Raw genomic sequence first — 71,516 nt, 5'->3', positions numbered from 1 at the left:
TTTTCCTCTGCTGACCAGAAGTCCGGTTCCCCCACCATAGAGTCTCCTCCTAGCACGGCGTCCTTTTACTTCTGCGAATTGGAAGTCCGGTTCCCCCACCAAAGAGTCTCCTCCTAGCGTGGCATCTTTTTTTCTCTACCTGTCCTAACCGAAAGCCCTATCAGTTGTTCAGCCGACCAGCAACAGGGAGCCGCAGCAGAGGGGTGAAAGGGCCACATACGGCTCCAGCGCCACAGGTTGCTGACTGCTGCCCTATACCAGTTCGGACAAGTGGCTGTCCAGTCTCTTCTTAAGAACCTCCAGTGATGAAGCACCCACAACTTCTGGAGGCAACTTCTGTTCCACTGGTTGATTGTCCTCGCTGTTAGGAAGTTTTTCCTTAATTCCAGGTTGCTTCTATCCTCGATGGGTTTCCATCCATTGTTTCTTGTCCTGCCTTGAGGTGCTTTGGAGAACAGGTTGATGCCCCTCTTCTTTGTGGCAGCTCCTCAAATAATGGAATACTGCTATCATGTTGTCGTCCCCCCAGTCCTTCTGTTCTCCATTCCCAGTTCCTGCAACTGTACTTCATATGTTTTTAGCCTTTAATCATCTTAGTGGCTCTTCCCTGCACTTTTTCCAAAAAGCAGGACAGAGCCAAGATCTCTCCATCCAAAATTAACGGTCCTTTTTTTTTAAATTCCAAAAACATAAACATCCGAATGAGCCCTCTTAAAAGCCGACATACCACCCATCCTGTTAGCATACCTGAAATTACTTTCGCAGCCAACTTCCCACAAGCAAAATCAATGGGGAAAGCTGGATTAATTTAACGACCACACGAATCACTTAACAACTGTGGTGATTTGCTTAAGCGTGATGGCAAAAAGGTCGTAAAATCGGGCATGACTCACTTAATAACCATCTTGCTTAGCAACGGAAAACGCTGGTCCCAGTGGTGTTAAGTCGAGGGTGCCAACCTATGTGGAAGAAACATAAAACAAACAAGCAAAATAGAAAAGAAAGAAAGAGAGAAAGAGAGAGAGAGAGAAAGAATGAGAGAAAGAAAAAGAAAGAAAATGAGAGAAAGAAAGAAAGAAAAGAAAGAGAAAGAGAGAAAGAAAGAGAAGGAAAGAAAGAAAAAGAGAGAAGGAAAGAAAAAGAAAGAGAAGAAAGAAAAAGAATGAGAAAGAAAGAAAGAAAGAAAAAGAAAGAAAATGAGAGAAAGAAAGAAAGGAAGGAAGGAAGGAAGGAAAGAAAGAGAATGAAAGAAAGAAAAGAAAGAAAGAGAGAAAGAGAAATAATGAGAGAAAAAGAAAAAGAATGAGAAAGAAAGAGAAAAAGAAAGAAAGAATGAGAGAAAGAAAGAATGCGAAAGAAAGAAAAAGAAATGAGAGAAAGAAAAAGAAAGAAAAAGAAAGAAAAAGAGAAAGAATGAGAGAAAGAAAGAGAATGAGAGAAAGAAAGAAAGAAAGAAAGAAAGAAAGAAAGAAAGAAAGAAAGAAAGAAAGAAAGAAAGAGGAAATGGGTGTAGATCCAACTCTTAACTTCTCCAGGGTTAGGCGCTCAATTATCAGACAAATCCCATAAATAGCTTTTGATATCCTTCAGATGTGTTCAGGGAGTTTCTGTGCTGGCACATCTGGAGGGTACCAAAGATGACGAAGCAATCTACAAAGATGGAACTCAACAGGTAGATATGATGGACGGTTGGAGGAACTGGCTATGTCTAGTCTAATGAAGAGAAGTGCTAAGGACAGCAGTCATCCAATCTTTGAGGGGCTGCCACCAAGAAGAGGGGGGACGACCTATTCTTAAAAGCATCTGAGTGCAGGACAAGAAGTAATAGATGGAAATTTATGGAGAGAGACAACATAGAACTAAAAAGAAATTAGTGAAAACATTTAATCGGTGGAACAGCTTGCCTAAAGAAGTTGTGGGTGCTTCATCGCGGGAGGTTTTCAAGCGGAGATTGGAGAGCCCACTTATCCAGAATGGCATAACATCTCCTGCTTGAGCAGGGGGTCAGACTACAAGACCTCCAAGGTCCCTTCCAACTCTGTATTATTCTGTATTCTCTTCTGAACAAGCCAGTTTCAGTTTCTCTTCCTCGAAGCCTCCAGGGTGAAAGCATCTCCCTTACTTTTGGCTGAGCACCTGTTCTTGGCTTTCTTTCAGGATGATATCTACTCCACCAGTGGTAGCGCCATGATCCCAGTGAAGTGGACGGCACCGGAAGCTGCTGTCTACCAGACGTACTCCCCCAAATCAGATGTTTGGTCTTACGGGATTCTGCTCTACGAGGTTTTTAGCTATGGACAGTGCCCCTATGAAGGTACGATTTCATTTCAATGGGTGCCGTGCATATGATCATGACAATGGGGGCGGGAGGGGGAGAGGGTCTCTCTCTCTCTCTCTCTCTCTCTCTCTCACACACACACACACACACACACTGTACTGCCCCCACTCACTCACACACACATAGAGAAGTGTGGTTTAGAGCAGGGGTCTCCAACCTTGTCAACTTTAAGACTTGTGGACTTCAACTCCCAGAATTCCTCAGCCAGCTTTGCTGGCTGAGGATTCTGGGAGTTAATCCTAAGTCTTAAAGTTGACAAGGTTGAGACCTGAGATTCTGGGAGTTGAAGTCCCCACGTCTTAAAGTTGACAAGGTTGGAGACCTGAGGGATTCTGGGAGTTGAAGTCCATAAGTCTTAAAGTTGACAAGGTTGGAGACCTGAGGGATTCTGGGAGTTGAAGTCCACACGTCTTAAAGTTGACAAGGTTGGAGACCTGAGGGATTCTGGGAGTTGAAGTCCATAAGTCTTAAAGTTGACAAGGTTGGAGACCTGAGGGATTCTGGGAGTTGAGGTCCACACGTCTTAAAGTTGACAAGGTTGGAGACCTGAGGGATTCTGGGAGTTGAAGTCCACACGTCTTAAAGTTGACAAGGTTGGAGACCTGAGGGATTCTGGGAGTTGAAGTCCATAAGTCTTAAAGTTGACAAGGTTGGAGACCTGAGGGATTCTGGGAGTTGAAGTCCACACGTCTTAAAGTTGACAAGGTTGGAGACCTGAGGGATTCTGGGAGTTGAAGTCCACACGTCTTAAAGTTGACAAGGTTGGAGACCTGAGGGATTCTGGGAGTTGAAGTCCACACGTCTTAAAGTTGACAAGGTTGGAGACCTGAGGGATTCTGGGAGTTGAAGTCCACACGTCTTAAAGTTGACAAGGTTGGAGACCCCTAGTTTAGAGAGTTTATTAATGTTCCCCAGCAATTTCCTTCTCCCAGCCTCAGCACTGTCCCAAATATATCCAGCCACAAGCAGGCCACAAGACAATGGCCAATAAGTCCACAAAAACAAGGGGAAGTTGCTCCAACAAATAAGTCCACCAAACAAACTTAACTCCACCAGGCCAGACGGAAATACACTCACGAGAGCTCACTTGGCAAGAGAAGTTCAGTGTCTCCAAGTCAAGTAGGAAGCACAAGGAACACACAGCCAGAAATCGAACACATTGTCCCCAGCAAACGCCTCCCTCTGCCTGCCGCGATAAATAGCTTTCCAGTGCAGCCCACCATCAAGATGGGCAGGGCCTTCTCCTGAGTAAATTGGCAGATCTCCATTGCTCTTGTCTTTTCTCTGCCCTGCGTGCTCTTGGATCCATCGGGGAAGGCAGCTCCTCCCCTTCACCAAGTGTCTGCCCCTGAAAGCTGTCCTCAGCCAAAGCCTCCAGTAAATCTCTTGACCGTTCAGAGTCATCAATTAACCCAGTTCCTGACGTGCCAGGAATGAGCTCATCCTCCCTTGAGCTGACCTCCCAGGAAGAATCTGAGAAGTCGTCCAAGGGAGACACACAAACACATTTTGTAATATGCCCAATCATAGTGGAAATCCATTGGTTCCCTACCCAATCCCATGTCCTGGATTAGACCTGACCATCCATCCTTCCTTCATTAGAAATGTCCAAGCAGATATTTCCGATTTGTGGAAATATCTCTCTCAGCTTGGTTGTTTTCTTACAGACGTTTCTACCAAATTAGGTAAAACATCATCCGCCCAAGCCCCACTCTCTTCTGTACTGATGATGTTACCTAGTTTGATAGTGAAACGTCTGTAAGAAAACAACCAAGCTCAGAGAGCACCACGAACCTCATCTCTGCGTAAGGAGAGTCCTCCATTACCTGTCCCATCTTCCTGATCATTTCTCTCATCTGTCTTCTTCTAGGGATGACCAATCAGGATACCATCCAGCAGATTACTCGGGGCTACCGTCTCCCTCGCCCCAACAGTTGCTCCCCAGACATTTATAGCATCATGCTAGAATGCTGGAAGACCCATCCTGAAGACCGGCCAAGTTTTCTCAACTTGAGGGATGCACTCTTTTCGATTTACAAATGGGCACGTCACCCCTTCTCCTGAAGTGGGGAGGGGGGGCACCTCCTGCGCCTTCTGCAACAACCATCAGCCCTTCGTGCTCAACGGGCTAGTAAGTAGAAGTCCTGCAGACCTTCTAGCTCAGATTTGAAGGTGGACAATGTGAGCTCTTCATAACTCAGCAGGTGGAGCGGAGGTGGAGTTATGGGCTCTACGTGTCCACAAATAGCTCACGATAAGACATACCGTACAGCCAAGAGCTCACCGTGGAGAGAAACAGAAATGCAGCATTGCCTTCCCCGTGCAAGTTATGGACTCTTCTTGCTGTAGGCACCTGATGGCTTCTTTTAGTCAATAAATGTGTACAAATGTAGTTGTCTGATTTCTTACATTCTGTGTGTTCCTGGTGCATCAATTGGGAGCAATTTGTTCTGTCAAAAATGGGTTGAAGACTAACGGAAACCCACTTGTTGTGTCTGCGCCCCCCGAGCCAGGCCCCTTGCCAGAAAGTGACTCGGAAAGTGAGGGGGAAGGGCCATCAGGACTTACCTCGGGAACACTGGCTTCCCTGGCTCAGCTCCAGGAGCCAGAGGCAGGCCAGGTGGAGGAGATAATGAAGCCTCCGTCCCCTCACTCTTCCCCCCCCAGGCCACGCCTCCAGACCCGGCTGATGGCAATCAGACCTGGCTGGACCCTAGGTTTCGTAGGAAGGAGAGGCGAGAACAACAGAAGCAGGGGTGGGGCAGGCCTAGGAAGTGCTGAGTCATGGAGCCACACCCCACAGGATATAAAAGCAGCAAGGGCTGCTGTACCTCTTCGTAGCAAGCAAATCAACTGCTTAACTAGAGCTGAAGTACTGTTTGTTCCTGGTTGACTCATCAAGAGAGATAACAGAGACACTTGGCAGACCCTCACTAGTTTGCTGCCAGAGCTGATAGTGCCGGGTAATTAAGTCATCGCTCGGACTGAAGCGAGGGGGACAGAACACCCACCCTGTGGGGAAAAAAAATCCAAGGAGAGAGAGAGACCTAGCTTTATATGTTTGTCTCTTATTTATTTATTTTTATTTAATTATTTTATTTATTTATTTTATTTTATTTATTTATTTGGTCAATCACATATAAGATAACAGGTAAAAGTATAAACATAATTTGGATACATGAAAAAAAGTAAAAAGGAATATTAGGATAGGGACGGTAGGCACGCAGGTGCACTTATGCATGTCTCTTACAGACCTCTTAGGAATGGGGTGAGGTCAACAGTAGACAGTTTAAGGTTAACGTTTTGGGGGTTTGGGGAAGAAACTACAGTGTCAGGTAGTTCATTCCAGGCATTGACCGCTCTGTTACTGAAGTCGTATTTTCTGCAGTCGAGTTTGGAGCGGGTTTACCTTGAGTTTGTATCTATTATTTGCTCGTGAATTGTTGTGGTTGAAGCTGAAGTAGTCATTGACAGGTAAGACATTGTGGTAGATAATTTTATGTACTACGCTTAGGTCAGATTGAAGTCTACGTAGTTCTAAATTGTCTAAGCCCAAAATTTGGAGTCTGGTGGCATAAGGTATTTTATTGCGAGCGGAGGAATAGAGGACTCTTCTCGTAAAATATCTCTGGACTCTCTCAATTGTACATAAGTCCGATATGCAGTGCGGGTTCCAGACAGATGAGCTGTATTCAAGGATTGGTCTAGCAAATGTTTTGTATGCTCTGGTTAGTGGTGTAATATTACCAGAGAAGAAGCTATGCAAGATTAGGTTAACAACTCTTAGTGCCTTTTTGGCAATGTTGTTACAGTGGGCTCTGACACTTAGATCTTTAGAAATGAGTACTCCAAGGTCCTTGACAGAATGAGGGTCATCTATAAGTCATGTCCATCTAATTTGTATTTTGTTTTGATTTTTTTTTGCCAATGTGCCGGACAGAGCATTTGTGGGTTGAGATTTGAAGTTGCCATTTGTTAGACCAATCTGACACATAGTCAAGGTCTTTTTGAAGGGTAGTTGCATTGTCTGTAGTGTTGAACAGTTTACCATCATCAGCGAAGAGAACACAGTTGCTCGCTGTGGACAAGGCAGCCATTCAGTTTAATTGTTTTAAAATCATTTCAAAAAATATTTCGGATTTCTGTCCTGAATTTGCATCAACGGAAAAGTCACAGCTTTCCAACCATCAAGTTTTTGCTGTTTCAGGAGGAAAAAGAAAAATTGAAAAGGTTTCTTCTGCGATCACATCTTTCTCAACCCAATTTCCAAACCCAGCGCTTGGCAAACGTATCGGGACTACATTTCCCAAAATCCTCTAGCGAAAAGTGAAACGGCTCGGATTCCTGGGAGTTGCAGTTCCGATACATCTGGAAGATACCAAGTGCGAAAAGCTGGGGGGGGGGAAGATATCAAGTTATACATTGTTAAGAGAGTGCCTGAATCTTAAAAATAAATCAATACGACGGCAACACAAGATCCTTTGTTTGCTGCACTGCACAATCATACTCTCCGGATTGCTTGAAATTCGCCAAATGTTACCGGCGTAAAAGCGTGAGCAAAACTGACTCTTTCCCCCCCCCCGCCCCGCCAATCGCGCTCAGGTTATGAGCGACTGCCTCCAGTCGGGGCGGAGCCTACAGCGGACCCGAGAAGCCTAATTTCCCTTCGGCCGCACCCATGATGCATTGCGCAGCAAGGAGACGCAATTTTGCCGTCACTTCTGCAATTTGTAAAATTATCTTTTCCATTTAAGCTTCGCCTTGTTCGTTTTCGCAATGATACATACGCTCACAACGTAACTTATTTGTCTAACAGGAGGGTCACCATATTGTTGTAGATAGGCAGCGTTGCAGGGACCGGTTTCTCGAACACAAATCGGCCGTACTTTTTTTTTTTATTTTTTTTATTTTTATTTGTCACAACAGTGTATATAAGCATGAGCATGGAATAATTATATTATATATAAGCATAAGCATGAAATAACTATACAAATTGGATACTCTAGTTTCTCTTCAGATGTATAAATCTTTCGCCTTTTTACTAGAGGTTTCCGCGAAGAGGAACATTTAGGAGTTTTGATTAATTTTTGGAGGCCTTGCTTCCGCAGGGCTACCTTTACCTGGTTCAAAAAATGGGTTGTGTTGCTTTGAAAACAATTAACAACTCCCAGTCTTTGTGTTACTAACCTGCGACCTAAGGGTGCGTGATATGTCGTATGAATGCAGAACGGGCGCCCCCTGTAGGAGGGCTATTGTCGCTTCATTAAATGGCGCACGGCAACAGCATTTATTTGATTTACGTGTTTGGTGTGGCGTGTTACGGTTGATGCCCTGGCTTTTGTTTCCTGATTGTGGGAAACTTCCCCTCCTAGAACAGGGGTCTGCAAACTTGTCTCTTTTAAGACTTGTGGACTTTGCTGGCTGAGGAACTCTGGGAGTTGAAGTCCACAAGCCAAGTTTGCAGACCCCTGTCCTAGAAGAATGAAATATTTTGGGAAATATTAAAAAGGCAGAATATTATATTTCCCTAATGGAAGAAACAAGGCAGAAAGCAGCCCCCTTTTCTGAATAACCCACAGCAGATGCCAGCGCTTAAAAGAGAGAAAGAGCTTATTGAAAGAGGGAGACGACTATCTAGATAGCCCTATTCATAAGCAAAGCAAATACTGCAGACAGAAATCCATTCAAGACGGGAGATTTCGAAACTCCTTGCAGCAAAGTCTGAGAGCTAAACAAAAGCAGAATGGTAGGATTAGAACAAGCAGCCCCTCACCCAAGATCCAACACAGGATGAAAGCCATTAGCCCCAATAGGAATTGCCCGACACGCCCAGACCCTTCAGAACACAAGCCCCTTCACTGCACCAACCCACAATAGCACAACCTTTAAAGTCATAGAAACCTATAAAGAGCCATCCATTCATCGTTCCAACCAGGTTGGTCAGCTGACTCGGAATTGTCTTCGTGGCCCTGTTCAATAAACCATCTTTCCAATCAGCCTCCTTCCAGTGTTTTTTTCTCCCAGCTTGGAACTGAACTAGATGGATTTTCCTTCTAACGTGTGTAATAGGAATGTAGTGGGAATGGTATAGGGTCTCCTGCTTGAGAAGAGGGGGGTTGGACTAGAAGACCTCCAAGGTCCCTTCCAGCTCTATTCTGATTCAGAAGAATGCAGAACCTGATGCAAATTACGGCAGCGCAACCTGAGGGACCGCGAGTTCTAGTCCTGCTGAATAGCCTTGGGCCGATCACACACACTCAGCCCTGAAAAGGAGACAATGGCAAACAAAGAAATGGCAGGAATTTGTCTAGATAGTCTCTGAGAATTTTTTTTTATTTGCATTTATATCCCGCCCTTCTCCGAAGACTCAGGGCGGCTTACAATGTGTCAAGCAATAGTCTTCATCCATTTGTATATTATATACAAAGTCAACTTATTGCCCCCAACAATCTGGGTCCTCATTTTACCTACCTTATAAAGGATGGAAGGCTGAGTCAACCTTGGGCCTGGTGGGACTTGAACCTGCAGTAATTGCAAGCAGCTGCTGTTAATAACAGACTGCATTAGCCTGTTGAGCCACCAGAGGCCCCTATTGGACAGGATTGCTTAGGGAAGGGGAAAAAATGTGACTAAGCAGAGGTGGACCGGTTAGTACTTGGATGAGGGACCACTAGGTAATCCCAATGTTAAAGTTTTAAAAAAAACATCCAAGAAGGTGGTAATGGAAAAATAATTTTGCTTTTAGAGGGGAGGGTCCAAGAAAGCTCCATGGATACGGCCAACATGCATACCATAAGGGCAGCACCAAACAAATTTAGTGGACCTAAACATGTTAATAATGGGCAGGTCTTATTAGAAAAAGGATGGAAGACCATCAGAGAATCTCAAGGCTGTAAATTAGCCTGAAGTTGTTGTGGTTTTTTTTATACTCCTGAAGGCAGCAATATTCATAATTATCCTAACAACCTATCGCAATGATGTTGGCATTGTTTCTATGAAAGAGGAAGGAAAAGAAACCATTTCTCTGGAAAGCACCAGGAATTAGAATAGAATAGAATAGAATTTTTATTGGCCAAGTGTGATTGGACACACAAGGAATTTGTCTTGGTGCATATGCTTTGTGTACATAAAAGAAAAAATACGTTCATCAAGGTACACAATTGTGTTGTAAATGTTGTACCATGATGAACGTATCTTTATGTACACTGAGCTATATGCACCAAGACAAATTCCTGTGAATCAATCCAATAAAAAATTCTATTCTATTCTATTCTACAACACAATTGATGGTCAATATATCAATATAAATCATAAGGATTGCCAGCAACAAGTTATAGTCATACAGTCATAAGTGGAAAGAGATTGGTGATGGGAACTATGAAAAACAGAAAATCCACCCAAATTTCATATTTTTTGCTGTGCAATGAATCCTGGGTGCCACCGCAGGGAAATTAGCAAGTTTCGGTTTACAGTCTACGCCCCGTTCTTGAGGTAACTAGCCTCTGGAAGGAGAAGCTGAAGAGGTTTCAATTCTATGCCCTCTATTGGTCATCACCTGCATTGCAGTTCCGAATCCAACGGCTCTTATAGGCGAACATTTCTTTATTCTGCACAATTGAGCACTTGTGCATTTTTTAACCCGGGTTTATCAACTGTTAGAATAGAATAGAATAGAATAGAATAGAATAGAATAGAATAGAATTTTATTGGCCAAGTGTGATTGGACACACAAGGAATTTGTCTTGGTGCATATGCTCTCAGCGTACATAAAAGAAAAGATACGTTCATCAAGGTACAACATTTACAACACAATTGATGGTCAATATATCAATATAAATCATAAGGATTGCCAGCAACAAGTTATAGTCATACAGTTTGTTTATAGGCCAGTCATTTACCTTTTTCTATGGTGATGATTCCTGCAATTGTTTGCGGGCAAACCAAGGAAGCAGTGGATTAATTTAGTGCTACTGCTTCTGCTCTTGCAAAACTCTGCTTGGGCACTAGATGGCTGCAAAAAAAATATCCACGGAGAACGATTTGCTGACTTCTAGCAGTGGTCGGGATTTTTCCAGCTCTAATTAAGCAGTCCTACTTTCTGTCTTGAACAGATCATTAGGTGTAAAAAGGAAGCTGAACTTAAACCGACTTTCTTTGGGGCATCAACCTAATATCACTGCCAGGGGTGAACAGAACTGTTACTGTTAAACAGATAATTTTGATGAATAAGTACATAAATGTATACTTCATCAATAAATTTACTTAATAAACAAGTGTAAAGGTAAAGGTTCCCCTCGCACATGCGTGCTCGTCGTTCCTGACTCTAGGGGGCGGTGCTCATCTCTGTTTCAAAGCCGAAGAGCCAGCGCTGTCCGAAGACGTCTCTGTGGTCATGTGGCCGGCATGACTCAACGCCAAAGGCGCACAGAACACTGTTACCTTCCCACCAAAGGTGGTCCCTATTTTTTCTACTTGCATTTTTACGTGCTTTTGAAACTGCTAGGTTGGCAGAAGCTGGGACAAGTAACAGGAGCTCACCCCGTTACACGGCAGCACTAGGGATTCGAATCGCTGAGCTGCCGACCTTTCGATCGACAAGCTCAGCGTCCTAGCCCCTGAGCCACCGCGTGTATCATGTATCAATAAAATACATACCTTTGTTTAATAAAAAATAATAATGTAATTTATCAAGGAAATACATTTGTTTAATAAATATGTAATTGATCAAAAATAAATTTGGTTAATTGGGAAATTCATAATTTATTTTATTGATCAATTGTGACTTTCTTGATCACCATCATTTATTTATTTATAACTGATGAGTAAAATAAATGCCTTTTTATAATTAGGCTAAATGAATGGCAAACAAATCTAATATATAAATAAACAGAGGCTGAGCTCATATCAAGGCCGGGCCCAGGATGCCTCCCTGTGCAAGCATCTTCTTAATCATTTTGCATTCTTCTTCTTATTGTAGGTTTCACAACCTCAGCCGCTGGAAGACCTGTGGACTTCAACTCCCAGAATTCCTCAGCCAGCACTTCCCAGAATTCTGGGACTTGAAGTCCACAGGTCTTAAATTTCCTGAGGTTGGGAAACACTGATCCAGATAACAGTGAATAAAAAGAGGGGTCTCTTTTGCTGAAATCTACCCAAAAAAACCCAACACTTTCGGAGGTTGCACAGGCAGATTGGCAGAGCCGAGCGAAAATGCTGAGGATTGCAAGGCAGGCTGAAGGTTGCAGTAAAACAATTCTTCCAATTCAATCTTAGTTCCTGCGATATTCCCAGGGGTGGGCTACTGGGGGTTCGCAGGGATTCGGGAGAACCTCTAGCTAAGATTCTGTGCAGTTCGGAGAACCCCCAAATCCCACTCCTGGCTGGCCCCACCCATCCTGACCCTCCCCTCCCAGGAGTCCCCACGCGGCCCATTTCGTATGCAGGTAAGTGCAGCAGAGGTGGGTTTCAGCAGGTTCTGACCAGTTCTGGAGAACCGGTAGCGGAAATTCTGAGTAGTTCGGAGAACTGGCCCCATCCCCATCTATTCTCTGTCTCCCAGCTGATCGGCAGGAAATGGGGATTTTGCAATATCCTTCCCATGGAGTGGGGTGGGAATGGAGATTTTGCAGTATCCTTCCCCTGCCACGCCCATCAAGCCACACCCACCTAGCCACAGCCATAGAACCGGTAGTAAAAAAAATTGAAACCTACTACTGAAGTGCAAGACGTGCGCAGAGGCTCAGGGAGGGTGAAAAACAGGCCTACCGAAGTTCAGGCCTCCAGAGCCTGGGGAGGCTGTTTTCGCCCTCCTGGAGGCTCAAGGAAAGCTTCCGGAGCCTGGGGAGGGCAAAAACACCCCCCCACACACACACCGTGGTACAGGAGACCGACTAGACCAGGGGTCTCCAACCTTGGTCTCTTTAAGACTTGTGACTTCAACTCCCAGAGTCCCTCAGCCAGCAAAGCTGGCTGAGGAACTCTGGGAGTTGAAGTCCACAAGTCTTAAAGGGACCAAGGTTGAAGACCCCTGGTCTAAACTATTCTCAGGAGTCTTTTCCAACACCAAAATTCAAAGCCACCTTTTTTTTTTATTTTATTTGAATTTATATCCCACCCTTCTCCAAAGACTCAGGGCGGCTTACATTGTGTTAAGCAATAGTCTTCATCCATTTGTATATTATATACAAAGTCAACTTTTATTGCCCCCAACAATCTGGGTCCTCATTTTACCTACCTTATAAAGGATGGAAGGCTGAGTCAACCTTGGGCCTGGTGGGACTTGAACTTGCAGTAATTGCAAGCAGCTGTGTTAATAACAGACTGCTTTAGTCTGCTGAGCCACCAGATGCCCTTCTTCTCCTGCCTCTTCAAAGTCCAGCTTTCAGGTCCATGGAATGGCATCACAGTTCTGATCCGTTTGGTCACTTACTTTTCCGTTGATGCAAATTCAGGACAGGTTAATATTCTATGGAGTGGGATCTCCAACCTTGGCAACTTTAAGACTTGTGGACTTCAACTCCCAGAATCCCTCAGCCAGCAAAGCTGGCCGAGGGACTCTGGGAGTTGAAGTCCACAAGTCTTAAAAGGACCAAGGTTGGAGACCCCTGGACTAGACCACGCCCACCCAGCAACCGGTTAGAGAACCCCTTGCTAAAATTTTTGAAGCCCATCCCTGGATAATTCCTCACGGCTAATTCCACAAAACCGAAATGGGACTGTCCTTTCCCCCCCACTCCGCCACAGTGATGGGTTGCCCCCGGTTCGTACCGGTTCTATAGAACCGGTAGTAAAACCGGTGGGAGGTTCTGCCCACTGACCCGAACATCATCAAAAGTGATCTGCGCATGCACGCGGGCACGATGCAAACAGGTAGTAAAGGTAAGTAGAACCCACCCCTGCTCCCCCAACCCCAAAACGGGGAACCTACAGGTGTTTTTTTCATCAGGGAGTGGCTGGGGAGAATGAGATCACTTTCTCAGTCAGGATGGGAGGGGTTAATTCCAGACTGAACCTTCGCTTAGTTAGATCAACTGATCTTTTTTTTTTTTTATGAGAGCCAAGGAGGCGTTCTCCAGGCTTTGATCTTATTTACAAATTCCACTGAAGCAAAGGGGGAGACAATTTGCTTTCTTGAGTCTCTTTGAAAGGAGAAAAGAGATCTGGGCCGAATGCAAATAATTTTACAAATATGAAGCACAGAATTATGGAGTTAGAGGACACTACAAGATCATCCAGACCAGTGCTTTTCCAAGTGTGATCTGGGCTCTGTGGGGGGTGGGCCTGCAAAATCAAATAAATACATATTTTAAAATTTCTCACTTTTAATTTCTAATATACAAAGTATCAATTTTGGATTTATTTTTTTTAGTTTTGTTGTTTTTATTTTTCTGGTTTGCCTTTAATTTTGGAATTTCTTGTTTTTTTTAATTACCGACTTATTGACAAATTATTGACCTATTAGCAATTACTTCATTACTTATCAATTTATTTGGCTGTCCATCTCATGTACAGTCCGTATCTCTGGGTGGCAAACCTAAGTTTTAAAAGAACAGCATAACAAATCATCTGAAAAATAAATCACAAGAACCCAAAGCATTAAACGCAATAAAACCATAACACAATTTATGGATGAGCGCAACCAGTTTCCCTCAGAATATACTTCATATATTATTTTATTATTAAGGAGACATTTCTTGACAGAACAATTAATCAGGGGAACGATTTGACTTCAGAAGTTGTGGATGCCCCAATACCAAGAAAAGTTTTTGCACAACCATTTATCCTGGGGTAAAATGCTTTATGTTTCAGACCGGATCGCCCAATCCGGTAGCAATGGCGGTGGGTGGTTCGGAGAACTGGTAGCAAAAATCCCTGGCCTCCCCCCATGCCCAGCTGCACGGTCATCAGAGGTTTTTTTTTTACTTTTAACAGCATTTTTTCTACATCCTCTTTGGCCAAAGAGATGATAAAAAATGCTTTTAAAAGGCTCTGACAATCCCAGCTGAGTTGCCTGATCGTCAGAGGCATTTTTTTTCTTTTAAAGACAAAAAAAATGCTTTTAAAAGAAAAGAAAAGCCTCTGATGAACAGGCAACTCAGCTGGGATCGTCAGAGCCTTTTAAAAGCATTTTTTAACAATCTCTGGCCAAAGAGGTTGTAGAAAAAATGCTTTTAAAAGTAAAAAAAAAAGTTGGCCACGCCCACCCAGTCACATTATCCCACCACCAAGGCATGCCCACAGAACCGGTAGTAACAAATTTTACATTTCATCACTGCATTTATCTGAAATGATATAGGGTTTCCACCAAAGTCTTTCAAGATAGTTCACAATTACTGACCTTTATCAGGCTTGGAGAGTGGCCAGGCCAATATCTTTCAGATATCTTTCTTGTCAAGAATGCAGGAACAGATCTTCACCCAAATGAACTAATTGTCTCCTGCAAACTCTCCTCCTCTTCACTCCTTTTTATTCCCTATGGGAGGGGCCATTCACCGTCCACCTGTAGCTTTACTCCTGAGTCGACCCTTGTTCCTTAGCCATTCTCTTCTCCTGGCAGCTCTGCGCATGCGCACACTGGGAACAGGATCCAGCTGTTCTTCTGCCTCACTGATGTCCGACTCCGATGGCAGCTGACAACTGTCAGACGGCCCTGGCCCCATCTCTGCCTCTGACGCAGAGCCCTCGTCAGAGCCTTCCCCAGACTCCAGGACTGGCCCATGTTCCTCCCCAACCTCCTCACTGTCCGAATCTGCCGCCACAACAAGAAGGGGGTTGGACTAGGAGACCTCCAAGGTCCCTTCTGAATCTATTATTCTGTATATAACTCACTTATGAATCCCTTACCCACCACCCTGGAAAAACCTTTTGTATTTTTAAAAAGAAAACTTTAAAAAAAGTCCACTGTACAAGTCAGAAAGGGCCAGGCTGAACTACTTCATGAAAGTTCATTTAGCAATCGAAGGCAGAAAGGGACTTTCCCCATTCCTTCTTTCCCTCCCTCTCTGCTTTTCCAGTTTGCGCACTTTTGTGCTGGTAGGGTTTACCTGCTCCAGGGAACGCCTCCGTGGGTTTACGAGAAATCCCTTCACTGCATTCCAGAAGGATTGCAAAACTGCTGGTGTGAACAGGACTTGCAGCTGGGAAAGACAGAAAGGAGACAAACCAACATTGATTTGTTCCCTCTTTTCAATCCTACGCTTGCCATGGCTTGCAAGACAAATCCGGTGTCGGGAGCCGGATGTTCCCTACACATCAGTTTGTGGGATTTTCAAGCCCGAACCGAAACGGAGTTGACATTCCAAGCAGGGGACCTGTTCCAAGTGATTCAGAAGACCGGGGAATGGTGCTGGGCCAAGCAGGTGGATGCTCTGGGGGGAAGATGCGAGGAAGGCTACGTTCCCTACAGCTATCTTGCCAAGAAAGAGACGGTAGAGACGGAGCCGTAAGTACTAGCAGGCTGCGACTCAAAGCATTAGCTTCTTTGCTGCAAAAATCTTCAATGGGTTTTGGTGGCTAAGTTTAAGGAACTCTGGCGGGTGCAGTGGTTAGAAGGCGGTATTGCAGGCTAACTCTGCCCACTGCCAGAAGTTCGATCCTGACCGGCTCAGGATTGACTCAGCCTTCCATCCTTCCGAGGTGGGTAAAATGAGGATCCAGATTGTTGAGGGCAAAAGGCTGACTCTGTAAAAGTGCTTAGAGAGGGCTGTAAAGCACTTTGATGCGGTATATAAGTCTAAGTGCTATTACTATTAAACTTTGACCCTTTGTTAAAACTCACTTTTACTTACAAGTAATCCTTGCTTCACAACTGTTCATTTAGTGACCGTCCAAAGTTATAAAGATAAGCTGACTCTGTAAACCACTTAGAGAGGGCTGTGAAGCACTGTGAAGCTGTATATAAGTCCAATTGCTATATTCTATTCTATTCTATTCTATTCTATTCTATTCTATTCTATTCTATTCTATTCTATTCTATTCTATTCTATTCTATTCTATTCTATTCTATTCTATTCTATTCTATTCTATTCTATTCTATTCAATTCAATTCAATTCGATTTCATTCCATTGCCATGGCAGCACAGTGGTTAGAATGCAATATTGCAGATTGACTCTGCCCACTACCAGCAGTTCGATCCTGACCAGCTCAAGGTTGACTCAGCCTTCCATCCTTCCGAGGTCATTAAAATGAAGACCCAAATTGTTGGGGTCAATACATTGGCATAAACTGCGCAGAGAATGATATAAAGGACCGCGAGGCAGCATATAAGTATAAGTGCTTATTGCTATTGGGGACTTCATGCAGTTCTGTGCGAGTAAACATTGGTTGAAAGGAGAATTTGAAATCCAGACACATTTTCAGATGGTTTGAATCATAACTGGCAGGGAAATGGGGCACCCAGAGAGACTACAGCAGTGTTTGTCAATCTTAGCTATTTTAAAATGTGTTGAAGTCCACACATCATTGAAAGGGAATAGGGGCATCCAGAGAGTGTTTATCTGTCTTACAAATTGAAGATGTCTGGACTTCAACTCTCAGAATTCCTCAGCCAGTATGGCTGGCTGGGGAATTCTGGGAATTGAAGTCCAGACATCTTAAAGCGGCCAAGGTTGAAAAGCACTAAATTAGATCATTGAAATTACACACACACACACACACACACACACACACACACACACACCTCATCATGAGAATCTTCTTCCAGCTCCCAAAGATAACCAACAATATTTCATGGGCAATTTTGGGACAATTTTTCACGGAAAGGACAAAAGTCCCAATTCAGCAACCATTCCCCAAACACACCAGTTCCCCCAGTTTTCCCTCCCAGCCCCACACAACCAGCCTGCTGGGAAATCCATCCCACGCTGCACATCGCTGCCACACATAGAAAGCAACCTGCAGACGGCTCGAGTCAGTCAGCCAAGCTGTATAGAAGTGGAGACTGCAGACACGGCAATGATGTCACAGAAATTGGAGAAGAACAGGAATATAGGGTTCTCTAGTCCATCATCCCCAGCTCCTTCCCCCCTCCCCCTTTTGAAAAAGATTGTTAGAATCGATGGACATGGGACTGATACAATTGGTTATTTCTTCTTTTTCTCTTTCTCTCTCCCCATAGATGGTTCTTTGGGCAAATCTCCCGTTCGGAAGCGGTACTTCGGCTGATGTCGGAAAAGAATAAATCTGGCGCGTTCCTGGTTCGTATCAGTGAGAAAATTGGAGCGGATTTCGTGCTTTCAGGTAAGACTTTGGGCTGAGAAAAACATACCGGATTCTTGAGTTCTTTTCTGAATTCTTCACCGGGAGTTCTCGACTTATAGCTGTTTGTTTAGTGCAGGGGTGTCAAATTTGATTTCATTTGAGGGCCGCATGAGGGATTGTGTTTGATCTCGGAGGGCCAGGGGATGGGCGTGGCCATGGCGGGTGTGGTCGGGATGGGTGTGGCCATGGCAGGCAGGACTCGTGTCGGGGGCACCTGTGGTGCAGTGGTGGGTTTCAAAAAACTTTACTACTGGTTCTGTGGGCGTGGCTTGGTGGGCGTGGCATGGCTTGGTGGGCGTGGTTTGGTGCGCATGGCAGAGGAAGGATACTGTAAAATCTCCATTCCCACCCCACTCCAGGGGAAGGATACTGCAAAATCCCTATTCCCTCCCGATCAGCTGGGACTTGGGAGGGAGAGAATAGATGGGGACGGGGCCAGTCAGAATTTTTCCTACCGGTTCTCCGAACTACTCAACATTTCCGCTACCGGTTCTCCAGAACTGGTCAGAACCTGCTGAAACCCACCTCTGCTGTGGTGGCCAAGTGCTAATGTAGGACTTCCCTGAGACCCTCCATCACTTCTCATTATATCCTTCCTTCCTTCCTTCTCCTTCCTTGCTCTCTTCCCATCTTCCCTTCTTTTTCTTTGTCTTTCCTCTTTCCTTTTGTCTTTTCCTATCCCCTCTTGCATGCTCAAATCCAAAAAAAGGTGAAACATTTCTACTTTCGTTTGGTTTTTCGTTTCGTTTTTTTTAATAGAAATAATTTTTATTGCATTTTTTCCTTTATATAATTCTTATACATATTCAGCAGATTGTGTCATTTATATATATTTCGGATCAACGTTCCATACTATATATACATTATATACATTCGCTTGTTTTTATAGCCCTCCACCAGCAAAGACAGAGCAGGTTTTCACTGGCAGAGGCACCACAGGGTGATCCTTTGTTTTTTCCAGGCCGACCTCACAGGCTGGGTCTAAGCAACGCCCCCAGACCTTCAGTTTGACCCCCTTGGGTTTAGTCACCATTCGAAGTTACAACAGCACTGGGGGAAAAATGACAATCGGCTCTCATTTACAATCATTGCAGCCTCCCCCGGACACGATATCAAAATCGAGCCGCTAGGCAATGGCATGTACTTATGACAGTTGCAATGCCTCGGGTGGGGGTGTGGGGGTATCATGTGATGGCCATGCGTGACTTTCCCAGCTGGCTTCCGGCACGCAAAGTCAGAATGGGCAAATCCAGATTTGCTTAATGGCCGCGTGATTCACTTAACAACTGCACTGATTCACATAACAACTGTATCCAAAAAAAAAAGGTGGTAAAATCAGCCGTGAGTCACTTAATTGCGGTCATAAGGTGAGGAGCGGCCGTAATGACTAGAGTTTTTTGGCCTCTAGGAGCAGCTTAGAATAGAAACGGGAGATCTGACTCATCCACTAAAACGACTCTTAAGAAGAGTTTTCCCTCCCTCCATATTTTCCTTCCTCCCTCTCTCCCTTCCTCCCTCTTTTCCTCCTTCCCTCCCTCCTTCCTTCCTTTCTTTCCTTCCTCCCTCCCTCCCTCCATCTTTTTCTTCCTCCCTCCCTCCCTCCCTCCATCTTTTCCTCCTTCCTTCCTTCCTTCCTTCCTTCCTTCCTTCCTTCCTTTCTTTCTTTCTTCCCATTCCTCTCCTACAAGGCAACTCAAACTGAGCAAGAATTGGAAACATTTTCAATAGGTATGTCTGCGTCTCCTTGCCAATTTCCCAAAGGTAAACTAAAGGCACAGGAAGGCTTTGTGCACACACCCTTGTTTTCTTGGGCAATTGGATTGGAGTGGTTGGCCATCCCTTTCTTCCAAGATCATATTTTGATTTTGCAACCCTGCCTAGAAGATTTCCTCACGGTCTCCCATCCAAATAGTAGCCAGCTCTGACCTGGCTTAGTGTGATTTACGGATCAGTCAAGGCTGGTTAGATGTCGCCATGTGCTCAATTCCTAAACAATCCTCTTTTATTACTCCAGGATCCTCTTTACCCCTTAGCCCCTGGAACACAGTTTTCTTTCCCCCACCCGTTGCAAACAGGATGTGTCACCATCAAAGGAGAAATATTCTGCAAATCACCTCATTTGCTCTTCTCCACCACAATGCAGCCAGCGGTGTGGCAGCTGGGGGTTTGCAGGGGTTGGGGAGAACCTCTAGCTAAGATTCTGTGCAGTTCGGAGAATCCCCAGATCTCACTCCTGGCTGGCCCCGTCCACCCCTCCCCTCCCCTCCCAGGAGTCCCCACGCGGCCCTTTCTGTTTTTTTTTTTATTGAAAAAGTTTTAACAAAAACATTTCCTTTCCCCTTTCCCCCACAAAACCCCTTCCCCGGCTTCCCGGGTCAATCAAAAGGTATTGTTATACATAAACCAAACATAGAATAAAATTTTCCCTTCTAATCCAATTAACCTCATCCAAATCTTTTCATTTCCCAACCCCCCTATTACATAAAATAATACTTCCTAATTATTCAAAGGCAATCTGATATTTCTTAATCTGATATCTGTTTTGTAAATAATCCATTTTTTCCATTCAATTAAATATCTTTCCTGCGTATTGTCTTTCAAAAAAGCTGGGATTTTAGCCATCTCAGCCAAATTAGTAACTTTCAATATCCATTCTTCTATTGTAGGTAACTCTTTTTTCTTCCAGTATAGAATAGAATAGAATAGAATTTTTATTGGCCAAGTGTGATTGGACACACAAGGAAATTGTCTTGGTGCATATGCTCTCAGTGTACATAAAAGAAAAGATACGTTCATCAAGGTACAACATTTACAACACAATTGATGGTCAATATATCAATATAAATCATAAGGATTGCCAGCAACAAGTTATAGTCATACAGTCATAAGTGGAAAGAGATTGGTGATGGGAACTATGAAACGATTAATAGTAGTGCAGATTCAGTAAATAGTCTGACAGTATAGTATTGTTCAATCAACAGCCTTGCTGCTGTTATTAAATTCATGCCGCCCTTTCTGGATGCAAGTAATTGCAGGATGTGTACCAAGCCTTGGGGAGGGTAAAAAACGGGCCTACCCAAAGTTCGGGAAGACTGGAAATGGGCCTGTTTCTCGCCTCCAGAGGGCCTCCGGAGCCTGGGGAGGCCGTTTTTGCCCTCCCGGAGAATCGAGGAAAGCCTCCAGAGCCTGGGGAGGGTAAAAATGCCCCCCTCCCATGGTGCAGGAGGCTGAATAAGCCACGCCCACCATGGCTACGCCCACCCATCAACCAGGCAGAGAACCCCTTGCTAAAATTTTTGAAGCCCACCCCTGAATGTAGCCCCCAGCAAGCCAGCATCTTATCCCCTCTTTCTTACGGGAACAGGAAGTGATCAAAACCCTTTAAAGAGAGGGGGGGTCCGAATCCCCTGCCCCATAATAGTGTTCCCCTTGCTTTTTTAAAAATTTGCTTTCCTCGATTTGACAGTCCGCGATGGCCACCTGACCAGACATTACAAGATCTTGAGAAACGGCGAGGGGAGGTTCTACATGAACGGGACCAGGACGTTCCCTGACCTGCTCACCCTGGTGACGTGTTACAAGGAAAAGGTTCTTACTCACGGCTTGAAACTTCTGGCTCCTTGCTACAAGGTGAGAGAGGGCTGGGCAGAGAATGCTTGCAGCTTGGCAACTTTAGACTCATGGACTTCAATTCCCAGAATTCCCCAGCCAGCAAGTTGCCAAAGCATGTCAGGCTGGAGAATTGTGGGAGTTGAAGTTCACAAATCTTAAAAGTTGCCGAAATTGGACACCTCTGACCTACAGCTTCCGATCTTCATCTGGGAATGAGGGGGGAACTTGCACAGTTGTACATGGTATGAACCGGTTGCATGCATGTGTGGCATGTATCAATTGCACTCATCTAGTGCATATTATCTGCATTGTTTGAGCCGTGGTGGCGCAGTGGTTAGAATGCGGTATTGCATTCTAATTCGGCTGACTGCCAGCCGTTCGATTCTTACCTGCTCAAGGTTGATTTTATTTTTATTTTTTATTTATTTTTATTTGTCAATCATATACAAGATAACAGGTAAAAATATAAACATAATTTGGATACATGAAAAGAGTAAGTAAAAAGGAATATTAGGACAGGGACAGTAGGCACACAGGTGCACTTATGCACGCCCCTTACAGACCTCTTAGGAATGGGGTGAGGTCAACAGTAGATAGTTTAAGCTTAAAGTTTTGGGGGTTTGGGGAAGAAACTACAGAGTCAGGTAGTACATTCCAGGCATTGACCGCTCTGTTACTGAAGTCATGTTTTCTGCAATCGAGTTTGGAGCGGTTGACCTTGCGTTTGTATCTATTATTTGCTCATGAATTGTTGTGGTTGAAGCTGAAGTAGTCATTGACAGGTAGGACATTGTGGTAGATAATTTTATGTACTACGCTTAGGTCAGACAGAAGTCTGTGTAGTTCTAAGTTGTCTAAGCCCAAAATTTGGAGTCTGGTGGCATAAGGTATTTTATTGCGAGCAGAGGAGTGGAGGATTCTTCTTGTGAAATATCTCTGGACTCTCTCGATTGCATTTATGTCCGATATGCAGTGCGGGTTCCAGACAAATGAGCTGTATTCAAGAATTGGTCTAGCAAATGTTTTGTATGCTCTAGTTAGTAATACGATATTACCAGAGAAGAAGCTATGCAAGATTAGGTTAACAACTCTTAGTGCCTTTTTGGCAATGTTGTTACAGTGGGCTCTGACACTTAGATCTTTAGAAATGAGTACTCCAAGGTCCTTGACAGAGTGAGGGTCATCTATAAGGTCATGTCCATCTAATTTGTATTTTATGTTTCGATTTTTTTTTTCAAAGCATCAAAATTCAGCCTCCCATCCTTTTGAGGTTGGTAAAATGAGGACCCAGATTGTTTGGGGCAGTACGCTCACTTGTAAAACCGCTTAAAAAGCACTATAAAACACTGTGAAGTGGTATATAAGTCTAAGCGCTATTGCTATTGTTTATGTGCAAGCCAGTCTCAACCTTAGCAACTTTAAGAGGAGATGGGTAATGATAAAGGTAGTCCTTGACTTACAAGCATTCATTTAGCGACCGTTCAAAGTTACAACGGCACTGAAAAAAGTGACCTGTGGCTGGTCCTCGCATTTACAACCACTGGAGGTCACGTGATGAAAATTCAGGTGCTTGGGAAGTGACATGTATTTACTGTATGTATATAAAAATACAACTAGGGAGTCATTTCTAGTATTCTTTGTTTGATTCCTCCTTCAGAATGAATGGAATGGAATATTTAGAGGCCTCTCTATTTCTATTTTTAATGTTGATATTTTGAATTTATTTTTGTGCCTCGGGGTCTTAAACCACACTTTTTTCCCCGCCACTGCCTTTGAAGCGAGCTGATATTTCCACCAGGGGGCACTCTGCTCACCTTTGCACAGTGTTTCTCTACCTTGGCCACTTTAAAATTTCTGGATTTCAATCCCCAGAATTCTTCACGCCCAGCCATGCTGGCTGTGGATTTCTGGGAGTCGAAGTTCCACACCTCTTAAAAGTTGCCAAGTTTGGAAAACATTGTCTTGGCGACTGGATCTCCTTGGATGGAGGCAGCAATCAATCAGCGATGTCAGAGGAAATAGGATCTCTGTGGGCTACATTGGATGATTTAGGAATTTAAGGATCCTAAGCACATCCTTAAACAGGGCCCTGGTTGTTAGGCAGGATAAGGGTAAAGGTTCCCCTCGCACATATGTGCTAGTCGTTCCTGGCTCTAGGGGGCGGTGCTCATCTCCATTTCAAAGCCGAAGAGCCAGCGCTGTCTGAAGACATCTCAGTGGTCATCTGGCCGGCATGACTAAATGCCAAAGGCGCAAGGAATGCTGTTACCTTCTCACCAAAGGTGGTCCCTATTTTTCTACTTGCATTTTTTACGTGCTTTCGAACTGCTAGGTTGGCAGAAGCTGGGACAAGTAACAGGAGCTCACCCTGTTACATGGCAGCACTAGGGATTCGAACCACCGAGCTGCTGACCTTTTGATCGACAAGCTCAACGGGCTCAGCTGTGTACAGCTGTGAAAATAATACTTGCAACCTGTCAGGTCCCTGCTGGAACGCTGCTATTCTAAAGGAGAGGGGGGCTGCATCTTGAGGGTTGAATGGTTTGCATTCTTTCCCTTTTGCTAAAACTGCCTGGGGAATTAGTGGGGAGGAAAAGCGGGCCAGCAGGATGCCTCCTCTCCCAGCCGGTTGCAGCCTGTTATCACCCTCCTACCTCGGAGTTCTCACAACACCTTGGCGGCATTGGATTGGCTAATTGTGGACATGGGTGTATTGGGTGGGGGCTGAACAGCGGAAATTAGCTTAAACGCTTTGCGCGGGAACTTTCAGGCTCCGCCTGATTTCTCTGCAATCCGTTCGCTCGGTAAAAGTGCCTTTTGGAATGCTAATGGTTTCAAAAGTCCTCCTTTCCTGAGAAGGTAGCTGAGAAAGGCGAAATCTGCCAAAAAAGGCATTAGGCGAACATTAGGCAAATATTAGGCATTAGGCAAAATCTGCCAAAAAAGAGTCAACCCACAGAGGCATCTGTCCTACCGTAGGGACCAGGGACATGCAAACGATGTCTACTCAGGGCAGAAGCCAGGAGGAAGCTCAGTGCTTGGCCTCCACAAAAGCCCACCCAGGAGAAAAACCTGCCAGACGGACGGAGGAAGGTGTGAGCCTGCGGGACTCAGGTAAGCCTAGGCATGCCATAGGCGTTGGAAAGAAGAACGACTGGTCTACTCAAGGCAGAGACCAGGAGGAAGCTGAATGCTGGTGGATAGCCTCCACAAAAGCCCTACCAGGAGAAAAACCTGCCAGATGGTCACTTGGAGTGGGAAGGCTACCAGAGCCGGGGGAGACGTCCCCTGGAGTGACAACTACCAGATACCGAGGGGGAGTGCTTGCCTGGCAGGAAGAACAGAAGGAAGACCTCCTGATTGCCCAAGCGGTACAGCTGCTGAGAGAGGCTTATGAGAATCGAAGAGCTCGTGAAAGTTATGAATTGCCTGCCCAGGGATTGTCTGTCAGGGGAGGAGATCTACGTGCCCAGGGCGGAGCTGAAACTTCTACATGCTTTGAAGAAAGAGCTGGAGCCCGGGAAGACAAAGGCAAGACCCAGGGGAGCCTAGCAACTACTGCAGGCCAGGCCCCCCCTGCTGAGCAGGCATTGCCACGAAGGCAGAAAAAACCCCAAATTCCCCCTTTACCTGGAAAATATGGAGGGGATCCCAAAGGACTGAGGTGCTTCCTAACTCAAGTATGGAACCACATGCAAGACTGGGGAGAGGATTTTCTTTCCGACGCAGCCCGGGTGAGATGTGTGACCAGAGCTCTAGAGGGGGTGGCGGCTGATTGGATGGCGGTTCTTCACAGCGAAAATTCCCCCCTGCTAGGAAATTACGACCAGTTTATGGCAGCTCTCAGAACACGATTCGAGGACCCCCTAGCAGGGCCAAGGGCCAGAAGGCGGATGAAATCCATCCATCAGGGGCGGAGATCGGTGGCAGAGTATACCCAGGAGTTTCGCGAGCTAGTGCCTTACATGAGAGGGTGGCCAGAAGTAGATCTGCTGGAAATCTACAAAGATGGCCTCAATAAAGATGTCTATATGGTTTGCTTCTTGCGTGGGGCCCCGTGCGAGCTGCAGGCCTGGTATGTGCTGGCTGCAGATGTGGAGATTGATTTGGCCAGAGATCGTATCCGCGTTGGTCGCACTTGGAGCAAGGCCCCCTCCTTGTCCTACAAGGGAGCTCCGAAAGGCACTGGGAGACCCGCCAGCTCAAAGCCGAAGTCCATCATGTGCTTCAGATGTGGAAAAGATGGTCACCGCGCAGCTGAATGTGTTGCAAAGCTTGGATCCAAGGTGACCCCTAGTGGTGGGAAGAGAGCTGACAGATTGCCCACCAAGGGTCGCGAGGTTGCCCTAAAAAGAGTGGAAGTCATTAAGTTTGCACCCCCAAAACAGGGTGAGCTGGGAACTCCGACCAGCACCGATGACAGCAAATCCGAAACTGATTCCGATGAGGACCTCCTGGTAAGTCCCAGGGGGGGGGACCCTTGACCATTGTTGCGATATTATGCCATATGAACCCCTTTATGAAACTGTTTATGAAATTACTTATGTGCAAATATAAGCATGAGCAAGTTTTGAGAAATTGCTTATGTGCAAAAATATCAGCATAGGTAAGTCTGGCTAATTGTTATCATGTAAGCAGAAATCTGTTTGATGCCAAGGTTACAAAGATGTTTGCCAGTAAATGTAACAACACCTATGAGATAGCCACAGAACATTCCTTCTCTGATAAGGTCAGCTTCATAGAGCTTCAAAAGAAGTTTGCTCCTACACACAATTATATGAGATTTATTAGTATGTAGTCAGGATGTCTCAAGATGTATTTCTGTTTGCTGTACCACGTAGGCAAAAAGCAGAGAACAAAGAACCACTTCATGGTAAAACTCCTCCCAAGAATCATGATCTTTCTCCCAAAATCATAGGCTTGTGGATGTGCTTGCAGTCACGTGTTCACGTGTTGAATATATGCTAATATGTAACCTCCCCTGCTTACCTTTTGTAACCACCCATTTTACCTATACACAATAAAGAGTTTGTCTCGGCTAGCTCGGGCTTGCTCACCCGAGGAGAATTGAACTCGTCTTCATTTCTCACTCCGTCCGGTGCGGATTGGCCGGACGATCTCGTGGCGAGCCCGCTGGCCGCGAGAAAAGCCACAACTGGTGACCCCGACGTGATTTGATCCATGGTCCTAGTTGTTCGACTTGACGCCCCCATACTTTCGCCAGTGAGGCATTCCAGTCGTCAGACTTAGTAAGTATGGGGAAAGGGTTGTCCAAGGGCCAGGTTGCGCACCTCCAAGAACTTGGAGACCTTGTCAAGGCTGCAAAAATTATCTGTACGAACCATGGCAAACCTTTACCCTCAATTTCAACTAATGATCTAGTCAAATTATTGAAATTCATTTGGCAAAATATCCCAGCTATCCCCTTCAGGGATATTACATCTAAAAATGGGCGCATATTGAAATATTTAAATGACCCCCCTAAAGCCAATCATGATTTGATTGTAACTTGTCAAGTAATTGTTATTAGCCTGGAGATTTATGAAAAGGCTATCAGAGATTCGAGCGATGCCATGGCGCTCAACGCTGCATCTCCACCTCCATACGAGGATGCCTCCACGCAGCAAAAATCTCTTGAGGTAAAATGTTCCAACATTGCCTCTTTAACTGAAACATCTCCACCATCTGCCCCCCCTCCGCCTCCGCCAACTGCGGACGGGGAGACCTCGTCTCATTCTGCTCTCGCAGCTGGACTGAAGAGAGCGATGGCAACGGGGGACCTTTCCTTAGAGGATTTGCAAATGTTTCCTGTTGCCCTTATAGATGACCCGCAAAATCCTAATCAAAAAATTCGAGGTCATCAACCCCTTGATTTCAAAATGGTTAAAGATCTTAAAAGGGCAGTGGCAGAATATGGGATTCAGAGTCCTTATACCAGGGGTTTGCTTAATTCCATGGCCAATGGTCATGAATTGATTCCGGAAGATTGGAAAAATATTGCCTCTATGCTTCTTTCCTCTTCGCAATTTCTGATTTTTGAATCTGTTTGGCGGCAAGGGGTAAGAGTGGCGGTGGCCCGCTGAACCTCCCGGCCGGCATCACCGCTGACCATCTTCTAGGGAAGGTGCTGTTAATACCATTGCATTGCAAGCTGCTTCCCCATTCCTGTTCCCTCCACTTAATGCCATAATCTTATCTGCCTTTCTCAAAGTGGATGACCCTAAGTCATCCGTCTCCTCTTTTGCTTCTATCCGCCAGAAACCCAATGAGTTGTATTCTGATTTCATTGACAAGTTGACCCAAGCGGTTGTTCGCCAGGTTGACAATGAGGAGGCTAGGACCGAATTGGTCAAACGTCTCGCATATGAAAATGCGAATACGGATTGTCAGAAGATCCTTCATCCCCTCCTTTCCAATCCTGTGCTGAACCTTGCTGATTACCTTAAAGCATGTCGCAAGGTTGGCTCCACTGCCTTCCAAATGGAGGCGTTGGCCGCTGCTTTGCAACCATCGGGCCAACGTCCTTCAGGAAATTGTTTCAATTGTGGCAAGCCGGACATTTTAAATCAAGATGCTCCGGCTCCACGGTGCCTTTCAGATGCCCGACATCAAGTTGGAAAACCAAATAGGGTCTGTCCTAAGTGCAAGAAAGGATTTCACTGGGCTAGCAATTGCCATGTCTCCCCCCCAGTCTCGGGAAACTAGATAAGGGGTTTTCAGCTAGCCCCGCGCCCAAGGCTGAGGATGATTACTCAGAATTACCTCCAGACATCATTGAACTCACAGCGGCTAAATCGGTCATTGCTCCCCTCCCCGCAACCGTTTATTTCGTTCCTCTCAAACCTGCTATCGCTGTCCCTGAACCAGAAATCACCCCTGCTATAATTTTTCCCCATCGTAATTTGGTTGTGCAGGGTGTCCTCGCTTCACCTTTCCTTCGAAATTCTGAAGACCTTTCCTCTCTTGCTCTTGCTTTCATGGTTACCGTAGAGGTTTTCATTAATGAAGGGGATATTGTTGCTACTATGATTCCTCTCCCCTCTCCCCCCGCTATTACTACTTCCTTTCCGCCTGATGTTCTAACTATACAGAAGCCACTAAGAAGTCGGCCGGTTGTCAATTTTGTAATACAGGACCAATCCTTTTCTGGTCTTTTAGATACCGGTGCGGACGTATCGGTAATCCGCTCTGAAGAATGGCCCCCCGCCTGGCCCACTGACTCCTCTCCAGCAGTCCGTGGTGTCGGAGGCGTTCAGCACGCCCAGGTCAGCAGAAATTGGCTTCCAGTGAAATCCCCGGACTCTCCCACGATCGCTTTTGTCAGGCCTGTTATTCTTCCTTTGCACATAAATTTATGGGGGCGAGATCTTATGCAGCAGTTTCACGCTAGACTAACTCTTGACTGATAATGATTTTCTCTGCTCCTGCTCCGCTTCCTCTTTCCCTAAAATCTGAAACCCCGGTGTGGGTGGATCAATGGCCACTAACTCAGGAAAAACTTGCTGCACTTCATTCGCTTGTACAAGAGCAGCTTCAGGAAGGACATATTGAGCCTTCCCTAAGTCCTTACAATACCCCCGTCTTTGTAATCAAAAAGAAATCGGGAAAATGGAGGTTCCTTCAGGATCTCCGTAAAATCAATACTATTATTCACCCAATGGGGGCGCTACAATGCGGCCTCCCCAATCCAAATTTGATTCCTAAAGATTACGACCTCTTAATCATTGACTTAAAGGATTGCTTCTTTTCTATTCCTTTGCACCCTAAAGATAAACAATTATTCGCTTTCACAGTCCCGGTTTTTAATAATGCTAAACCCACAACTAGATACCAATGGAAGGTCCTCCCACAGGGAATGATCAATAGTCCTGTGATTTGTCAATATCATGTAGATAAAATTCTCCAACCTTTTCGTTCTTTGTTCCCTTCTTTTCTTGTGTATCATTATATGGATGACATTCTTGTCGCTGCGCCTGGGCCCCCAGGCACAGTCAAACAGCAATTGCCAAAACTCTTACACACCCTTCAGAAGGGTGGCCTTACTGTTGCCCCAGAAAAAATTCAATCCCACCCCCCTTTCTCTTATTTAGGATATACGGTTCTCAGGTCAGCGGCGGCCCCAAATGTGCCAACCCTCTACCTTTCAAACAAGCCCACTTTAGTTCAGCTACAGCAATACTTGGGGACACTGAATTGGATTCGCTCTTACACAGCTCTAACCACTGCTCAATTATCTCCACTGTTCACAGCCCTCACACAAGGCTCTCAACCATCAGACCGTATACAACTGACCGATCAACAAACGCATGCCATGCAACAAGTCAATCTAACCCTAAAACACATATGGGTAGACAGACTTGCTCCTAACATCCCATTTGGCATGCTCATTGTCAACACTGTAATGCTCCCTACTGGGGCATTAGTTCAAAAGGAGGAGAAACTTCTAATCCTAGAATGGTTTCATCTTCCTCACACTTCACGCACTTCTTTAACTTCAAAGCCTACACAATTAGCGCAGCTCATTACAAAGATTAGATCTAGGAGTAAACTCCTCGCTGGAATAGAACCATCTATTTTATATGTTCCTTTTTCTTTGTCTATTTGGGAATCTTTGTTGTCTGTTTCTGATGAATTGCAATTTGCACTTGCCGAATGGCCAGGAGAAGTCTCCTGCCATCCGCCCCAGACCCACGACTGCTACTTCTAAGAACCATTCCTTTCTCCTGAATTCCCCTTCTCCCCCCAACCACTACCTAATGCCCTCACTGTCTTTGCTGACGGCAGCAAGTCTTATGGTGCCTGTGCTTGGCAGAAAGGTGGTCAGTGGTACACTAAAATTACTCCTCCTCAAAAATCTGCCCAGAGAGCAGAACTCTTTGCTTCTATATTGGCTTTTCAAAACTTTTCTGATGAACCTTTCAATCTCATCTTAGACAGTCTATATGTCACTCAAATTATTAGCTCTCTCTATGAGTCATATCTGGCTCCCTCCCTCGATGCAGAACTGCTATCTTTGTTTCTCAAACTACAAACACTCATTTCTGCTCGACATCTTCCTTTTCATGTTTCACACATTCAAGCCACCAGCCTCTGCCTGGAATACTTCAAAAGGCAATAATGTGGCCGATGCTGCAGCTGCCGCTGCCTCTGTTAGTACTTCACTATCTGTTCTGTCTCTCTCTCCCAATCTCCTGGGAGAGTCACGCTTATTTTCATCAAAATAAAAAGGCGCTCATGAAACAATTTGGTTTAACGGTTGCTGAGGCATCTGCTATAATACATCAATGCCCTACCTGCAGCCGCCAAGGTAACTCTCTTCCGATGGGGTCAACCCCAGAGGAACAGTGGCCTGTCAACTTTGGCAAATGGATGTTACTCAATATCCATCCTTTGCTCCATGGAAATTCTTACATGTATCAGTGGATACCTTCTCAGGCTTCATCATGGCCACCCCACAAAGGGGAGAAGCCACTAAACATGTAATCAATCATTGTATTCGGACCTTTGCATCGCTGGGATGCCCAAAAGAACTAAAAACAGATAATGGTCCTGCCTACACCAGTGCTGCATTTGCAGACTTCTGGACGGTGGAACATTACTCATAAATTCGGAATTCCATACAACAGCCAAGGTCAAGCTCTGGTAGAACGCGCCAACCAGACATTAAAAACAGCCCTTGACCGATACACCAAACAACAGGGGGAAAATGCCCCTGGCCTCCCAGCAGTGCAAGATACCTTGAATCGTTGTTTATATGTGTTGAATTTTTTAAACTTAACTGGACAACCGCTCGCGACCGCTGCAGAGCGACATTTTTCCCCTCCCCCATCTGCAGGTCTACCCAAACCACAGGTATACTACCGCGAATTACCTGACCTGACATGGAAAGGGCCTGCTGATCTCATCACCTGGGGTCGAGGTTACACAGCCATCCAGCTGCCGGACCGAGTGCTTTGGGTTCCAGCCAGACACACCAGACCGTATTTGGTTAAAGACGGTCCCCTTCAGCCATCCCTCAACTAGAAAGAATGCTGTAGTTCCCTGTTGCCTTTCAGCTACTGGACACTGCCTCCCTTCCCCCAGAGCACCCCTCCTTTTCCCCCATGGGTGCGATAGCTCAGACTATTTTTAAAAGTTTTTTTTTTCTCTCTCTCTCTCCTCGCTGGCTTATCTTAACTACCCCCCCTTCGTTCCTTGCAGTGCCAGGGAAAAGGGTTGGCTACGGGGGAGAACCATTCACCCCCACTCCATTTTTTTTTCTCTCTTCTTTCTTGTCTGAGAAGGGAGGGACTATTAGGCTTTTTGGAAGCATTGCTTTTATAACAAGCTATGTAAAAACTATGCAGATATATTTTCTTTTTAACCATGAAACAATTTTGATTCTAATTTTCAATCCTGAAAACAATTTTGATTTTAATTTTTAATCATGCATATAATTTTGCTTTTGCTTTTAATTTTTAATTTTCCTTTTTCTGGAACTTTTTGAGGTTTAAACTGCCTGATTAAACCTATACATTTATAAATGTTTTCAAAGCATTGAGTTGACTAAAAATGTTTCATTTAGCTTTGTATTTTTGAACCTGTTAACATATATAAAGAGAGTTGAAACGGACCCTTGGAGGTCTTCTAGTCCAACCCCCTGCCCAGGCAGGAAACCCTATAGCATTTCAGACAAATGGCTATCTTCTTATCTGTTTTTTGAAAAATGCACTCAGGTTTTCCACATAAACTGACTCACCCAAAAGTTTAAACCCTTATTTGCTGTTTGTATTGTTTCTTTTTCTTTTTTAGCAGCACAATATGTGCCCTGTTTTAGGAACTATTTCAGAGATACGTTAGAAAGTTATAGGATGTGATAAATTAGAAGGTTACAGTATGTGAAGAGAGAGTTAAGAGGATGTTTTGATACTAGTGCTGAGAAAGTTTTAGGAAGTTAGAAAAGTATGAGTAAAGTAAGACAGATGGTGATTTTGCTAAGATATAATGTGGTTTGTTTTTGAAAGTTTTTGATAGCATGGATTTGTTAGTGACCAACTTCCACACATAAATAAAAAGGGTGGGAGTTGGGTTTGTATTGATTGATTGTCTTTTTCTCTGTCTTCCATATAGTACCTTTGTTAAAAAACAAAACTGAGATTTGTATGTTTGTTGTTTCTATTTCAGTTCTACATGCAAGCTATCTATTCCCCCTTGGCCCCCTCCCTAATCCTCCAACAATGCCTTTTTTCACCCAGAAAGGGAGGAGGAGGGGACCCTTTCTCATGTCTTTAAACATGTAACGATCAAAAGACTTTTTAAGACAGTTTGGTTCTTTCTTGTTTTATGTATTCATGTAAGGATTTGTATTTTGAGATTTCTGTCAGCAGCGAACATCCACATCAACGGTGAGACCTTGAGGCCCTGGTCGACATATCAGTCCCTACCATCAAAAGATTGATGGCAACTGACTCTTTTCTTCCTACAAGAGACATTTATCGCTCCTTTGGCCTTCTCTTTCTCCAAGAAGGTGGATTGTGTGTGGCTTTAAAGGAAGAATGCTGCTTCTATACTGACCATCTGACATTGTACAGGACTCAAAGAAAAAAACTAAGGGACTTAACTTTGATATGTTTTACAAGCTATTATAGTTGTAGTTGGTATAATTGCATTAGGATGTATAATTTTACCTTGTATTCTACCTATTTTTGTTAGAACAATTTCTAAAAGTTTATCTTTACTGGCTATTGAAGAACTCGAAGATGATTACACCCAAACTGCACCTAACTATTCCTGCCTGGTTGACGAAAAAGAAATAGACAAGGATAGTATGGCTAATATCTGTGTTTACACCACCATGAAACCGACTGATTGTCTGGTCCTACAAAAAAATAAAAACAGAGGAGATGTTGCGATATTATGCCATATGAACCCCTTTATGAAACTGTTTATGAAATTACTTATGTGCAAATATAAGCATGAGCAAGTTTTGAGAAATTGCTTATGTGCAAAAATATCAGCATAGGTAAGTCTGGCTAATTGTTATCATGTAAGCAGAAATCTGTTTGATGCCAAGGTTACAAAGATGTTTGCCAGTAAATGTAACAACACCTATGAGATAGCCACAGAACATTCCTTCTCTGATAAGGTCAGCTTCATAGAGCTTCAAAAGAAGTTTGCTCCTACACACAATTATATGAGATTTATTAGTATGTAGTCAGGATGTCTCAAGATGTATTTCTGTTTGCTGTACCACGTAGGCAAAAAGCAGAGAACAAAGAACCACTTCATGGTAAAACTCCTCCCAAGAATCATGATCTTTCTCCCAAAATCATAGGCTTGTGGATGTGCTTGCAGTCACGTGTTCACGTGTTGAATATATGCTAATATGTAACCTCCCCTGCTTACCTTTTGTAACCACCCATTTTTACCTATACACAATAAAAGAGTTTGTCTCGGGCTAGCTCGGGGCTTGCTCACCCGAGGAGAATTGAACTCGCGTCTTCGTTCTCACTCCGTCCGGTGCGGATTGGCCGGACGATCTCGTGGCGAGCCCGCTGGCCGCGAGAAAAGCCACAGACCATCCCAGTGGAACTACTAGGTGACCCCTAGTGGTGGGAAGAGAGCTGCCCACCAAGGGCAGCTCTCTAAACTGATTCAGATAAGGACCTCCTGGTAAATCTGAGGGGGGGGACTGTTGACCATCCCAGTGGAACTACAAGTCCCTTCTACCGGGGGCCCATGGGAAGATGGTAGCCCTTCTGGACTCGGGGTGCACAAGGTGTGTTATCAGCCCCGTGATTGTGGAAAAGATGGGCCTAAGACTAAGATCATTGAGCAGACCCATCGCATTCTGCCAGTTAGACGGGATGGTAGCAGGCTGGGGGTCCCTCCCATTTTGTAACCGAACCAATAGTGATGAGCATGGGTAATCACCAAGAGACCCTGAGCTTTATTTTGGCCCCGGGCATGGAACGACCTTCTGCTCGGTCTGCCATGGCTCCGGAAATGGAACCCGTGAATAAATTGGAGGACGGGCATGCTAAGCATTCGCTCTAAACAGTGTAGGATAGAGAGGGAGAACCCATATTGTGTGGCCAAGGTGCCGAACGAAGTGGCTGCGGCTGCAACGGAGCACCTGGAAGGGGAGGAAAGAATTCCTAAAAAATACTGGGACCTTCGGGAGGTGTTTAGTGAAAAGGCCTCTGACGTGCTGCCCAGTGGTGGGTTTCCAATTTTTTTTACAACCGGTCTGTGGGTGTGGCTTGATGGGCATGGCATGACTTGGTGGGCGTGGCTTGGTGGGCATGGCAGGGAAGGATACTGCAAAATCCCCATTTCCTCCTGATCAGCTGGGACTTGGGAGGCGGAGAATAGATGGGGGCGGGGCCCGTCAGAATTTTTACTACCGGTTCTCCGAACTACTCAAAATTTCCGCTACCGTTTCTCCAGAACCTGCTGAAAGCCACCTCTGGTGCTGCCTCCCCATAGGCCTACAGACTGTAGATAGAAATCCTTCCGGGGATAAAACTTCCAAAGCCAAAAATCTACCCCATGACACCCCCCCCCCCCCGGGAGCTGGAGGAGCTATGGAACTTTATTGATAAGAACCTAAAACGCGGCTTCATCCAAGCGGCTAGGCCGCGAGTAGCCGCTCCTGTGATGTTCCGAGAAAAAAAGGACATGTCATTTCTCCAGATGGACTCTAAAAATTTGAACGCCATTTGTGTGGAGAACGTTTACCCATTACCACTCATGAAAGACAGGTTAGCACCTGAGGGTAGGACAAGAAGCAATGGGTGAATACTAATCAAGGAAAGAAGCAACTTAGAACTGAGGAGAAATTTCCTGACAGTTAGAACAATTAATCAGTGGGACAACTTGCCTGCAGAAGTCGTGCATGCTCCAACACTGGAAATTTTTAAGACAATGTTGGATAGCCATTTGTCTGAAATGGTGTAGGGTTTCCTGCCTGGGCAGGGGGTTGGACTAGAAGACCTCCAAGGTCCCTTCCAACTCTGTTGTTATGTTATGTTATGTTATGTTGTTATGTTATCGGTCTGCAAACTTGGCTCTTTTAAGACTTGTGGACTTCAACAAGTCTTAAAAGGCTTATTGGGCCTCTGGTGGCTTAGCGGACTAAGACAGTCTGTTATTAACACAGCTGCTTGCAATTACAGCAAGTTCAAGTCCCACCAGGCCCAAGGTTGACTCAGCCTTCCATCCTTTATAAGGTAGGTAAAATGAGGACCCAGATTGTTTGGGGCAATAAGATGACTTTGTATATAATATACAAATGGATGAAGACTATTGCTTGACACAGTGTAAGCCGCCCTGAGTCTTCGGAGAAGAGCGGGATATAAATGCAAATTTAAAAAAAAAAAAAAACAACTCCCAGAGTTCCTCAGCCAGCAAAGCTTTTTGAAGCTTTGGAGTTGAAGTCCACAAGTCTTAAAAGAGCCAAGTTTGCAGACCCCTGCCCCAGGGGATGGGAGCCGCAACATTCCTTGCTTTCCTGCTCTGGTGGGTCGGAATCATCATCCAGAAGGAAACAACACAAGATAGTCAGGAACATCCTGAGGTAAATTAAACAGTACACAGAACACACAGACGGAAAAAAGGCGGGAAAAAAGGGAAACTCCCCCTTTATACCCACAGCAACCAATCATAGTAGAGATTGCATCATACATGAGTCAGCACTGTCTAACTTAGAGGTGGGAAACTATGGGCCTTTTATGACTTGTGGACTTCAACTCCCAGAATTCCACTGGCTGGCTGCGGAATTCTGGGAGTTGAAGTCAAAAAGACGTAAAGGGGCCATAGTTCTCCACCCTTGCTCTAACTCAGGGTCTGCAAACTTGGCTCTTTTAAGACTTGTGGACTTCAACTCCCAGAGTTCCTCAGCTAGCAAAGTTTTTGCAAAAAAAAAAGCAGGGCGAGAGAGATACATAATTCCGGTTTACAACCACAACTGAACCCAAAATTTCTCTCGCTCAGCAAGACCGTTGTTGTGAGTTTTGCCCCACGTTACAACCTGTCTCGCCACAGTTGTTAAGCGAAGCGCTGCCGTTGTTAACGTTAGTAACACGGTGGTAAAACGAATCCGGCTTCCCCATCGACTTTGCTTGACCCCGGGACACTGCGACCGTCATAAATATGAGTCAGTTGCCAAGCATCCGAATTTTGATCACCTGACCATGGGGACGTGTGCAATGGTCATTAATGTGAAAAACGGTCCTCCCTTTTTTCCATTGCCCTTGTACCTTTGAATGTAAACTGTAAGGTCCAATAATAATATGTTGAACAGAATAGTTGTAAACCTAATCTTGCGTAGCTTCTTCTCCAAAAACACCACACTACTAACCAGAGCATATAAAACATTTGCTAGACCAATTCTAGAATACAGCTCGCCTGTCTGGAACCCTCACCACATTTCTGACATCAATACAATTGAACGTGTCCAGAAATATTTTACAAGAAGAGTTCTCCACTTCTCTGAATACAACAAAATACCTTATGCCACCAGACTTGAAATCCTAGGCTTAGAAAACTTACAACTCCGTCGCCTTCGACAAGACCTGAGTTTAAGTCATAGAATCATCTATTGCAATGTCCTTCCTGTTAAAGACTACTTCAGCTTTAATTGCAATAATACAAGAGCAACCAACAGATTTAAACTTAGATTTTCTAGATTGCAGAAAATATGATTTCTGTAACAGAATCATCAGTGCTTGGAACACTTTACCTGACTCTGTGGTCTCTTCCCATAATCCTAAAAGCTTTAACCAAAAACTTTCTAATATTGACCTCACCCCATTCCTAAGAGGACCATAAGGGGCGTGCATAAGCGCACAAACGTGCCTACCGTTCCTGTCCTATTGTTTTTCTTTTTCTTCTTCTTATATATATATATATGTGCTTATTCCTCCTAATATTTACTCATATATATGTTTATACACTATATAATCTTTTTGTATGATACTTATATATATTGTTGTGACAAAATAAATAAATAAGAATAGAATAGAATAGAATTTTTATTGGCCAAGTGTGATTGGACACACAAGGAATTTGTCTTGGTGCATAAGCTCTCAGTATACATAAAAGAAAAGATACCTTCATCAATAAGGTACAACACTTACAATACTTAATGATAGTCATAGGCTACAAATTTAACACTTAATGATACAACCCCTAATGATAGTCATAGGGTACAAATAAGCAATCAGGAAACAATTGATATCAATATAAATCGTAAGAATACAAGCAGCAAAGTTACAGTCATACAGTCATAAGTGGAAGGAGATGGGTGATGGGAACGATGAGAAAATTAATTGTGCAGTTTTAGTATTGTGCAGTTTTTCTTTTTGACCCAAGCCGGAGCCAAAGGCCATGCCCCACTGGGACGATTGGGAGAGACCCAAAGAGGAATTCCGTCTGATCCGGAAGTTGGACTCTGGCTTCTTTGGAAGCGTCTACGAGGGACTTTGGAAAGAGAAAGTGAAAGTGGCTATCAAGATGTTAGAGAGAGGTAAAGTTGAGCCATAGAAATGAAAGAATCAGATGACGCAATCCATCCGCTGGGGCTTTTCATGCAAATGAAGCCCACCCCCTTTTTTTATACAGGTAGTCCTCGACTTACGACTGCTCTCTTAGCGGCCGTTCGAAACAATAGTGGGTTTCAAAATTATTTACTACTGGTTCTGTGGGTGTGGCTTGGTGGGCGTGGCAGAGGAAGGATGCTGTAAAATCTCCATTCTAACCCTACTTCAAGGGAAAAATACTGCAAAATCCTCATTCCCTCCCTACTCCAGGGGATGGTTACTGCAAAATCCCCATTTCCTCCCCATCAGCTGGGACTCTGGAGGCAGACAATAGACGGGGGCGGGGCCAGTCAGAATTTTTACTACCAGTTCTCCAAACTATTCAAAATTTCCGCTACCGGTTCTCCAGAACTGGTCAGAACCTGCTGAAACCCACCTCTGGTTCGAAGTTACAACAGGCCTCAATGGTGGTCGTAAGTCTAGGATTACATGTGTACCCAGAAAGTAGTCAAAAGCTGAGCTGTACCAGAAGGGAGCAATTTACCTTTGTTTTTTTCTGCCATCCCAGATGATCTGAGGTGCCAGGATACCTTCAGGAACGAGATCGAGGCCCTGAGGCTGCTGAAGCACAAAAACATCCTATCCCTCTACGCCATCTGCTTGGCCGGGGATGTGGTCTACATCATCACCGAAATCATGAGCAAAGGGAGCCTGCTTGGGTTCCTGAGAGGTAAGACCAGCGATGGAATTCAAATTTTTTTACTACCGGTTCTGTGGGTATGGTGTGGCTTGGTGGGCGTGTCTTGGTGGGCGTAGCAGGGGAAGGATACTGCAAAATCCCTATTCCTCCCCCACTCCTGGGGGAAGGATATTGCAAAATCCCCATTCCCACCCCACACTGGGGAAAGCCAGAGGTGGTATTTGCCGGTTCTCCGAACTACTCAAAATTTCCGCTACCGGTTCTCCAGAACCTGTCAGAACCTGCTGGATTTCACCCTTGGGTAAAACTATCGCCTTTTTCCTGGTTCCATCCCTTCATCCAGAGGTATCCATAGCCAAGCTTAGATTTTACCAAAATGACAGAAAAGGGCATCATAAGGACATCAGCCTGTGGCCGTTCAGCTGCCCACAGAAGCTTTTTGTTCACAAAATGGTATTATAGTCAGTTGTCTCCTCCTGGGTGACCAAAAGTCCTTCTCTAGTCTTTTTCTCCTCTTTCCAAGATATTCTTAACAGTGTGCGGCGGCAGCCAAAAAAGCCAATGCAAAAAGGAAGTCATGAGACTTCAGTTGTGTAGCATGAAGTCATCTTGACTTTCCTAAAACAAACAAACACGCAGACACACACGCAAACACAGAAATTGCAGATAGCTCTCCTTTTTTTTAATTAAAATAATATTTTAAAAATTTACATTAGTCTAGAGCAGGAGTCTGCAAACTTGGCAAGTATAAGACTTGTGGACTTCAACTCCCAGAATTTCCCAGCCAGCATGGTTAGCTGAAGACTTCTGGGAGTTGGAGTCCACAAGTCTTAAACTTGTCAAGTTTGGAGACCTCTGGTCTAGCGGTTCAGTCTAGTCAGGGGTGTCATATTGGCAGCCCGCGGGCCATATACATCACGCATAGGCCATGCCCAGTTGCAAAACGTCACATGATGGCAACGTGATGCAGCGAGTTTAATACCCTTTGAGCCTAGCAGTTAAGGCCTAGAAATTAGGAGAGTGAATTCAAATCCCACCTCAGCTATGAAAACCAGATGGGTGACTTTGGGCCAATCCCCAGGAGATTCCTGGCCAGTGACTCTCTTAAGCCCAACCCACCTCACAGTGTAATGTATCTTTAAAAGTTTTGGAGGGAAATTTGGGCGGGAAATAGCACGTTGCTGATTGGTTGAAGCCTCAGCCAGAACTGTATATAAAGAGGGGTTTTTGCCGTTTGTCTTTGCTGGGTTCACTATAAACTAAAGAGTTGTTGTCACTCATCTGGTCTCCTGCCTCGTTATTGCCCGAATCTAACACTGGTGACGAGGGTGGGATCTCGAGGCAGCGAGGTCACCCGAAAGAGCGAAGTAACCAGGAATTAGCGAACCCAGTCAGTAAGGGGCGGAAAGCAGCGATGTCCAGCTACACACCGCCAGCGCCATTCGACCCAGCTAAGGAGAAATGGGGGTCATACATGGCTCGTTTCGAGTGTTTCCTCGAAGCGAACGAACTCCAAGGAGTCTCGGACAATAGGAAGCGAGCGTACTTCCTAAGCCACTACGGTCCGGAGGTTTTTGACACCGCAGAATCGCTTTCAGAGCCAATGCCGGTACAGTCGGTACCGTGGCAAACTCTGCAAACAGCACTTCGAGCACACTACGCGCCAACACCCTCAAAGTTCGTCCAACGGTTCGAGTTGCGACAGCGGCTACAACGCGAGGGTGAATCGATTAGTGTGTACATGGCGGCGTTGAGAAAAGCCGCGAACCATTGTGAATACAGAGATTTGGAAGACGCATTGCTCGACCAGCTCATTTGTGGGGTCAGAGACATCCGTCTGCGACGGCGGCTGCTGTCGAGAAGCAACCTGACGCTGGCAATAGCCCTGGACGAGGCCAGGGCTCACGAGATGTCCACCAAAGCGGCGGAGACCCTGCAAATGCCGAGCAGCGCCAGGGGCTGGAGCGAAACAACCCGGTGCACAATAAGGAAGTCCAGGCCGAATCGGAAGGTGAGGAAAGGACGAGGTTTTCCACACGGAAGGCCGGAGAGAGGACCGGGCGAATCGTGAGTTGCGGGGCCAACACCAACGACAACACTGCAAGTTTAAGGACGCGGTTTGCCGGCGGTGCGAGAAGAAAGGCCACATAGCGCAGGCCTGCCGAGCCCCCCAACCTTCCCGCCAAAAATTCAAACCGACCAATCAGAGCGCGGGAGCAGCGAAGCGGCCCGGGATTGGTCCATTCAAAAAAGGCGCGAAACTGAACCAGACTGCTGTGCGAGTGGGGCTCGCATCAACGAAACTAGAGGAAAAGATTTTCACAAGGACATACATTGAAGGGGTGCCGTGCCAAATGGAAGTGGACACCGGCTCATCGATCACGATTATGTCCTGGTACACACTCGTAAAAGACTTGCCTGCCATCGCGAAGCGCAAGCTGCAAGCCCAGAAGCTGCGGGTACAGGACTACCAAGGGAATCGGATCCCTGTTCGAGGGGTAACGTCCGTCCAAGTCAAGTATGGACAGTTCAGGAAAACCCTGCCGATCACTATAGTTGACGGAACCTTACCAAGCTTGTTAGGACTGGACTGGTTCCGAGCTTTGGGCATGGGAGTGACCGGGGTCTTCAGGAACGAAGTCGACCTCAAACAAGAACTTATGAAGGAGTTCGAGGCGTCTTCAAGGACTGCCTGGGCAAGTACGAGGAACCCCTATTTCTTTTAACCTAGACCCACAAGTTGCCCCTATCCGCTTGAAAGCTAGGAGGGTTCCTTTGCCCTTAAGCCCAAGATCGACCGGAGTTGGACAAGCTAGTAAGCCAGGGATACTAGTGCCCATTGATCACGCAAAATGGGAGACACCCATAGTCACCCCAGTCAAACCGGACGGATCGGTCCGGTTGCGCTGACTATAAGGCAACGCTTAACAAAGCATTGCAGAAGAGTGCATACCCGTCCCAGTGGTGCAACACTTGCTGCACTCGTTGGGTCAAGGGCAGGTTTTCGCCAAGCTGGATTTGGCCCAAGCCTATCAACAGTTACCCGTAGATAGCAGCACAGCTGAAGCGCAAACAATCGTCACGCACTTTTAAACAATCGTCACGCACGTGCTTTTAAATGCACCCGGCTGCAGTTTGGGGTTAGCGTGGCTCCAGGGTTATTCCAGAACCTAATGGAGCGGCTATTGCAGGGACTCCCCGGGGTGGTGCCCTATTTCGACGATGTCTTGGTATCTGCGGACAATTTAGAGGAATTAGGAGTACGGCTGAGAAAAGTTTTGGGCATTTTCCGGTCTGCCGGACTTAAGGTAAAGCTGAACAAATGCCAGATCGGGGTAGGGTCAGTTGAATTCCTGGGCTACCGGATAGACAGGGAAGGGATCCACCCCACTGAGAGCAAAGTACGGGCCATCAGGAAGGCCCCCGCTCCCCAAAACAAAGCGGAATTACAGGCATTCCTGGGCCTGGTAAATTTCTACGCGGTGTTCTTAAAGAACAAGGCAACAATCGCCAAACCGCTACACAAATTACTAGCAAAGACAGCCGTGTGGTCATGGGGAAGGGCGGAAGCCAAGGCATTCGAAGGAGTTAAAAACCTCCTATCCAGTGATAGCCTCCTCATTCAATACAACGGCACGCTACCCCTAGTGCTAGTTTGTGATGCATCCCCCTACGGGGTGGGGGCTGTGCTCAGCCACAGATTGCCAAATGGGACAGAAGCCCCTATAGCGTATTACTCCCGAACAATGTCTTCGGCCGAGAGGAACTATAGTCAGCTAGATAGAGAAGCATTGGCTATAGTCTCCGGGGTAAAGAAGTTTCACGAATATGTATTCGGTCGTGACTTCGAGATAATCACAGACCATAGACCCCTACTAGGCCTATTGGCAGGCGACCGCCCAACGCCCGTGGCTCTCTCACCCAGACTGACCCGATGGACTATATTCCTGGAGGCCTACTCTTACAAATTGCTTCACCGCCGGGAAGGAGTTAGGCATGCGGACGCCCTGAGCAGATGCCCGCTACGGAAACCATCAAGACCCTACCCGGGGCACCCATCCTGCTAATTGACTCTTTGGACTCGGGCCCGGTCACATCCAAGGAAGTGGCCAGGGCTTTACAAGGACATTACAATAAGAACTGTAATTGGTTGGGTACAAAGGGATGGCCCGCTGCGCCAGGCGAGCGTTCAAGGAATTTGTAAAGAAACGAGAGGAGCTATCGGCTCAAGGGGTGTCTGTTATGGGGGATAGGGTGGTGATCCCGGAGAAAATTAAGGAAAAAGTATTAGAACTTCTGCATGAAGGCCACCGGGAATTGTGAGAATGAAGGGTTAGCAAGGAGCTATGTGTGGTGGCCATTAATGGACAAGGAAATTAGCGACAGGGTAGGAAATGCCAAGCCTGCCAGGAGTCTAGGCCACTACCCCCTCGGCCCCAATCCATGAGTGGGAGAAACCCCAGGGCCATGGTCTAGGATTCACATCGATTTTGCGGCCCGTTCCACAGGCAAACCTTTCTAGTGGTAGTCGATGCCTATTCCAAATGGCTAGAAATCATTCTTATGAGATCCATGACGGCCGAGTCCGTGATCTCAGTCCTGAGACACCTGTTCGTAACCCACGGTCTGCCTGACACCCTAGTTTCCGACAACGGCCCGCAATTCACGGCAACCCAGTTTGAGGGGTACTTGGCGGAGGAGGGCATCAGACATGTCCTCTCGGCGCCGTTCCACCCGGCGACGAACGGCCTTGCAGAACGTTTCGTTCGGAGCGCAAAAGAAGCGTTATCCAGGATAAGGCCAGGCGATTGGCAAACAAAAATAGACACATTCCTAGCCGTTCAACACAGAACCCCCTGTGTGACAACAGGCCGTAGCCCGGCAGAGTTGTTGATGGGCAGGAAGCTCAGATGCCCATTAGACCACCTAAACCCAGCATACACCCCAGACGGGTACAAGGGGGCAACCGGTAAAACAAGAGAAATGGCAATAGGCGACTCAGTATGGGCACACAATTATAGCGAGGGCCCAACGTGGTTAAAGGGGACAATCCTTGAAATAACCGGGCCCAAATCATATCTGATAGATATGGAGGATGGCCGGGTTTGGAAGCGCCATATAAACCAAATAAGAAAACGAATAGTAAGTAATGCAGAAACAGATCAGGCAGGCCCTGACTACCACATGTTTGAATCCACAGCTGACTCAAACCGAGAAAAAACGCAGGACTTATCTGGGTCTGATGAAGTCCAGCGACACCAACCGGTTCCTCCTGACGATCGCAGGGACGACGCTGCCATTAGTCCAGGGCCGGATGGCCTAGGGGAGGAGCTGGGAGGAACTCACAGTCCCTCCGGCCAGCTCGACTCACTCCCAGAGAATGAACTGCGCAGGTCCGAAAGGGCTAGGAGACGCCCTGTCTACTTGCGTGACTACGTAGAGAAATAAGATGTTAATGTTATGTAAATATGGGTACAATGCATTCTGGGAGGGAAGGAGTGTAATGTATCTTTAAAAGTTTTGGAGGGAAATTTGGGCGGGAAATAGCACGTTGCTGATTGGTTGAAGCCTCAGCCAGAACTGTATATAAAGAGGGGTTTTTGCCGTTTGTCTTTGCTGGGTTCACTATAAACTAAAGAGTTGTTGTCACTCATCTGGTCTCCTGCCTCGTTATTGCCCGAATCTAACACTGGTGACGAGGGTGGGATCTCGAGGCAGCGAGGTCACCCGAAAGAGCGAAGTAACCAGGAATTAGCGAACCCAGTCAGTAAGGGGCGGAAAGCAGCGATGTCCAGCTACACACCGCCAGCGCCATTCGACCCAGCTAAGGAGAAATGGGGGTCATACATGGCTCGTTTCGAGTGTTTCCTCGAAGCGAACGAACTCCAAGGAGTCTCGGACAATAGGAAGCGAGCGTACTTCCTAAGCCACTGCGGTCCGGAGGTTTTCGACACCGCAGAATCGCTTTCAGAGCCAACGCCGGTACAGTCGGTACCGTGGCAAACTCTGCAAACGGCACTTCGAGCACACTACGCACCAACACCCTCAAAGTTCGTCCAACGGTTCGAGTTGCGACAGCGGCTACAACGCGAGGGTGAATCGATTAGTGTGTACATGGCGGCGTTGAGAAAAGCCGCGAACCATTGTGAATACAGAGATTTGGAAGACGCATTGCTCGACCAGCTCATTTGTGGGGTCAGAGACATCCGTCTGCGACGGCGGCTGCTGTCGAGAAGCAACCTGACGCTGGCAATAGCCCTGGACGAGGCCAGGGCTCACGAGATGTCCACCAAAGCGGCGGAGACCCTGCAAATGCCGAACGCGCCAGGGGCTGGAGCGAAAACAACCCCGGTGCACAATGAGGAAGTCCAGGCCGAATCGGAGGGTGAGGAAAAGGACGAGGTTTTCCACACCGGAAGGCCGGAGAGAGAGGACCGGAGCGAATGCGTGAGTTGCGGGGGCCAACACCAACGACAACACTGCAAGTTTAGGGACGCGGTTTGCCGGCGGTGCGAGAAGAAAGGCCACATAGCGCAGGCCTGCCGAGCCCCCCAACCTTCCCGCCAAAAATTCAAACCGACCAATCAGAGCGCGGGAGCAGCGAAGCGGCCCGGGATTGGTCCATTCAAAAAAGGCGCGAAACTGAACCAGACTGCTGTGCGAGTGGGGCTCGCATCAACGAAACTAGAGGAAAAGATTTTCACAAGGACATACATTGAAGGGGTGCCGTGCCAAATGGAAGTGGACACCGGCTCATCGATCACGATTATGTCCTGGTACACACTCGTAAAAGACTTGCCTGCCATCGCGAAGCGCAAGCTGCAAGCCCAGAAGCTGCGGGTACAGGACTACCAAGGGAATCGGATCCCTGTTCGAGGGGTAACGTCCGTCCAAGTCAAGTATGGACAGTTCAGGAAAACCCTGCCGATCACTATAGTTGACGGAACCTTACCAAGCTTGTTAGGACTGGACTGGTTCCGAGCTTTGGGCATGGGAGTGACCGGGGTCTTCAGGAACGAAGTCGACCTCAAACAAGAACTTATGAAGGAGTTCGAGGACGTCTTCAAGGACTGCCTGGGCAAGTACGAGGGAACCCCTATTTCTTTTAACCTAGACCCACAAGTTGCCCCTATCCGCTTGAAAGCTAGGAGGGTTCCCTTTGCCCTTAAGCCCAAGATCGACCAGGAGTTGGACAAGCTAGTAAGCCAGGGGATACTAGTGCCCATTGATCACGCAAAATGGGAGACACCCATAGTCACCCCAGTCAAACCGGACGGATCGGTCCGGATTTGCGCTGACTATAAGGCAACGCTTAACAAAGCATTGCAGAAGAGTGCATACCCTGTCCCAGTGGTGCAACACTTGCTGCACTCGTTGGGTCAAGGGCAGGTTTTCGCCAAGCTGGATTTGGCCCAAGCCTATCAACAGTTACCCGTAGATAGCAGCACAGCTGAAGCGCAAACAATCGTCACGCACTTTTAAACAATCGTCACGCACGTGCTTTTAAATGCACCCGGCTGCAGTTTGGGGTTAGCGTGGCTCCAGGGTTATTCCAGAACCTAATGGAGCGGCTATTGCAGGGACTCCCCGGGGTGGTGCCCTATTTCGACGATGTCTTGGTATCTGCGGACAATTTAGAGGAATTAGGAGTACGGCTGAGAAAAGTTTTGGGCATTTTCCGGTCTGCCGGACTTAAGGTAAAGCTGAACAAATGCCAGATCGGGGTAGGGTCAGTTGAATTCCTGGGCTACCGGATAGACAGGGAAGGGATCCACCCCACTGAGAGCAAAGTACGGGCCATCAGGAAGGCCCCCGCTCCCCAAAACAAAGCGGAATTACAGGCATTCCTGGGCCTGGTAAATTTCTACGCAGTGTTCTTAAAGAACAAGGCAACAATCGCCAAACCGCTACACAAATTACTAGCAAAGACAGCCGTGTGGTCATGGGGAAGGGCGGAAGCCAAGGCATTCGAAGGAGTTAAAAACCTCCTATCCAGTGATAGCCTCCTCATTCAATACAACGGCACGCTACCCCTAGTGCTAGTTTGTGATGCATCCCCCTACGGGGTGGGGGCTGTGCTCAGCCACAGATTGCCAAATGGGACAGAAGCCCCTATAGCGTATTACTCCCGAACAATGTCTTCGGCCGAGAGGAACTATAGTCAGCTAGATAGAGAAGCATTGGCTATAGTCTCCGGGGTAAAGAAGTTTCACGAATATGTATTCGGTCGTGACTTCGAGATAATCACAGACCATAGACCCCTACTAGGCCTATTGGCAGGCGACCGCCCAACGCCCGTGGCTCTCTCACCCAGACTGACCCGATGGACTATATTCCTGGCGGCCTACTCTTACAAATTGCTTCACCGGCCGGGGAAGGAGTTAGGGCATGCGGACGCCCTGAGCAGATGCCCGTTACCGGAAACCATCGAAGACCCTACCCCGGGGGCACCCATCCTACTGATTGACTCTTTGGACTCGGGCCCGGTCACATCCAAGGAAGTGGCCAGGGCTTCTTACAAGGACATTACAATAAGAACTGTAATTGGTTGGGTACAAAGGGGATGGCCCGCTGCGCCAGGCGAGCGTTTCAAGGAATTTGTAAAGAAACGAGAGGAGCTATCGGCTCAAGGGGGGTGTCTGTTATGGGGGGATAGGGTGGTGATCCCGGAGAAATTAAGGAAAAAAGTATTAGAACTTCTGCATGAAGGCCACCCGGGAATTGTGAGAATGAAGGGGTTAGCAAGGAGCTATGTGTGGTGGCCATTAATGGACAAGGAAATTAGCGACAGGGTAGGGAAATGCCAAGCCTGCCAGGAGTCTAGGCCACTACCCCCTACGGCCCCAATCCGCGAGTGGGAGAAACCCCAGGGGCCATGGCCTAGGATTCACATCGATTTCGCCGGCCCGTTCCACAGGCAAACCTTTCTAGTGGTAGTCGATGCCTATTCCAAATGGCTAGAAATCATTCTTATGAGATCCATGACGGCCGAGTCCGTGATCTCAGTCCTGAGACACCTGTTCGTAACCCACGGTCTGCCTGACACCCTAGTTTCCGACAACGGCCCGCAATTCACGGCAACCCAGTTTGAGGGGTACTTGGCGGAGGAGGGCATCAGACATGTCCTCTCGCCGCCGTTCCACCCGGCGACGAACGGCCTTGCAGAACGTTTCGTTCGGAGCGCAAAAGAAGCGTTATCCAGGATAAGGCCAGGCGATTGGCAAACAAAAATAGACACATTCCTAGCCGTTCAACACAGAACCCCCTGTGTGACAACAGGCCGTAGCCCGGCAGAGTTGTTGATGGGCAGGAAGCTCAGATGCCCATTAGACCACCTAAACCCAGCATACACCCCAGACGGGTACAAGGGGGCAACCGGTAAAACAAGAGAAATGGCAATAGGCGACTCAGTATGGGCACACAATTATAGCGAGGGCCCAACGTGGTTAAAGGGGACAATCCTTGAAATAACCGGGCCCAAATCATATCTGATAGATATGGAGGATGGCCGGGTTTGGAAGCGCCATATAAACCAAATAAGAAAACGAATAGTAAGTAATGCAGAAACAGATCAGGCAGGCCCTGACTACCACATGTTTGAATCCACAGCTGACTCAAACCGAGAAAAAACGCAGGACTTATCTGGGTCTGATGAAGTCCAGCGACACCAACCGGTTCCTCCTGACGATCGCAGGGACGACGCTGCCATTAGTCCAGGGCCGGATGGCCTAGAGGAGGAGCTGGGAGGAACTCACAGTCCCTCCGGCCAGCTCGACTCACTCCCAGAGAATGAACTGCGCAGGTCCGAAAGGGCTAGGAGACGCCCTGTCTACTTGCGTGACTACGTAGAGAAATAAGATGTTAATGTTATGTAAATATGGGTACAATGCATTCTGGGAGGGAAGGAGTGTAATGTATCTTTAAAAGTTTTGGAGGGAAATTTGGGCGGGAAATAGCACGTTGCTGATTGGTTGAAGCCTCAGCCAGAACTGTATATAAAGAGGGGTTTTTGCCGTTTGTCTTTGCTGGGTTCACTATAAACTAAAGAGTTGTTGTCACTCATCTGGTCTCCTGCCTCGTTATTGCCCGAATCTAACACACAGGGTCGTCATTGTGGGAAAAATATGAGGAGTGTCAGGCATGCCTCCTTTCAATTCTCAAGAAAGAAAAACCCAAACTCCATTGTTGTTAGAGAAAGGTACTTTTACTGGGTATGAACTGAAAGCAAACAAAATCGCCACGATGTAAAAAAGATGTTGAGACTCTAGAAAGAGTGCAGAAAAGAGCAACAAAAATGATTAGGGGACTGGAGGCTAAAACATATGAAGAACGGTTGCAGGAACTGGGTATTTCTAGTTTAACGAAAAGAAGGACTGGGGAGACATGATAGCAGTGTTCCAATATCTCAGGGGCTGCCACAAAGAAGAGGGAGTCAAGCTATTCTCCAAAGCACCTGAGGGCAGGACTAGAAGCAACAGATGGAAACTAATCAAGGAGAGAAGCAACTTAGAACTAAGGAGAAATTTCCTGACAGAACAGTCAATAAGTGGAATAACTTGCTTTCAGAAGTTGTGAACGCTCCAACACTGGAAATTTTAAAGAAAATGTTGGATAGCTATTTGTCTGAAATGGTGTAGGGTTTCCTGCCTGGGCAGGGGGTTGGACTAGAAGACCTCCAAGGTCCCTTCCAACTCTGTTATAGAATAGAATAGAATAGAATTATGTTATTATGTTATGTTAAAATGAAAGCAAGCTCTGAGGTATTTGGTGCGGAATATACATATAAGAAATATGCCTCAAGCCCTCCTCCCTGTAGTCCGGTCAGTCTTGTCCAATCCACGTCCCCCCAGGTGGCATGTGGGGCGCATCTTCAGATGGTTTCATCCCTCTTCCATGCTCGGGCCGTTAACCTTGACTGTTATCAGCCCTCCTTCCAACAGCTGAACACATCCAAAGAAGCCTCTAAAGTTTTGTTTCTCTTCCAACACTGTTTTCCCCCCATCCCCGTTACCATGACAGCCGCAGCAAGCTAGGTAATAAAAGCCTAAATCAGCAGACAGTATAAAGCAATAAACTTGGAGCAGATAAACTTGTAGCGAGCGGAGGCTGACATTGAGAAAGGTGTGCTGGATATGTCTGCCACCTTGAATTATTTCTAATACCCAATGCTTTTTATTCAGACAGGAAGTGCCCAGCATCAGAGCAGCTGAATTTGAATTTCAGGCTGGAAACATCTGGTCCACTAGTGTCTGGTCCCCGTAGTGGGAGATATCTTTTGGGTACTGAGTTGTCTAGATCAGGGATCTCCAACCTTGGTCCCTTTAAGACTCGTGGACTTCAACTCCTAGAGTTCCTCAGCCAGCTTTGCTGGCTGAGGGACTCTGGGAGTTGAAGTCCACGAATCTTAAAGGGACCAAGGTTGGAGACCCTTGGTCTAGATGACCTACATTGGGGTTGGACTAGATGACCTATAAGGTCCCTTCCGACTCTGTTAATCTGTCTTTCTCTAAGCTCCATGTGCAAGACGACGCCTCTTGTTATCTCCATCTGCAAAAAAAGTAAAAACTTTTTGGAAAAAACACCAGAGGGTGTTTCTCATGAGGTGGTTCTCATGTCCCTGTCCGTTTCTTCCCAGGTCCAGAAGGGAAAGAGATGGAGATCGTGGAGCTGGTCAGCTTGGCTTCCCAGGTGGCCGAGGGGATGAGCTACCTGGAATCGCAGAATTTCATCCATCGGGATTTGGCTGCCAGGAACGTCTTGGTGGGAGAAAACAACATCTGCAAAGTGGGAGATTTTGGGATGGCCAGGCTGATCGAGGTACTTTTCAATCCTTCGGAGACTCAAAAACATCGAGAAAAATAGGATTTAATCCAGAAAGGCCAAATTGCAGGATGAATATGTCCAATTAAATTAGTAGGTTAAAATAACATAGTATAAGGATTGGTGGGGGAGGGGGAAAGAGGGGGGGATATGAATGCTATGTAAATGATAGATTAGATAGATAGATAGGCAGATAGATAGATGATATAAGATAGATATAGATAGATGATAGATAGATAGATAGATAGATAGATAGATAGATAGATAGATAGATAGATAGATAGATAGATAGATATATGACATAAGATCAGGGGTGAAATGTAAAATTTGTTACCACTGGTTTTGTGGGTTGGCTTGGTGGGGGTGGGGGGTAATGTGACTGGATGGGCGTGGCCAACTTTTTTTTTTCACTTTTAAAAGCATTTTTTCTACAACCTCTTCAGCTGAAGAGCAGTACCTAAGTGAACAATTAAAGTAGAATTGGGCATGCATAAGCGCACCAGCATGCCTACCATCCCTGTCCTACTATCCCCATTTATATGTAATCATTCTATATGTTTATGGCTATGTTTTGCCTATTTATATCCTTTTATTTGTGCCAATTTTTTTCATGTGTCCATGTCTATGTCTATACAGTTACTTGTTTCCTTGTACTTGTTGACAAAGGAAGGAAGGAAGGGAGGGAGGGAGGGATGGAGGGAGGGTGGGTACCAATAAAATAATCATTTGTCACAAGATGTCTGCACAACATGGTGGGGAGAGAAAGTACAAGACCAATCACGTGGCACGCACTGCCATACATCAAAAATATTCATTTGATGCAGAATTTTGAAAGACTAAAATTTAGTAGGTCGATCTTGGATGCCTGCAATCATGACCATGGTGTGCCTGTCTCATACCTTAAGCAATTATATATCTCAATGGATGGCATCCACTATCCAGAATCCAGCATCCAGTCTCATCTTGAGAAAAGGAAATAGAAATATTCAAACAACAGTGGATCAATCTTTTGCATCATTATTTCATACCTGTATGTTGCAAAGTAGGAATACAATAATGTGTTTGGCATTCCGATCGCCATTATAAAATACACTAAGCACTGCTTTACATGTTATCAGTTTGTATGATGGCCTGGGAAGGTGGATCAATATTGTAATTTCAGTACTATAATTCTCTCACTAAAAATATGAAAGTGGTATTGCTTTGGATGAAAGTAATTTGCCTGTGGCCCTTGGATATAAAAAGATTTAAATGTTCCATGCTTTAGAGTCTGTGTATTATTCTATGATGTTACAGCAGTTGTCTAAATGCTTAAAAAAGTAGATGGGTAGAGAGCAGATATTGGGATGACTCTGAGTTACTTGCTCCTATTGAAAATAAATCAGGTTCAACTGGCTTTTGTCCAAAATCTTTGTCTAATTGAATTGGGAGTAGAGCATTTATCGTAAGAATTACATTAATGATAGATAGATAGATAGATAGATGATAGATAGATAGATAGATAGATAGATAGATAGATAGATAGATAGATAGATAGATAGATAGATAGATAGATAGATAGATGATAGATAGATAGATATATGACATAAGATCAGGGGTGAAATGTAAAATTTGTTACCACTGGTTTTGTGGGTTGGCTTGGTGGGGGTGGGGGGTAATGTGACTGGATGGGCGTGGCCAACTTTTTTTTTTCACTTTTAAAAGCATTTTTTCTACAACCTCTTCAGCTGAAGAGGTTGTAAAAAATGCTTTTAAAAGCCTCTGATGATCCCAACTGAGCCGTGCGATAATCAGAGGCTTTTTTTTTTACTTTTAAAAGCATTTTTTTCGGCCGAAGAAAAAAATGCTTTTAAAAATTAAAAAAAAAACCTCTGATGATCGTGTGGCTCAGCTGGGCATGGGGGCGGGGGGGGGCAGGGTTTTTTGCTACCGGTTCTCCGAACCACCCACCGCCATCGCTACCGGATCCGGCGATCCGGTCCAAACCAGGAGCATTTCACCCCTGCATAAGATAGATAGATAGATAGATAGATAGATAGATAGATAGATAGATAGATAGATAGATAGATAGATAGATGAGAGATAGATGAGAGAGAGAGATGAATACGAGGTAGATAAATGGTAGATGCTAGATTAATGATAGAAAAGTTTCAGTACCAAAGCAACCTTATGCCCTCTAATCCAAGCAGCAATCTGCCTTATTTATTTTCCATTATATAACAACTGGCATTGCTCTTATCTTGATGCAATTAGCTTCGATTTCTGATACTAAAACTGTGCATTAGGTTTTAAAGGCAGTGGGAAGAGCATATGGGGCCTGGGTGAGCTCTTGTAAGCAAGGTGGTGTTGGTTTGTAGTGTGTTTATGCTGAGACTAGAGATGGACCAATCTCTATTTTGATTTCATTTTGTTTCTCTGGGGTTATTTTTGTTGATGTTGGTTATTTTTGTGTTGTTTTCTTGTTTTGTTTTTTTGGTTTTTGTTAATTTGATTCAGCCCATATCCAGTTGTAAATTCAGCAAAAAGATTCCTAAATATTTCAACAGGTATTCAGCCTACTGTAGCATTTTTAAATGCACATTTCCTACTGTGTACATATTTTTTTTTGCAAGCAGTCTTTCCATAATATAATTACTGCTTTTGTGCCTCTGACTCTATACTATATTGCAATTTTTATGCATACACTATAACAGGTTTCGGTCTTGATATGAAAATAAAAAGGAATGTAATATATCCCTGACATTACAAGTACTCCTCGACTTAGCCAAAATTTCTGTTGCTAAGCGAAACATTCATTAAGTGAATTTTGCCCCATTTTACGACCTTTCTTACCACAGTGGTTAAGTGAATCACTGCAATTGTTAAGTTACTAACATGGTTCTTAAGTGAATCTGGCTTCCCCTATTGATTTTGCTTGTCAGAAGGTCGCAAAAGGCGATCACGTAACCGGGGGACACTGCAACCGTCATAAATACGAACCAGTTGCCAAGCATCCAAATTTTGATCCTTTGACCGTGGGGATGTGGCAACAGTTACAAGTGTGAAAAATGGTCGTAAGTCACTTTGTTCAGTGCCGTTGTAACTTTGAACAGTCACTAAACACACTGTTGCAAGTCGAGGACTACTTATAGTGTTCAGAAGGTGTGGATCGTGACCAGTGGTGGGATTCAAATCATTTAACAACCGGTTCTCTCCTCTAATGGCCAGCTGGGTAGGTGTGGTTCGGTGGTCATGTGACTGTGTGGGTATGGCCAACTTAACGTCACTCACATCTATGAGTGCTTCGCCTTAGTTGTTACAATGTACTAAGGGTTAACCAGAGAAGCACTTTCTGTAAGCAGGGCAATAAAGATTAGGCTAGAAACACCACCAGAATGTTTCCTTCCTACCTTCCTTACAGGATTAGCCCTGTAAGTGGAAAAAACAAAAACAAAATAAGATTTCTTCCAACAACCAGTTCTCCAAACTTCTTAGAAAGTTAACAACCGGTTCTCCCGAATAAGTGCGAACTGGCTGAATCCCACCACTGATCGTGACCCCACGCGCGTGCTTTCCTGACTGGACCTTGCCTGCCGAGACCCCTTTTTGGGATCAAAAAATGTCAAAAGTTTTCCAAAGACTTCGTACAAAGTGGATCACCTTCTTTTTCTGTCTTTGCAGGAAGATATATACCTCTCTTACTCACAGAGTTTTCCGTACAGATGGACCGCACCGGAAGGCCTTTCCCGCGGATGCTACTCCATCAAATCTGACGTGTGGTCCTTCGGCATCCTTCTTTATGAAATCATGACTCGCGGGCAGAACCCGTATCCAGGTATAGGGACAAGAGAACAGAGTTTGGTAGGGGACTCTTCCCTTCTGGATCCCTTTAGAACAAGGGTATCAAACTCCAGGCCCGGGGGCCGGATCCGGCTCGCGGGTGCTTAAATCTGGCTTACAGGGATGGCCTGGAAATCATAAAGGACCAGAGCCTCTGGCAGCCAAAACGGGGTGCGCGGGTTGCATTTGAGCCCCCACCCACCCCATTTTGGCCAGCAGAGTGCTGTTGGAGACTGTCCAGGCTGAAAACGGGGCGTAGGGGGACCTCGTGCGGTCTCCCTGTGTCCCGTTTTGGCCAGCAGGATGCTGCAGGAAGCGTCACTCCCATCCCTTCCCCCCCATGGCCAGCCCGCGGAAGAGAACTACAATGCTGATCCGGCCCTCGAAGAAATCCAGTTTGACACCCCTGCTGTCAGGGTTCCAAGTAACACCCCCAACGAAAGAAGACTCCAAGGGTCGAAGTTCCTCAAAGTTCCATTTTATTAGAGATGTCATATTGGCACATCGGGGAAAACCTGAATCTGAAAGCTTCCATGTTTTCCCCACCCATAGAAAAGTCCAAGTCCCTTACCCCTGCACCCACATGTCCATCACATTGTCCAATCAAGGCACTATCCCAACTGGAGGTGCCTCCCAGTCACGCCCCTCCAGGTGCAGGGCAAGATGTCCTTGACTCTTAGAGAAAGGAATGTTATTATGATTATATATCTCCCCTGCTCCATACAATTCCCCCCTTCCAGTTTCCCACAGCACTAAATGTGGCAGGCCTGAAGATCCAATGCAAAGATGGCTTCCAGGCCAGACACCTGCTTTAGAACTTAGACTTAGAACTTACAATAACTTTATTGTCACTTTGAATGAACGCCATGCATTAAAATGATGCATTCATTGGATGTATTCATAGCATACAGCTGTTAAAGGTCTCCACCTCTAACGTACACTACGTAAACATGACCAAATATACAAATACAAAATTATGCTCATACCCACATATATTATAGCAGGGTTCACCAACCTTTTGGATCTCAGGGACCACTAAATTCCTAATTTTAAATCCCGCAAACCACTAATATGATTTTTTTAAAAAGATAAATAGTATTTAGTGCAATATAAAAAATGCAAATAATTTTTCTGCAGACCACCAAAATTTTCTCACGGACCACCAGTGGTCCACGGACCACTGGTTGGTCACCACTGCCATGGAGCATTAATATGATCTGCCCATGGACTACTAATATGATCTGGCTGGGTGGGTGTGGCTAGATGGTCATGTGACTGGGTGGGCATGGTCAACTTGATTTCACTCATGTCGAGGGGTGTCTCGCCGGCCTCTACTTGCCCCTCCCCTCCCAGCCACTCCTCACCTGCCCACCTGGGCTCCTTAGTGCCCCAACAGGAAGCAATTGTTGGAGCTAAGCAGCCAGCATGAGAAAGAGCTGGCAAAACAGTTCAGTTCAAATTGGAACTGACTGAGGAGGAGGCTCAGCAGAAGCACTTCACTGAGGACTAGGAGCATAGGCTTTCCAAGCAGAGAGAAGACCTGCGGGAGTGCAAGGCCAGATACTGGCGACTGGAGGCTCAGCGGACTGAGATGATCAGCCAGTTCTAGGCCATGATGCAGTCCCACTGGAACAAGGCCCTCCAGCCTTCGCCCAAAGCCCTGCACCAGAAGGCCGAAGCAGAACCCAAGTCGGAATTTCTGCCCCCCCCCTCTGACACACACAAAAAGACCTGGAAGGGGGAGACTCTCTGCAGCAACACAAACATTCACTGCACGTATCCAGCCCAGGGGCCGTAGTTTGAGAACCCCTGATTTAATGCAATATAAAAAAACGCAAATAATTTTTCTGCGGACCACCAAAATTTTCTTGCGGACTACCAGTGGTCCACGGACCACCAGTTGGTGACCGCTGTATTATAGGACACAGAGAAACAACCCCAGTCCAGTTCAGATGTAGACATGTGAACATGGCGAGAGAAACGAATCTTGCAAATTTGCCAGACAGATGGCATAGGGAACAAAGCTGTTACATAATCTGGTAGTCCTGCTAGAAACACTTCGATTTGTAAGATTTATTATGTTAGGTTAGGATATTGAATTTGGAAGATGGAACAGTACAGGTAGTCCTCGACTTACAATAGCTTACTTAGCGACCGTTCGAAATTACGTGTGAGATATGAGACCCAAATATTTTAATCCTCACAATTCATAAACAAGTCTGGTTCACAAAATCAAAGATTTATTGGAAATAAAATGAAGAAAAATAAAAAGCAGTTGCAAGCGTGGCCTCTTAGACCCTTCCCAAGTGGATTGAGTTCAAAGAGCGCAAAAAGCAGTTTTCAAGCTACACATTTTATACTCCTACACATTGCACGCCACGCCTAAGAAGCCCTCCCGACTCCCCTTTATTCTCCTAAGTCATTTTCCAAGTTGTTTTACACTCTAAAGGGTCATCTTGACATTTCCTGCCTAACCAATTATCTTATAATAATAATAACCGAGTTGGAAGGGACTTTGGAGGTCTTCTAGTCCAACCCCCTGCCCAGGCAGGAAACCCTACACCACTTCAGACAAATGGTTATCCAACATCTTCTTAAAAACTTCCAGTGTTGGAGCATTCACAACTTCTGCAGGCAAGTTGTTCCACTGATTAATTGTTCTAACTGTCAGGAAATTTCTCCTTAGTTCTAAGTTGCTTCTTTCCTTGATTAGTTTCCACCTATTGCTTCTTATTCTACCCTCAGGTGCTTTGGAGTATAGCTTGACTCCCTCTTCTTTGTGGCAACCCCTGAGATATTGGAAGACTGCTATCATGTCTCCCTAGTCCTTCTTTTCATTAAAATAGACATACCCAGTTCCAGCAACCGTTCTTCATATGTTTTAGCCTCCAATCCTCTAATCATCTTCGTTGCTCTTCTCTGCACTCTTTCTAGAGTCTCAACATCTTTTTTACATCTTATCATGTTTACTTTTAATTTTCACCTTGAGCTGATGTTCCTTTCTTACTGATTGTGGTCTTGCCCAAGGCGTAGGTTCCTGTCTCCAAGGGAGCTTTTAGCAAGTCATTACACATTGCCTCTACTGATTACAATTTGTGGGCAGTTTGCAACAGTAAGAACATCACAGCTTTTTAATACATTTTACACTTTTATAAATGAGTAACTTATTATTCATTGCCTTCAAACGGCACTGAAAAAAGGTGACTTATGGCCATTTTTCACAGTCAGGACATTTCCAGCATCCCTATGATCGTGTGATCAAAATTCAGATGCTTGGGAACTGACTCTTGGCTGTGTCCCAAGATCATGGGATCGCCTTCTGCAACTTTCTGACAAGCAACGTCCATGGGGAAGCCAGATTCACTTAACAACCAGGTTGCTAACTTATCAACTGCAGTGATTCACTTAACAACTGGTTAAGCAAGAAAGGTCGTAAAGTGGGGCATTTTAACAGATGTTGCACATAACAACAGAAATTTTGGGTTCAATTGTGTAAGTTGAGGACTACCTGTAAAAGGTACAATAGGTAAAAAAGGTACAATTGTACAAAAGGTACAATAAACTACAACACACGGTTGTAGTTTATTAGTTAGAGCAAGAGTGGAGAACTATGGTCTCTTTACGTCTTTTTGACTTCAACTCCCAGAATTCCGCAGCCAGCCACTGGAATTCTGGGCGTTGAAGTCCACAAGTCATAAAAGGCCCATAGTTTCCCCACCTCTAAGTTAGACAGTGCTGACTCATGCATGATGCAATCTCTACTATGATTGGTTGCTGTGGGTATAAAGGGGGAGTTTCCCTTTTTTCCCGCCTTTTTTCGTCTGTGTGTTCTGTGTACTGTTTAATTTACCTCAGGATGTTCCTGACTATCTTGTGTTGTTTCCTTCTTGATGATGACAAAGATTGCTATAATATTGAATGCCATATATATATATATATATCTGTCTTTGGTTATTCGGGTTTTCTCCCGCATAAAATTGGAAGTGTCTTGGCAACGTTTCGACGAAGTCTCATTCATCATCTTCAGGCTTCAGCTTCGTGCTTCTAGGAGCAAATATATATATTTTGTAGATAAAAGATTACAAGTTTGTGTTAGTGTCTCCGACTTCATTTGGACAGATGCTATGCAATTCTTTGACATATTATTTATATTATTTATATAATAATATGTCTCTAGCGACTCTAGAGAGCTAACGACCAATCCTCATAGCAGGTCCAAGAAAATATAAATCCTTTTATTGCTCACCATTAAGTAAGAAGCAAAGAAGCTTCTTGGATGAGAAGCAAAATGTTTCCAAGGAAAAAGTCCAGTCGCCTTTTGAAAAAGCACTTTTGAAACAACCATGACTTGGATGATTGAGAATATCCATAGATGTGTTAGTAGTACTGTAAATAAGGCTGCATTTTCCCTTCTTTCTACAGGCATGAGTAACTTAGAGGTCTCCACCAAGGTTCAAAATGGCTTCCAGATGCACCGCCCGCCCAGGTGCCCCCCTATCATGTACTCCATCATGTGCAAATGTTGGAACCTGGATCCCAACCAAAGACCGGATTTCCAGTACCTCAAAGAACTTCTCCAGGATTTCACCAGCTATGAGAACTTTGAAGCCTTCTCTTAAGCCACCCTTCAGTGATTGGAGAGACGTTCTACCCCAACACACAGTCACCTGAGTATAAGGGGTAGAGGAGCAGATCAAGGTGATTGACAAATTATCGCACCATCAGCTCTGCTGGGAAAGAAAGGATGTAGGTTTAATCAAAAAAGGCAAAATAGGGACTTTGAATCTAGAACGAAAGAGAAATTTCCTAAAGGTGAAGAGTAATCAATCAATGGAACACCTTGCCTTCAGAAGTTGTGGCATCGCTGGAGGCTTTCAAAAAGAGATGGGACAGCCATCTGTCTGAAATGGTATAAGGTCTCCTGCTCGAGCAGGAGGTCAGAGTAGAAGACCTCCAAAGTCCCTTCCAACTCTATTATTTTATGTTCTATGAATGACCTAATGGGCCACGACTAAACTTCCTTGTCTTTTGTTACACTTTGCAACACAACACTTAATTAGCACCCACAACACCTCACAAATCGTCCTGTGGGTAGAGAAGCGGTTAAGTGCAAGACAAAAATCTGGGTCCAATGTTTGCAGTACAGATTGGACGGGAAAAAGCTAAGTAGAAGACTGGGCTGTTCCCTGGATGGATGTGTACATTTCCAGTTGATGCCTTTGGGTTCTGCAAAATTCAATCTTGACTGTTTCTCAATTGCTTCAGAGTCTGGAGAAGGTTGTTATAGGTCCGTGATGGTGAACCTATGGCACATGTGCCACAAGTGGCACGCGGAGCCATATCGGTAGGCACGCGAGCTCAGCTTCGGCACACATGCATGTGCCGGCCAGCTGATTTTTGGGCCTTCTGGGCCCAGTGGAAGTAGGGAAACAGGCTGTTTTCTGCCTCCGGAGGGCCTGAGGGTGGTGGGGAAGGCCATTTTCACCCTCCCCAGGCTCCTAGAAAGGCTCTCGAGCCTGGGAAAAGCAAAAGAACCCCACCATGCCAAAAGTGGGGGGAGCATGGGGGAGGTTGCGCGTGCATGCGCAGGGGGCGGGGCACAGAATTATGGGTGTGGGACACGCGAAACCGCCCCCACTCCCCCGTGCGAGCCCCACTTTTGGCACGCAATGGCAAAAAGGTTAGCCATCACTGTTATAGGTGTTACATTTACTTTATATGCAGCTTATTTACTTATTCCACATGAACCAGAGATCCCAAACTGGGTTTGTCCATCGAATATGCATGACGCTAGAATTGGTGGTTCAGCCAGTTGTGGGAATCCAGCCATTATCTTAACATGTTATGTGAATGAAGCACATTCGATGGTTTGCTTATTTTGGCAGAGCTTTTGATGGGATTATAAGAAATATTGCTCACTCATTTCGGTTGAAAGTTAAGAATAATGTGTGAATCTGACTTGGGAAGAGTATCTGGAACCTTTCCTGAATTTTAAGCCGTTCAGGATTCTGTTCCTATCTTCCTGTTGGTTGAAGAGTTATAGATAAAGATACAGATAATCCTTGACTTACAACGATTCATTTAATGGCCATTTGAAGTTATAACAACACTGAAAAAGGTGACTTAAGGCCGTTTTTTTATATTTACAACTATTGTGCCATCCCCATGGTCATGTAATCAACATTTGGACTCATATTTATGATTATTGTAGTGTCCCGGGGTCATGTGATCACTTTTGTGACCTTCTGACGAGTAAACTCAAAGCGGAAGCCTGATTCAGTTAATAACCATGATACTAACTTAACAACTGCAGTGATTCACTTAATAAATTGCCAAGAAAGGCTGTAAAATGGGGCAAAACTCACTTAACAACTGCCTTGCGTAGCAACAGAAATTTGGGGCTCAATTGTAATCGTATGTTGAGGAATACCTGTATTTGGAGGAAGCGAAATGATTTTTATATATTAAAAGATCCTTGTTGTATAAATTTGGTGCCGAGAGCATTTTTTTTCAGCGAGCAGAAATACACACAACTAAACAAATCTTATTGATGAGTGTTTTTTCAAACATGGCCATTTTAAGATGGATGGACTTCAACTCCCATGTTTGCTGGGGAATTCTGGGAGCCGAAGTCCAGACATCTTCAAGTTACAGAGCTTTAGAAACTTGTGATACAATCACATGCAACGAAATTCCATCTGGCTTCGAAGCTTTCTGGTTACAAGAATGACCATCGGTATGATGTCACTCCTTGTAAGAACCAGTAACAAAAAAATTGGGAAAGAATTTGAGAATATAATCTTCTGTGGCAGCTTCTCTTTTAAGTTTCCGCTCAGGTCTCTCATATTGCCTTGCTGTGACTCAGCTTGGAGCATTGTTGTACCTGATTCAGTTCCCTATGCAACTTAATTACAACAGCCGTGAAGCAGGTTTAAGCCACCAAGGGCAGCAAAGGGCACTTAATGGGTGCAATTGGCAGCCGGGCACTCTCAATTTTGCCAAGTAGATCTAGGTGACACAATGCCAGTTGAGCAGATGGCTGGAAGTGTGTCCAAGCTCTGTTCTTCCCTGTAAGTAAATATAAAGCCAAATATAAAACTCCAGACACTGCCTAGAGATGTTTGCCTTGAGAACTGGATCTGGTTGGCCTTTACAAACCTCTAATAATGGCTGCTTTTCGGAGAGCAAATACTGCTGAATAATGGAGCACCGTCGAGAAGCCAGACGTCTAACATGTGACAGAGTACACCTCTCACCGCCAATCATTTGTCTCTATGCTATGGACTCAGCGTTTTTTCATCCTGCTCGAAGCGACTGCTTTAAGTAGGCAAAGAAACTCAATGCTTCTTTTGATCTTCCCATTAGGCAAAAATACCTCTGTAGGTAGCCAGCAAGTTCTTCCTGTTTGGATTAAGGCATTGGGCATTGGATTAATGCCCAGTGCAGAATAAGAGAAAGGCAGAAGGCAGGATAAAAAGAAAAATGAGATACAGGAAGAGGGAAAGAAAGAAAGAAAGAAAGAAAGAAAGAAAGAAAGAAAGAAAGAAAGAAAGAAAGAAAGAAAGAAAGAAAGAAAGAAAGAGAGAGAAGATAGAAATAAAATGAGAGACAGAAAAGAAAGAAAGGAAAGAAAGAGAAAAATGAAAGAGACAGACCAAAGAAATAAATAAAATGAGAGACAGAAAAGAAAGAAATAAGATAAAACAGAAATAAAGTGGGACAGAAAAGAAAAGAAGAGAAAGAAAGAAAGAAAAAAGAAAGAAAGAAAAAAGACGAAAAAGTACTTTACACCGGAAACATCCAGAAAATGGCTTAGTTCACTAGCCAGGATTGACCTCCTGGGAATTGTGTCTTGAAAAACTCACAGAGTGAATGAATCTAGTCAAGATTGTTTTGTTTTTTTTTCCCGCCAGAGGGTGCTAAAAACATGGCAGATAGAATTCTGGATTTTTCCTGCCTTTCAGATTGTTTTTCAAAACAAAAAACAAAAAACACCATTCTAGAAGAGCTAGTCAATCTGTCTGTGGTTTTGAGATTGCCTCTCCCTACTTTTGTAAGAAGCTTCTCCCGAAGCAGTTTTGGCCAGTGGGTTGCTGGAGTTGGTTGAACTCCGGCCTTCTGGATGGGTAACTTGCTCAGCAGGTTGTAGGTTTCTGTGGGTGTGGTGTATTATTTCCAAGGAAAGAGATCCCTGGTAGGCTTGCTTGGAGAAAAGGAGCAATAAAATATGTTCGAGTGATGGGAAGGAGATGATTTTTTTTTTAAATGAACAGTTTCTTGCTCAAAAATGAGAATGTGGGGCTGAGTCAAGGTGTTGGCCTTGCATGGGGAGAGAGATCATTTGACCAACCTTGTAAGAAAAAACCAAGGAGTGATATAGATGCTCTTTGGTACTCCTAACGGAAAATCAGCTTCTAAATCTAACTAGCAATTACTAATTACTAGATTTGGGGATTAGGGAATATTTATGTTACACTCTTCCCCAATAGAATACAGGCAGCCCTTGACACATGACAACCCCGTGACCTGTTAGGTCATTTTTTCAGAGAGACTGTAGTTCCTTACCTAAACAGAGAGAAAAAGTGGGAGTGGGAGAAAATTCCAACTCCCTTCCAGTTCCACTTCCTATAACTGTCTGGTTTGGTTCCGCAACCCAATAAGACAAACACAGACTTCAGAGGATAATTAGAACTGCAGAAAAAACAATGGCTACCAACCTGCCTTCCATTGAGGACCTGTATACTGCATGAGTCAAAAAGAGGGCTGTGAAAATATCTACAGATCCCTCGCATCCTGGACATAAACTGTTTCAATGCCTACCCTCAAAATGACTCTATAGAGCACTGCACATCAGAACAATTAGACACAAGAAGAGTTTCTTCCTGAATGCCATCATCCCTCCCTCCCTCCCTCCCTCCCTTCCTTCCTACTTCCTTTCTTCCCTCTCTTCCTCCCCTCCCCTCCCACTTCCCTCCCCTTTCCTCTCTTCCCCTTCCCAGCAGACAGGTAGTGAGTGGCTGCTCTCAGGTGGGGGAGGAAGTAAGGGAGTTCCTGCTTGTAAATGGAGAATTTCAGAGTGCAAGTCACAGCTGTTTCTATCTCGATGAAACGGTTTCCAAACTAATAGTTAACCAGCTTCTTTAACCCTGGCACTAGCCTCTGATATGAGAAGAAAACCTTGCACTGGCAATCAAAAATTCTCTGGCTAGATTGCTGTGAAAAAATTGGTCCTCTTCCTTAGCTCGATTTATCCAGGCAGATGAAATTACATCTGTTCTCTTCAGTCTCTTGCCCTGTAATTCTTTCCTCTCTACTGCCTGCCAAGCCCTGCAAAATCTTGGCATCTAAAAATAACCTTGGAAGAGGGAGAAATTCCCGGTCCTGGGTGGGGGAAGCAGGCAGTTGAGAACACACCAAACAATGCAGAGAGAGAGAGATCAATAATGTTGTTTGTTTTGGAGTGCTAAAATACACAAAGTGGAGAAAGAAAAAGAGACGAGTTCTAGGAAACAACCCAAAAAGACCCCAAACAAATAAAGGATCAGATCTTTCACTGACAATAAATAGTAGAATAGCTTAAGCAACTGGTATGGCACCGGTCAAATATGGCAGGCAATGGCGCCTGATGGAATGGGATGGTCAACATCTGAAAGGTTGTGGGTGCAGCATTCTACAGAACATAGAATTTGGCATAAATTTAGCTACATATCTTCTTCATTCTTTCATGCTACAAGAGGCACTATCAGAATGATATTCACAGTCCCCCTTCTGATGGTGCTTCTAAGATATTGCTTCATGTCAGCAATTGCTACATGTCAGGACTTCAATACCTCCCACAGTTAATATATTGCATCAGTGGTGAGTTTCAAAAAATTTTACTACCGTGGGCATGGCTTGATGCATGGTGGGTGTGGCAGGGGAAGGATACTGTAAAATCTCCATTCCCACCCCAATTCAGGGGAAGGATACTGCAAAATCTCCATTCCCACCCCAATTCAGGGAAGGATACTGTAAAATCTCCATTCCCACCCCAATTCAGGGAAGGATACTGTAAAATCTCCATTCCCACCCCAATTCAGGGAAGGATACTGTAAAATCTCCATTCCCACCCCAATTCAGGGAAGGATACTGTAAAATCTCCATTCCCACCCCAATTCAGGGAAGGATACTGTAAAATCTCCATTCCCACCCCAATTCAGGGAAGGATACTGTAAAATCTCCATTCCCACCCCAATTCAGGGAAGGATACTGTAAAATCTCCATTCCCACCCCAATTCAGGGAAGGATACTGTAAAATCTCCATTCCCACCCCAATTCAGGGAAGGATACTGTAAAATCTCCATTCCCACCCCAATTCAGGGAAGGATACTGTAAAATCTCCATTCCCACCCCAATTCAGGGAAGGATACTGTAAAATCTCCATTCCCACCCCAATTCAGGGAAGGATACTGTAAAATCTCCATTCCCACCCCAATTCAGGGAAGGATACTGTAAAATCTCCATTCCCACCCCAATTCAGGGAAGGATACTGTAAAATCTCCATTCCCACCCCAATTCAGGGAAGGATACTGTAAAATCTCCATTCCCACCCCAATTCAGGGAAGGATACTGTAAAATCTCCATTCCCACCCCAATTCAGGGAAGGATACTGTAAAATCTCCATTCCCACCCCAATTCAGGGAAGGATACTGTAAAATCTCCATTCCCACCCCAATTCAGGGAAGGATACTGTAAAATCTCCATTCCCACCCCAATTCAGGGGAAGGATACTGCAAAATCCTCATTTCCTCCCGATCAGCAGGGACTTGGGAGGCAGAGAATAGATGGGTGCGGGGCCAGTCAGAATTTTTACTACTGGTTCTCTGAACTACTCAAAATTTTCACTACCAGTTCTCCAGAACTGGTCCGAGCCTGCTGAAACCCACCTCTGTATTGCATATACCCATCTAAAATGTGACAATTTGTGAGTTCAAATTCATGGTAAAGGATTTGAGCCCCACAGAAGAATATGTGGCTACCCATACCTGAAGATTCACAATAAGAGTGAAATATATGAAGTGGTGCCTCCTGGTGGTTACTGTAATTTAAAATTGCACAAGAGAAGCTAGAACTTTGAAAATGAAGATTTGGAAACAAGGAAATGTGGAAAATCATGCATCTTTACTTTTATACTCACTGGTTCTTTTTCAACTTCAAGCCAAAGGTTCTCAGTTTAAATAGGTTCAATGACAGTAGACCACACACCGTATTCCTTTCAAATCCTGCATAGTTGTGTTTCAAATTTGATTTCTTTTCTCTATAAAAACTAGATCATTTGGAGTACATATCAAAGTGAATTCCTTATAAAAAACTGGAACAAGAAATGAAAACCTCAATGAAATCGAGCTTGACACCCCTAATCTAAGGGTATGAAGGAAATCCAATTCTTCTTAGATATCGTCATAAATGATTTGGGGCACAGCAGGTTTCATCAAAGAACATAGAATTTGGCATAAATTTAGCTACATATCTTCTTCATTCTTTCATGCTACAAGAGGCACTATCAGAATGATATTCACAGTCCCCCTTCTGATGGTGCTTCTAAGATATTGCTTCATGTCAGCAATTGCTACATGTCAGGACTTCAATACCTCCCACAGTTAATATATTGCATCAGTGGTGAGTTTCAAAAAATTTTACTACCGTGGGCATGGCTTGATGCATGGTGGGTGTGGCAGGGGAAGGATACTGTAAAATCTCCATTCCCACCCCACTCCAGGGGAAGGATACTGTAAAATCTCCATTCATGCAGGGGAAGATTTTTTTTTTAATTTGATTTTGTCACAACAGTATATATAATCATCAACATAAACAATAATTCATCATGAGAGAAAAATTATATATAAGTAAAAGTATGTAATAACTATGTTAATTTGATATAATGAAGGGAACAATAGGACAGGAACGGTAGGCACTTTTGTGCTCTTATGCACGTCCCTTATAGTCCTCTTAGGAATGGGGTGAGATCAATGGTAGACAGTTTTTGGTTGAAGATTTTGGGGTTTTGAGTAGAGACTATAGAGTCAGGTAGTGAGTTCCAAGCGTTAACAACTCTGTTACAGAAGCCATATTGGATAGCGATCTGAACTGCTGACCTTTCGATCGACAACTCAGCGTCTTAGCCACTGAGCCACCTTACTACATGGTACCAACTTTTTATTCCTAATTACTTGCAATTTCCCTATTTCTATATTAATACTGTAGTATTAAGTAGATTACATTAAATAGTATTTTCAATTGTACATTACAATTGACTATAGATTTGGGAACTGTTAAGTTTGGGCATTGAAGAGGCAGGAGACCAGTGAGTGACAACAGCTCTTTAGTTTATTGTGATCCCAGCAAAAGACAACAGGCAAAACCCCCTCTTTAAATACTATTCTGGCTGAGGCTTCAACCAATCAGCAACGTGCTAGTTCCCGCCCAAACTTCCCTCCTAAAGTTTAAATACATTACACTCCTTCCCTCCCAGAATGCATTGTACCCATATTTACATAAAATTTGCAAGTTATTTTTCCACATAGTCATGCAGGTAGACAGGGAGTCTCCTAACTCTTTCTGACCTGCGCAATTCATTCTCTGGGAGTGAGTCGAGCTGGCCGGAGGGACTGTTTGTTCCTCCCAGCTCCTCCTCCTACCCACTTTAAGAATTGTTTCTCTAATTATGTTCTGGCAAGAGAAGGATGTGGCTCAATAGCTATGAGTGTGTAAGTGGGTGAGAAAACAAATGTACATCATAGCCAGTAAAGTTTTGCTGCACTATGAATTTCTCAGCTCTCCATATACCAGTGTTTCAGAGGTGGGTTTCGGCAGGTTCTGACCAGTTCTGGAGAACCGGTAGCGGAAACTTTGAGTAGTTTGGAGAACTGGTAGTAAAAATTTTGACTGGCCCTGCCCCCATCTATTCTCTGCCTCCCGAGTCCCAGCTGATTGGGAGGAAATGGGGATTTTACAGTATCCTTCCCCTGGAGTGGGGTGGGAATGGAGATTTTACAGTATCCTCCCTCTGCCATGCCCACCAAGCCACGCCCACCAAGCAATGCCACGCCCACCAAGCCACACCCACAGAACTGGTTGTTAAGTTTGGGCAATGAAGAGGCAGGAGACCAGTGAGTGACAACAGCTCTTTAGTTTATTGTGATCCCAGCAAAAGACAACAGGCAAAAACCCCTCTTTAAATACTATTTTGGCTGAGGCTTCAACCAATCAGCAACGTGCTAGTTCCCGCCCAAACTTCCCTCCTAAAGTTTAAATACATTACACTCCTTCCCTCCCAGAACGCATTGTACCCATATTTACATAAAATTTGCAAGTTATTTTTCCACGTAGTCACGCAGGTAGACAGGGCGTCTCCTAACTCTTTCTGACCTGCGCAATTCATTCTCTGGGAGTGAGTCGAGCTGGCCGGAGGGACTGTTTGTTCCTCCCAGCTCCTCCTCTGGGCCGTCCGGCCCTGGATTATTGGCAGAGTCGTCCCTGCTGTCTTCAGGAGGAACCGGTTGGTGTCGCTGGACTTCATCGGATTCAGATAAGTCCTCTGCTCGCCTCGGGTTTGAGTCAGCTGTAGATTCAAACATTTGGTAGTCAGGGTTTGGCTGTTTGGTTTCTGTATTACTTGGTATTCTTTTTCTTAATTGGTCTATGTGGCGTCTCCAAACCCTGCCATCCTCCATGTCTACTATGTATGATTTCGGCCCGGTTATGCCCAGAATTGTCCCTTTTAACCATGTTGGGCCCTCGCTATAGTTGTGTGCCCATACTGGGTCACCCGCTGTCATCTCCCTAGTTTTTTCTTGGATACTCTTGTACCCATCTGGGGTGTAGGTTGGGTTTAGTCGGTCTAATGGGCACCTGAGTTTCCTGCCCATTAATAGTTCCGCTGGGCTGCGGCCAGTTGTCACACAGGGGGTTCTATGTTGGACTGCTAGGAAAGTATCGATTTTGGTTTGCCAATCGCCTGGACTTATCCTAGATAGCGCTTCCTTGGCGCTCTGAACGAAACGTTCTGCAAGTCCGTTCGTCGCCAGGTAGAAGGCGCCGAGAGGACATGTCTGATGCCCTCTTCTGCTAAGTACCCCTCAAACTGGTTTGCCGTGAATTGCGGGCCGTTGTCGGAAACTAGGGTGTCGGGCAGGCCGTGTGTTATGAATAGATGCCTCAGGACTGTGATTACTGCTTCGGCCGTCGTGGTTTTCATGAGAATGATTTCTAACCATTTTGAGTAGGCATCTACTACAATTAAAAAGGTCTGCCCATGGAATGGCCCAGCAAAATCTATGTGAATCCTGGACCATGGCCCCTGGGGTTTCTCCCACTCTCTAACTGGGGCTGTAGGGGGTAGTGGCCTTGACTATTGGCAGGATTGGCATTTCCCTACCCTGTCGCTAATGTCCTTATCCATTAGGGGCCACCATACATAACTCCTCGCTAAACTCTTCATCCTCACAATTCCCGGGTGGCCCACATGCAACAGTTCCAACACATTTCCGCGTAATTTTTCCGGGATAACCACTCTATCCCCCCATAACAGACACCCCCCTTGGACCGACAGTTCCGATCGTTTTTTCGCATAGTCTTTGAAACGCTCGCCCGGCGCAGCGGGCCATCCCCTTTGTACCCAACCGATTACAGTCCTTATTGTAATGTCCTTGTACGATGCCCTAGCCACTTCCTTAGATGTGACTGGGCCAGAGTCCAAAGAGTCAATGAGCAAGACGGGTGTCCCCGGGGTCGGGTCTTCAATAGTCTCTGGTAAAGGGCATCTACTAAGAGTGTCCGCATGCCCTAAGTCTTTTCCCGGGTGATGAAGCAGTTTGTAAGAGTATGCTGCCAGGAAGATAGTCCATCGGGTCAACCTGGGTGAGAGCACAACAGGCGTTGGGCGGTCGCCCGCTAGGAGTCCCAGTAGGGGTCTATGGTCCGTGACAATCTCGAAATCTCGCCCGAATAAGTATTCGTGGAATTTCTTAACCCCGGAGACTATAGCCAATGCTTCCCTATCTAGCTGGCTGTAATTCCTTTCACCTGGGGACATTGTTCGGGAGTAATACGCTATAGGGGCTGCTGTTCCAATCGGTAGTCTATGGCTGAGCACAGCCCCCACTCCGTAGGGAGAAGCATCGCAAACTAGTACTAATGGCAACGTGCCATTGTACTGGATGAGGAGGCTGTCGCTGGACAAAAGGTTTTTTACCCCCTCGAATGCCCTAGCCTCCACTCTGCCCCAGGACCAAACAGCTTTCTTTGCTAGTAATTTATGTAGCGGTTCGGCTATTGTTGCCTTATTCCTTAAGAATACCGCATAGAAGTTAACAAGCCATAAGAATGCTTGTAATTCTGTTTTATTTTTGGGAGCTGGGGCCTTCCTGATGGCCCGTACCTTGCTCTCAGTGGGGTGGATCCCTTTCCTGTCTATTCGGTATCCCAGGAACTCTACGGACTCTACCCCAATTTGGCATTTGTTAAGCTTAACCTTAAGCCCAGCAGACCTGAAAATGCCCAATACCTTCCTTAGTTTTACCCCTAGTTCATCTAAGTTTTCTGCTGATACCAATACATCATCGAAATATGGTACCACCCCGGGTAGACCCTGTAACGGTCGTTCCATTAGGTTTTGGAACAGCCCTGGAGCCACACTAACTCCGAACTGGAGTCGCGTGCATTTGAAAGTGTGTGACAATTGTTTGTGCCTCGGCTGTGCTGCTATCTACGGGTAGTTGCTGGTAGGCTTGAGCCAAATCGAGTTTGGCAAAAACCTGCCCTTGTCCTAACGAGTGCAGCAAGTGTTGCACTACTGGGATGGGGTATGCGCTCTTCTGCAATGCTTTGTTAAGCGTTGCCTTGTAGTCAGCACAAATCCGGACCGATCCGTCCGGTTTGATTGGGGTCACTATGGGTGTCTCCCATTTTGCATGGTCGATGAGGACTAGTATTCCCTGGCTTACTAGTTTGTCTAACTCCCGGTCAATCTTGGGCTTTAGGGCAAATGGGACCCTCCTAGCCTTTAACCGGATAGGGGCAACTTGTGGGTCTAAGTTGAAAGAAATAGGGGTCCCCACGTACTTGCCCAGGCAGTCCTTGAAAACGTCCTTGAACTCCTTCAGTAGTTCATCCTTGAGGTTGACGTCGTTTCTGTAGACCCCGGTCACTCCCATGCCCAAAGCTCGGAACCAGTCCAGCCCTAGCAAACTTGGTAGGGCTCCATCTACTACGGTGATTGGCAGGGTCCTCTTGTACTGTCCATACTTGACTTGGACGGACATGACCCCTCGAACAGGGATCCGATTTCCCTGGTAGTCTTGCACTCTTAGCTTCTGGGTTTGTAGTTGGTGCTTTGCGATGGCTGGCAAGTCTCTCACGATGGTGTCCCAGGACATAATTGTGATTGATGAGCCGGTGTCTACCTCCATTTGGCACGGTACCCCTTCAATGTAAGTTTTGGTAAAAATCTTCTTTTCTAGTCGAGTCGATGCGTGGCCCACTCTCACAGTGGTCTGGTTTAACTTCGCGCCCTTTTTGAATGGACCAATCTCGGGCCGCTTCGCTGCTCCGGCGCTCTGATTGGTCAGTTTGAATTTTTGGCGGGAAGGTAGGGGGGCTCGACAGGCCTGAGCTATGTGTCCTTTCTTTTCGCACCGCCGACAAACCGCGTCTATGAACCTGCAGTTTTGTCGTTGGTGTTGGCCCCCACAACTCACACACTCGTCCCGGTCACCTCTCTCCGGCCTCCCGGTGTGGAAAACCTCTTCCTCTTCCTCACCTTCCGATTCGGCCTGGATTTCCTCGCTGTGGACCCGTATTATTTTCGCTCCGGCACCCTGCGCGTTCGGCTTTTGCAAGGTCTCTGCTGCTTTGGTGGACATCTCGTGAGCCCTGGCCTTGTCCAAAGCTATTGCCAAAGTCAGGTTGCTCTTAGACAGCAGCCACCTTTGCAGTCGGATGTCCCTGACCCCACAAATGAGTTGTTCGAGTAAGGAGTCCTCCAAATCTCTGTACTCACAGTGGTTCGCGGCTTTCCTCAACGCGGTCATGTACACGCTTATCGATTCGCCTTCTCGCTGTACCCATTGCCTCAACTCGAACCGTTGGATGAACTTTGAGGGTACCGGTGCATAGTGCGCTCGAAGTGTTGTTTGTAGTGTTTGCCACGGTACCAATTGTACCGGCATTGGCTCTGAAAGTGACTCCGCGGTATCGAAAACCTCTGGACTGCAGTGGCTCAGGAAGTACGCTCGCTTCCGATTGTCCGAGACTCCTTGGAGTTCGTTCGCTTCGAGGAAACACTTGAAACAAGCCATGTACGACCCCCATTTCTCCTTGGCTGGGTCAAATGGCGCTGGCGGCGTGTAGCTGGACATCGCTAACTATCCGCCCTTGAAACTGGCTGGATTCGCGAATTCCTTTGCTCCT

General features: G+C 45.5%; 2 protein-coding genes and 1 non-coding gene across 4 annotated transcripts in view; all 3 read left to right on the top strand.

The window, feature by feature from the left end:
* Positions 1 to 4,730, top strand: part of SRMS (src-related kinase lacking C-terminal regulatory tyrosine and N-terminal myristylation sites) — a 62,111-nt gene extending 57,381 nt beyond the window's left edge. The window contains exons 7-8 of the mRNA XM_058176755.1: positions 2,158 to 2,314; positions 4,209 to 4,730. Of these exons, the coding sequence (XP_058032738.1) occupies positions 2,158 to 2,314; positions 4,209 to 4,402 (351 nt within the window). The 3' untranslated portion in view covers positions 4,403 to 4,730. The remainder of the gene's footprint in view (positions 1 to 2,157; positions 2,315 to 4,208) is intronic.
* A 2,605-nt stretch (positions 4,731 to 7,335) lies between these two features.
* On the top strand, positions 7,336 to 7,450 carry LOC131196443 (U5 spliceosomal RNA). Its single transcript, XR_009154728.1, has one exon. It is a non-coding gene; the product is annotated as a U5 spliceosomal RNA (small nuclear RNA).
* A 7,991-nt stretch (positions 7,451 to 15,441) lies between these two features.
* On the top strand, positions 15,442 to 60,555 carry PTK6 (protein tyrosine kinase 6). 2 transcript variants are annotated; one of them, XM_058177428.1, is made up of 8 exons: positions 15,442 to 15,779; positions 17,455 to 17,576; positions 21,064 to 21,227; positions 37,563 to 37,716; positions 38,298 to 38,459; positions 50,065 to 50,246; positions 53,910 to 54,063; positions 58,491 to 60,555. In XM_058177428.1, the coding sequence occupies exons 1-8, from the start codon at positions 15,541 to 15,543 to the stop codon at positions 58,685 to 58,687; spliced, it is 1,374 nt and encodes a 457-aa protein (XP_058033411.1). In that variant the 5' UTR covers positions 15,442 to 15,540; the 3' UTR covers positions 58,688 to 60,555. The 2 variants fall into 2 exon arrangements, with proteins under 2 accessions (XP_058033411.1, XP_058033410.1); XM_058177427.1 differs by lacking the exons at positions 15,442 to 15,779; positions 17,455 to 17,576; positions 21,064 to 21,227 and adding an exon at positions 21,237 to 25,666.
* The last annotated feature ends 10,961 nt before the right edge of the window (positions 60,556 to 71,516 follow it).

This window comes from Ahaetulla prasina, chromosome 3 (genome assembly GCF_028640845.1).
Source record: "Ahaetulla prasina isolate Xishuangbanna chromosome 3, ASM2864084v1, whole genome shotgun sequence".
NCBI classification, from domain to species: domain Eukaryota; kingdom Metazoa; phylum Chordata; class Lepidosauria; order Squamata; family Colubridae; genus Ahaetulla; species Ahaetulla prasina.
The sequence above is the reverse complement of the archived record's forward strand: the minus strand, read 5'-3'. Positions and strand labels throughout refer to the sequence as shown.

Bases quoted from the DNA above. Each gene is read 5' to 3' on its own strand.
- PTK6 (XM_058177427.1), top strand. From the start codon at position 24,200: ATGCAAACGATGTCTACTCAGGGCAGAAGCCAGGAGGAAGCTCAGTGC. The intron at 37,717-38,297 runs GTAAAGTTGAGC...CTGCCATCCCAG, and splicing joins TATCAAGATGTTAGAGAGAG to ATGATCTGAGGTGCCAGGAT. The intron at 38,460-50,064 runs GTAAGACCAGCG...GTTTCTTCCCAG, and splicing joins CCTGCTTGGGTTCCTGAGAG to GTCCAGAAGGGAAAGAGATG.